Raw genomic sequence first — 71733 nt, 5'->3', positions numbered from 1 at the left:
TAGCGTATTTTTCTTGTGTTTCTCTTGCCTCAGGAGACATATCCAGAAAGAAGTTGTTACAGCTGATGTCAAAGAAGTTACTGCTTATGTTCTCTTCTAGAATTTTTATGGATTCAGGTCTTACCTTTAGGTCTGTAATCCATTTTGAATGTACTTTTGCGTATGGTGTAAGAAAGTGGTCCAATTTCATTCTTTTCCATGTTGCTGTCCAGTTTCCCCAACACCATTTGTTGAATAGACTTTTTCCCATTGGTTATTCTTTCCTGCTTTGTCAAAGATTAATTGACCATTTAGTTGTGGGCTCATTTCCAGGTTTTCTATTCTGTTCCTTTGATCTATGTGTCTATTTTTATGCCAGAACCATACTGTCTTGATTATTTTTCATTAATTTTTGCATTTATCTTTAGTATACTCTTCTTTCCATTTTCTTTAGGTCTGTTTCATTATTCTTTTTAAGTCATATGTTTAATTCATTAAATTAATATCTTTTTTGTTCTTAATATGAATATTTAAGACTATAGATTTCCATCTATATATCAAATTAGTATTCCATTACATTTTGATGTGCAATCTTTTATTATCTTCCAGTTTGAAATGTACTCTAATATCCGTTGTGATTTCTTCTTTGACTTGTGCTATTCAGAGATATGTCATTGAATTTATATACAGTAATTATCTTTATTATTAATTTCTTTAAAAATTTTTTTATTATGTTCAGTTAGCCAACATATAATACATCATTAGTTTTTGATGTAGTGTTGAATGATTCATTTATTATTCATTTCTAACTTAATTACATGGTGGTCAGAGAATGTAGGTTGAAGATACCATGATACTAGCCCTTTACAAGTATTTGAGACATTTGTTTTGTTTGCTTTGGGTCTTAATATGTGGACAACTTTGTAAATATTCCATGTACACTTGAATAGAATGTGCATTTCTTTTATTTATTTATTTATTTATTTATATTTATTTATATTTTAAAGATTTATTTATTTATTTGACAGAGAGACACAGTGAGAGAGGGAACACAAGCAGGGGGTGTGGGAGAGAGAGAAGCAGGTTTCCTGCGGAGCAGGGAGCCCGATGTGGAGCTTGATCCCAGGACCCTGGGATCATAACCTGAGCTGAAGGCAGACGCTTAATGACTGAGCCACTCTGGCACCCCTAGAATGTGCGTTTCTTAACTGTTGAATGCTATAGATATTGTCTATCATCTATCTGATTATCTATCTATTATCTATCTATCTCTGTTATATCAAGATTTATGTGTTTTTCAAATCTTTTATGTCTCTAGCTTTTTGTTTTTATTTTTTGCCAGTTTAATCTAGTTATTCCCAAGACGGTTGTGTCAATATCTCCTAAAACAATGCTGGACTTGTCTATGTTTTCTTGTAGTTCCATCAACTTTTGCTTTATATATTTAGAGACTATATTTTTAGATGCATACAAGTTTTTAAGTATTTTATTAGCTTTTGGGGGAATCAGTTATTTACATTTTTTTTAAAAGATTTTATTTATTTATTTGACAGAGAGGGAGACAGTGAGAGCAGGAACACAAACAGGGGGCGTGGGAGAGGGAGAAGCAGGGTTTCTGCTGAGCAGGGAGCCCAATGTGGGACTTGATCCCAGGACCCTGGGATCATGACCTGAGCTGAAGGCAGACACTTAATGACTGAGCCAGCCAGGCGCCCCTACATTTTTTTTTTTTTTTACTGTTTTACTTTTACCTTGTGTGTTGTTTATAGTGGTTTTCCTTTTCTATTTTGACAATCTTTTTTTTAGTGGAGAATTTAGTAAATTTACATTTATTGTATTTCTGATAGAATTAGATTGATGTTCAATAACCTCCTTTGTGCTTTCTGTCTAATCTTTTTTGTGTTTTTCTTGCTTTCTTTTGAATTGATTGCATATTTTTTCTTATTCCATTTTTTTTTGCTTGCAGTTTAGAATCTATACATTTTTATATAATGTTATTTAATATGAATATTTAACTTATCAAAGTCAAAGTTTAATTAATATCCTTGTCATTTTTCCAAGCAATGGAAGATGAAGACCATTTTAACTTCCCTTTATAAATATGGTGTTGATGTCCAATATTTTAGTCAAACCATATTTCTAACTTCACAAGACATTGTTATTATTGTTTTATAAAGTATGCATTTGTTTAGATTTACTTATATATTTGTCACATATTTTGCTTATTATTTTATTTTGCATCTTATACTTTCCACCTGAAAATCTGTCCTCTGCCTGAATTTTTTTTTAGAGGGGGGAGGCATAGAGGGAGAGGAAGAGAGAGAATCCCAAGCAGGCTCCACCCTCTGATGGGGGCTGAATCTCAAGACCCTGAGATCCTGATCTCAGCCAAAATCAAGAGTTGGACGCTTAATCAACTGAGCCACCCAGAGTCTGCCTGAATTATTTTAGGATGTCTTTTAGTGAGAGTTTCTTGTCTTTCTTTCATCATGTTCTTGAAGGGTAGTTTTGATAAGTATCCAATTTTGACAGTTTTCTCTACTTTTTCTTTGAAAGTATTATTTCAGTTTTTATGGCTGCCTTTTTTTCTGTTGAGAAGTTGTCTATCAAAATAATTGTTGATCCTTTTGAATTTAATCTATATTTTTCTATCATTATTTCTAATATATTGTTATCACTTTAGCAATTTCACTATGATGTGCCTAGTTGTGGGCTCCTTCTATTTTCCTTCTTGAGAATCCTTGGGATTCCTATATTCTGAAGATTTGTGTCTTTTAATAAATCTGAAAAATAACCTCTCTCTGTTTCTCTCCTCTCTTTCTAGAAATCTGATTAGATGTATATTAGATCTCCTTACTGAATCCTTTATATATCTTTAATCTCTTAACCTCTTTTTTCATTTTTTTTGTATCTATTTTTCATTTCCTGGATAATTTTCACTCAGCACATTGCCTTCTGATTTTCTTGGCTGTTGTTAAGACGTCATCTGTTAACCCAATTGTTATTCTGTTGGAGGCAATCTCTTTTTCTCCCTGTTCTCTGTGGTTTCACTAGGATGTGTCAAGGTGTGAACTTACTTTTGCTTATCCTCCTTGGTTCTCAGAGGGCCAGTTTTCTCTGAAAGGCTTTCTAAACTCTCTGTCTCCCTTTCTAGGTGAATACTTTCACTTTCTATTACCCGGCCAGATTCATCTCTGAGCCAACAAGCTGCTGACTCACTCCACCTCTATTCCTTTTCTGACTCCACAGAAATGTCTTCCTTGCTTATGAGGCTGCTTTCTCTCTTTTGGGCTTTACTTCATATTACTACATGATGGATCTAAAGAGGGAATTAACTTGTACCATCTTGACTGGAGCCATTACTTCTAAAAGTACATAAAAATAATATTAAAAATAAATTAAATGAATTTTCTATGCTGCATGATCTTGGGGCCTTGATTTGCTTGGTCACTTAATCTGAAAAACGGATCCAGGCTAATATGCTATAGGTGTATTTGTATTGGTGGATGCTAATGTGTTAGTAGGTAAGTGTTAAGAAATTACCCAGGAAGATATGGTGAAACACCCAGGGAACATATTTGCATGCTGTTAACTTCTTTTCTGGAGATAAAGTATTCTCCTCCCTTCAGGATTTTAAAAAGTAGTGGGAATGTCTATGAATTTGGCTTGTGGAAGGGGAAGAGTCCATCTTGCCCATCTGTCATGACACTAAAAATGATATTTCTATATTTCATATCTGATTAGGCTTCTCCCTGCTCAGAGTCCTCCAGCAGGTCCCACTGATTATTGAGCAAAATGCACACTATAGAGCTTGACCCTCAAGGCTATTAATGAGCATTCTTTCAGGACTCTGGGCACACCAGTTCCATTTCTTCCTGTCACCCACCTCTTTCTGAGATTCTCTTTTGTTAATTCAAATGGTGATAACTCAGTAATTCCTACTTATTCTTTCAGACTAACAGGAAGAGTTCTCCCTCCAGGAACTTTGCCTGACCAATTTCTCTTTTCTCATATACCCTTTCCTTTGCCTTCCCCTTGCTTTTCTCCCCCATCCCACTCTCCTGGGTCACATATGGAAACATCCTGTGGTTAAGCTGTGTTGACATTTTTGAGTTCCCTTCTATCACTATCTGCCTTTGTGACCTCCCTATTCATCCCTGTAGACCAAGTGTACACATAGGAACGGGCACATAGAAGGTTCTCTGTATATGCTCTGTGACTCAGAATGAAGGCACGTTCTCCTACCATGGTATACAAGTGGTGCTCTGCCCTCTTAGGTCTCCAGGGTTTTGTTTTGCCATGACCAATGAACAAAATTCCTTGACTTGGCTCCTGGGAAACATCATCTTCAGGGTTTTCCATTATTCTGAAAATTGAGTGTTGCATCCAGGTGGAATGTTTCTGGAAGGCATTAACTTTCCTTCCTCCCATGCCCCTCCCATGCGGTCATGCCTGGGGAAGCAGGGATATCCTGAAGGAACAGATACCTTGTGGGATATTTCTGAGAATCTATTTGCCTGGCCTCTAGGAGTTTGTTTGGGAAAACACTTACGTCAGTTGAAATAATTGCTAGTTCAGTGGATAGAGATGCTGGCTTGGCTGGGTCAGGGTTGTAGATGAGCCCACTCACCTCATGCCAGACAGAGAGGGTATCTAGACTAGAGCAATTCTCCTGCAGGCTCACAAGCCCCACATTCCCGGAAACTCAGTGCAGCTCTTTCATTTCAGAATCAGCACTTTCTGAAAAACTGTGGTTTTTAAGTGTGGTGATTTAGTGCATGGGCTGAAGCCTGGGTTCAAATCCTGGCTCTCTGTCATGTCATGCTATGCAATCTGGATGACCTTCCTAATGTCACTGTATCTTAGTTTTCTCACCTATAAAATGGAGTCTTACCTCAAAAGACTATTGTGAAGATTAAATGAGTTAATGGATCATACCTAGTACACACTCAATGGTTAGGAAACTTAGAAAGGTTAGTCATAGCTCAGTTCCAATGCATTGTGTTGTACCCAACAAACCCTTATCCCATCTCTCCTTGGTGTCCCCATTTGTTGAGTGAGAGAGTTGGGCTGTATATCCTCATCTGTACCTTCTAGCAGTAGGAGCCCCCATTGTCTTCCGTTTGCTAGCTTTGTGCCCAGTGCTTCCAAACATGGATGGTATGTTCATGGAATTGTGTGGCTGGGCATTGGTCTAAATCACTTTTCACATGGCCTTGTTTGTGGTTTGGACAATACTCTTGCACTGTTTTTCTGTTTGGCTCTAAAGACTACCCCTTCTGGGGAGATAACCCTCACTAGGGGAATTCATGCAGAAATTGGTGGCCTTGGGGCTCAGGGAGGAGGGTGGGCTGTAGAATACTCTGAATTTTACAGCAAAGCCACTTCTTGGGTGAGGTTCATTTAATTTATACTGCTTTTTTTCTGATTATATATTTTTTGTAGAAGACTTGGAAAAGTACCTGATGGGATGGAAATAGCAGAAAATGATGACTCATACCTATTACTGTTTGCTGCAGAACCTCTGCTTCTCTAGAGGAGCTGAGCTCTTCTGCAATTGCTGGGACTGAGAGGGAAACATCTGGTTTGCAGTCTCTCAGTGTGGACTCATAATGCCACAATGTGGAGCCCTTGACAGGAGATACACAGCAGGACAAGGGAGCCAATGAAGGTGTTATACCCTGAAGGTGAAGAGGGAACAGGCCACAGTGAAGCTCTGGTCTCAGCTTCCCAAGGGTGAGGAGTCTCAGAAAAGCTTCCTTGATTCCTGTGGAAACTTCTCTCAATGGTCTTAGCACCCTGAGTGGTTACTGTTAACATGCAGGTGGGCTTTCCAATCTTTTTTGTGCCTTTTTAGCCTGCCTGAGTTTGCACTTGGTATATCGTGTATTTTAATGTTTTTCACTTAACATTATATCACAAGCATTTCCTGAACTTATTAACAATTCTCTGTAACATCATTTTATTGCTTCAGAATATCTAATTGCAAGTCCACATCATAATTTTCTTAACATTCCCCTAATGATAAACACTTCAGCAGTTTTATATTTTCCTTACTGTGACTAGAGCTATTATAGGCACTTTTTAACTGAAATCCTGGTCTGCATTTCAGGGTATTTTCTCAGGATAGACTTCTAGAGATAGAATTTCAGGGTCAAAGAATGTGAACATTTCTTGGCACACTGCCAAAGGGACTGCTAAGTCTGCCCCCGCCAGCATGTGCCCATTGTACCCTTAGTGGCTTTGGGTAAGCTTCTTTTAGATAAGCTCTGCCTTAATTAATAAAATAAAATGCATATACATATTTCTTTGATTAGTAATTCAGCAGCACATTTTTCCCTCTTAGAATCATTTTCCAATGGCAGGTGATTAATAATAAGTGGGATAAACAAGTTAGAGAACTTCCTTCTACCTCCCTGGGGGGAAGCTGCTGTTAGCTGCCAAGAATTCCAATTCAGCCTGCTGTTGAAACTCTAGCTTTTTTATTTTGAAAATCGAACATGTCTTTGTGTGTGGGAGAACCCTCCATATAAGCAACCCAAAACATTTGGCATGGTACCTTTCAACAGGGTATTGAAAACCACAGAGAGACTTGTGGAGGCTTTCCAACCATCACACATTAGCACCTCTGTCTCAGCACCAGCTAACTCTGACAAGTCCATGAAGAAGGGAAGCTAGGACTTTTCTCCCCTTTTTACTAATGAGGAAATGAAGGCTCAAAGAGGTGAGCCTCCTGACTCTGTTCCATGTCAATTCCCAGGAACAAACTAGTCTTCTTCAGCTAGTGAAAAGCAACTGCAAGATGCCAACAATTCACTTCAATTGTCAGACCACATCTGGGTCTGGCTCAAGCTGCCGGAGTGAGGTGTGGGGGCGATGGTAAAGCCCAGGCTGGCTCCAGTGGGAGAGAAATGTAATCAATTAACAATACCTGCCAGGGACATAGGGAGTGGGAGGAATTCACAAGTGCCCACTACTGCCCAGGTGCCTAGAATTGCCCAGGTATCAGTATTGTCAGGTGCCTAGTATTGCCCAGGTATCAGTATTACCCAGATGCTGGGATTGCATATTTGCTAGTATGGCATGGGCACTGGTATTTATAAAATATGTGGAGCCCACCCCCTTTGGAGTCTCCAAGATCCCATTTTTCCTCTCTCAGGGAAATTAGAAGGTTTAACATAAGTACACAGATTGGTTTCTGTGACCTTGTCTGGCACATGTCTACTTATTCTGCCTCTTTTCTGTATCATAGTCCTATGTGGGCCAGAATGGGGTTCTGACCTGAGACAGTTTTCAGAGCTCAGCTTTTGTAAAGTAATGAAGTCAGGAATGTCTTCCTTCTTTGCCCTCCTGTCTCTGTCCCACCCTGCACCACACAAACATGCCTCAACACTCCATTCTGCTCTCCCACCTCCAGGCTCTCATGCCCTGCATCTCTGGTCAGAGATGGGATGCACAGAGGTTTATGATTCCCTCTGTTTTCCCCATGCCTAGAAGGATGTGTGTGACAGAGGGCTTTGCAATGCTTCATCCTAAAGAATAAAATTTGAATGGTGAAATTTCTGACTTACTTGGGGTTAAAAGTTTGGGTAGAATGCTTTCCCAGGGGCATCTCAAATGCCATATGGGCAGGATTTAAGAGGTAACCCTTCTGAATCCTTTGTTTTCCCCTCTGAGGTTGTAGTCAGGTATTTTTTGTCCCAGAGGAGCTGCAGATGTGACTATAGGATGCTGAAGGCTTTGGTTCATTCTGTGCAGATTTTAGTGACAAAGGCTGATGAACAGTCTACATCCACAAACCCAACAAATCTAGTATGAACTTCCCCTCCAGGGGCTGTAATGTTCTATATGCATGGCATCCCATAACCAGTGCAGAGTCAGGTGAATTCACAATTGTGTCAAAAGAGGATTTTGCTTCCATCCCAAGGGATCTGTTACAAGGTGCTTTCCCCTATTCAGGCCTCAACGATTTCTAGGCCATCTTTCTCCCCAGAGTACACCTCTAATTCATCTTCAACACTGGATACCAATGTGATTTGCAAAATGGACATCTGTGCCCCATTCCCTCCTGTAAGTCCCTCCAAGGGCTCTCCACCACCTACAAGGCAACATCCAGGCTCCACAGCATGACAACCCGGCCACTCATTACTTGGTTCTTTGCAGTCTGTGGGTCTAGCCTCATCCTTCATAACTTCTGCAAAGACTACATGTCCCAGGAATCATTTAGAAACACTGGGTTTCTGGACTTACCTTTATTTCTCTGCATTTCTCACCCCTGCACCTGGCTGACTCTTTCAGAACCAGGCTCAGAGTTCCTTCTCCAAGAATGCTTCCCTGGCCTCCCTTAGGCTCTTCAGTATTCTTCTACTATGGACCCTGTGCAACTTGAGCTGTTTTAATACATTTCCTATTGTGATGAGTGTCCTCCAGAGCAGTGGCAGGACCTTGCTCACTCTGTCTCTGGCATTGTGCCTACCACTTGGGATAAACTCAGAGAATATTTGTGGATTGAAAGAAGGTCTGTCACTGCCTAGATGCTGAGGTCTAGATGCTCACCATCACTTTGTCCTAATGTCTCTACTTGTCACCCTTAGAAGACAATGTCTGATGAACAACAGCTATGAACTAAATGGTCTTCCCCTGGAGGAAAGGGTGGTCTGCCCCTGGGGCATCTAAGGGGGCCCACAGTGTGCTTTATCTTCAGAGAGCTGAATGTGGAACTCTTTCTTATTTTTTGACTTGGAGAGAAAAAGAAGAAGAATTTCAGCTATTTGAAAAATAAAAGGTGGCCAAAGTGTTTGGTTTAAAATTAAAGCCTGGATGGGGGGTCTGCCTATCTTAAGCATCCTTGGAGATCTATAATGTTGGCAAGAGAGACCTCTTGATCACTGGATGACCTTAGAAATAGAAGCTGGAGAATTTCATCTAGCCTCATTGTCAGGGCTCTAGATTTATGAGTTCACCCATGAACTGAGACATTCCCATAGTGTATACCTCTATTTGTTCCTGTGACAGTAAACCAATAAAACCCAGAAAACCTGTAGCCATATCTCTCAGGGATTAGCAAAAGGATGGAGAAAAGTTTTCTCCTTTAAATCCTTCATGTGCCCTAGGAAGCAGAATATGCTTTTTACTTGGCTGGTGACAAGGTAAAGATACTTTAATGAGCTCCGAGCCCAGCTACTTAGCACATTGCTAAGGTTTAATGTATGTACACACTTATCAACAAGTGTTGAGCACTCACAGGCACCAGGCACTGTTAGGCAGTGCCTACCTTGTTGGGGGACAATGCTCCATGGGTGTCTCAAATTTCTCACATCTTGTGAGGAGTGAACTGGTTGTTCTGGGCTATCTTTGCAAGGATGTTTGTATAGCAAGCAGCTTTACGGCGGAGATCATGTCTTTCTCCAGAGCAGAGGGGCAAGCATGTTTACCACCCATCAAAAAGGACTCTGGTTCTCTTAGCTCAGGGCTCTTTTTCTGGAACTCAATGTACCTTGTGGGCAAGCGTCCATCGGGGACCATCCACATTGCCTATGTGGGGCTAGGGGACAAAAAGTGCTGACATAAGTATGCTGATGTGAGCCCTAGCATGCCCTAAGTGTGAGCAATAAAGCCCTCTGTCCTGTGTCTTCTGTCAGCATCCATGGAACTGTTACAGGCATGGCTTTCACAAGCAGGTAAAATCTTAGCACCCTCATAGTTCTGGACCAACTTATATCCTCATTGAATTTCATATTCAAAATACCCTAAAATTAAAATATTTCTATCTTCGTTTTGTGGATTAGAACTAAAGCAGAGACGTTAGCTCTTCCTAGGTCACAGAGCTAGCGAGTGCTAGAGGGGAGATTTCTGTTCAACTCTGTCCAGTTCTAGAACCACATCTTTCCATAACATGTTGGCTTGACTGCAGATATGAAAGTGCCTGTAGTTCTATGTGTGGCCAACCCTTTGGCCCCTAAATCACCTCTGCTGCTATAATGATAAAAAAGCTCAAGCAAGGAGTGGAAAACAATTGAGCAGCATCTCCTCCAAAGGAACATAAACAAGATATCATCAGGAGTGGCTTCCACTGAAGAAGTTCTTCTCTGATATTTACATAACAGTTGTCTCTAAGCTTGACCTCCTACCCTTTCTTCTGGTGAGCGGATGAGATCCATTTCCCCACAGGCAGGATGGGCTGAGTCATGTGAATTTCAGACAAATCAATGTGTAGCTGTAGTAATGGGCATGCTCCAGGATGACAGATGTCTCCAGCCCCTTGGCAGGGTCCAAAACTTGATAAGCCTCTAGAAGCCCTCTTGTATATTCCACAGTGCATTTTCATCTGTGCCCTGTTTAATCTGATCATTGCCTTATTCTTATGATAGTGACCTGTTTCTCCAGTGGCTCCATATGGTCTGTGGCACAAAGCCCCATTTCTTAGCCTGGGACCCAAGATCCTCTACGGTCCAGCCCTAATCTACAGTGTGGCCAAACCAAGCTTCCCTTCCCGTCTGAAGCCATCCTAATCCATCCCTTAGCTTAGGTGGAACTGGCCTCTCCTTCCATGGTGTCCACAGTTATCAGTATTCCTTCCCTCACAGCATCTGTAACACTTTAGGGCTATATACATTGACATGTTCATCTCCACCAAGCCATGAGCCCTCGAGGCCAGGCCTGCTATATCTAGCTACGCCACCCATGTTTGTGGATTGTACCTATGCATACACACACACACACTCTCTCTCTCTCAGTTTGAAATTTCATCATTAAACACTCTTATTTGGGGGTTAAACACTTTTTAAAAGCACACATCATCCCAGGAGTAGTACAGATGTTTTACAGATGTTTTGACAAGATGTAACCTACCTGATCATTTTCCTCTTTGATAAGAATGACCTGGGTGGCAAGATTCGTGGGTGCTAGCACATGAATGAGGTGTGCTCAACCTGAAAGCGCTTGCTATCTTTATCTTGCTAATCATCCTGCAGAGGGCCAACAGTTCAGGATTCCACTTGGTCACTGACTCCCACCACTGAAAGCTGCCTCTATCCCAGGCCAGCCCTCGCCAGGGATGGGGCTGTTGGTGTAAGAGCCCAGGTCATTGCTGGCAGAGGCCTGGCCTGGGTGCTCTGACCCCGGCACTGGGTCATTTCAGGGTCCCTGAGTCCTGGTGCCACCTGTTCCCATGAAGAGCTCTTGCTGATTCACCTCAGCCTGCAGAAGGAAGGAGCTTCCTCTCTCCAGCCTGCTGGTCAGACCGGCCTGGGTTCAAATGCTCCCGTGGCCATTAGAAGCTGTGTGACCTCCAGCCATCACTCCAAGCTTTCTGAGCCTCAGTTGCTACAGGGCTGACGGGTGGATGAGGCCACTGGCCTGCAGACTGTGGTGAGGATAAGAGGAGCACATGCAAAGCAGCTGGCATTGCACACAGTGTGCTAGCTCCCCTTCCCTCTTCTTCCAGCCCCCCTCTCCACCGCCTGCCTTTCCTCTCCACCTCCCTCCTTCCTCCTTAACAGCTTTTGGAGATGTGGTGCGTGCATATTTGTGCACATTTGCCCCCATCCACATTTGTGGCAGACATGCTACGTGGTGACTTTATGCATCGTTCGTTGGGGGAGGGATCAAATATAAAGAAAGTGTGCTCCCTTACCAGATGGAGCACCATTTATTTGCATACCAGTGTGTACTAGATGCCTGTGGGAATGTGTGCATGCGTGTGCTCACTGACGTGGTGCTCCTGCCTCTGCAGTTAGCCTGTGACAGCTCCCTCCTTCTGGGGGCATCTGGATAGTCCACCTTGAATGAGCCAGCCTGGCAGCATCCATGTCACCCCTGTGTCTCATTCCGGCTGGGCCTGAGGGCTGGGAGTAGGCCGTGCTTCAGTACAGTTTTCCAGGACATTGGGTGGGGGGCACGGAGGGCAAGGACCAGGGGAAGGAGGGGCCAGTTCTCAGAGAACAGCCAGTACAGGTGGCTCTGGGGCTTCTGCGGAGGGAGTGGGGAGGAGCCACCAGAATCTTTTTCCAGTACAGACACCTGTGGCGGCATCAGGGGGCCAAGGTACCCTGGGTTCATCCTTCCCTCAAGACTTTTTTTTTTAATTTATTTTTTATTTTTTTAAAGATTTTATTTATTTATTTCACAGAGAGAGACACAGTGAGAGAGGGAACACAAGCAGGGGGAGTGGGAGAGGAAGAAGCAGGTTTCCCGTGGAGCAGGGAGCCCGATGCGGGGCTCGATCCCAGGACCCCGGGATCACGACCTGAGCCGAAGGCAGACGCTTAATGACTGAGCCACCCAGGCGCCCCTGAAGACTTTTTAAAGTAAGACATGCCTGTGTGTGGGTTCTGGGTGCCTCCTCTATGCCCACTGGGCAGTGATCTGTGCTCACAATCCTTGAAGATGAGGCCACATGCCCACATTTTCTCAAAACCCCGAAGTGATGTCACAACAGGAAGGGATGTTGGTAGTTGTTTAGTTCAGTGTTTCCCAAATGTATTCCGGGGACTCTTGGCCTACAAGTTTGTAAAAGGTGTTCTGGGAAGAAGTGGGGTCTCTGGAAAAATACATTTGAGGAATGCTGCATTCATCCTCCTACCCCCAATACTCCAAAAGTCACTGCACACATTGGAACACTAAGGATGGCTGGAAGCCTCGTACAGCTTTAACTTTGCTTAACACGTCATTTACACATTTATTTGCACAAGGAACACCCTTTTTGTTTGGGCTGTTTATCACCATTTTGCCGGGCTGGTATTTTATAGATCACATTTTGGGACATACGGATGTAACTAAACCCTTGATTTTATAGATGAAAAGTGGTGGGCCAGCAAACTCGGATTACTCAGGGGAAGGTCTCACCTTTTGACTATCATCAGCTTCTTTTCTTCTATTTCTTCCCCCACACCCATGACAACCCTATAACTTCCAGCTATTTTGCTTGGTGGCCATTCCTGGCAGAACTTGGCTCCTGCTATTCCCCTAGGGAGAATGATGGGGAACCTTTTTGCTGACTCCCAGGTGTAGATGGTGCAGCCTCAAGAAACCTGAGTCACAAGGAGTTCCTTGCAGCCTGGGCTGCAGTCTTAAACCTGGAAATGCTGGTCTCTGAGTGACTGTGGAGCTGATGGGAGTCTTACAAAGACCCTTACAAAAGAGGATGGTTACTAAGTTTATCTTCTCTCCCTGTTATTAATTTTAAATGACAGTTATTTCTCTTCAGGAAATCTTAAGAAGTGGTGCAATGAGGAACTTTCATTAACCAAGACATATGTACTGCATATCTAGCACCAATTATTGACACTGGAAGACTGCACTGAGCACCTGACACATTTGTTCCCGCCATCAACCCTAAGACTTGGTACCGTATGGGTTCAGAATGAGTCCCTCAGGATAGGCCACTTTGGCATGCAGATTATTTTGAGCTGGAAACAATCAAGGCCCAAAAGGCTCAGGAAGAAACTCTGACCTTCCCCTTAACCACCAGGAGAATTGAGACAGAGGACCTACTCTAGGAAGGGAACTATCACCATAGGTAACTACATTATAATATAACCAGAGGAGGTGGACAGGGAGGAGGTTAGCAAAGTCGGTGTTACAATTTCTCTCTGTGTCCCATTGTTCCTGAGGGGCCCAGCAAACATTTGTTTACCAAGCATTTACTCTTTTTCACATTCCTGTGAATGGACCTTCCTTCCCTTCAAAGTCCCAGACCTCTATCCTCTTCTCCTTAGTCAGGATGACCTATATACCTCACTTTGCCTGACTGTTTTTGGAATCCCGTGTTTATGTGGATTCCCAGGACTTATGAAATTAAGTTTGATTTTTCCAATCTGTTTCATGTGAACTTGATTCTTAGACCAGCTGGAAGGATCTTGAACAGTAGAAGAAAATGTTTCCTCCTCAACACTACCATGGAATCATGTCTACTTGAGGGATGAGAACACTGAAGCCAGAAAGGTCAAGCAAGTTGCCCAAGGTCCCAGGACCAGGAAAGGGGGACCTGGGGCCCAAATCCAGAGGGATGGCACTCTGCAGTCTGTGCTCTAGCCACTGTTATTATGGGAAGGATCAGCTCACTCATAGTTATTTAACAGGTATAATTTTTCTAATATCGTGCATTAAAAAAAAAAATCAATGCTTCAGCCAGTGCCTAGGCAGCTGGGACAGCCTATTATTTCTAGAGGAACATTCCACTCTTACATTTGTTTCATGAAGCTGGTGCCTGCACAGGGAAAAAAAGAAATCTGGCCACTGGTCCCTCCTTCCCTCAGGGGCCCAGGAGTCTGCACTGTCTATGCTGAGGACAGGCCAATGGGGTTGGAAGTGGATGGTCCCAGCCCCACGCATGTAGACTGTAGTGGAGAATACAAAGTCGTACCAGTGAAACGCAAGGCCTGGGTGGTGGTTATCTTTCCCCAGACAATTAGAGTAATGCTGTTTGACTCTGAATGCTTGGTTACATTTCAAATTTATTTCCAATCATTTAGAGCTGGATCAATGGGAGACAAAAGTGCCTTTTAGCTCTGGCACCTGCTGTTCCCCCCAAATGTCAAGGACTGACATTTGATGCCATTATCCCCAGTCAGCTTACAGATGACTCACTTCCTTGCTTCCCCAGCCCTCAGGCCCACCCACCCAGCAAGGACTTTCACACCATGCTGATGACAAACTGCACTGTCCAGGAGAACCCAGACTTTCTTCCTCTGGCAGAGCAAAGGCAGGCCTCCTGGGTGGCCACTGCATCCCCTGGTGCCTGGAACAGGCCTCTCATGGCTTAGTTCCTCCTTCTTCCCTCTCTCTCCCCAGGCTGGCACCTAGTGTTCCCAGGCCAGGTGCGTATCTTGGGATGAGGTGGGTGCTCTCATGGTCTGCCTGGTGGTGCAGATAGCAGGTTGGGGTTGTGGGATATATCTTCTCTTATGGAGTTGAAGGAGGCATTGGGGGAGGTGAGGCCTGGTGCCCCTCAGATAAAGTACTCCTTTCTGCTGTTGTCACCTGTGTCCTGGAGGGAGGGGTCATCCTGCAGGGCTGCGTCTGCGCTTTCAGCAAACTCTGTACCCTTGGCCTCATTGGTGTGGTATGTGCCCTTGTGCCGGTACATGTAGCGTAGCATGACGATGAGGAGGCAGATCAGGACGATGGCTATAGCGGCGATCACGCCTGCAGGAGGAAAGCAATGCATGGCTCAGTCTGGGGCAGGCATCTGAGCCTGAGGGAGGGTGTCAGGACGCACAGGGCTTGTGTCAGGACAGACACTCTGCTATAACAAACACCAACCCCAGACAGGCTGGCTCATTCCTGCTTAGTGCGTGCTCACCCTTATCTGTACCCTTCTGAGTTACCTCTCTCTCCCCTCCTGTTCCCTATCCCTCCACTCAGAGTGGTGCAGACTGAGGCTGGAATAGGATCCCAGAACTGACCCTCACTCAGGGGTGCTCAATCTACTGAGGAAGACAGACCTCTGTGCATGACTTGCAGAATGAACTACATGGGTTTACCTAAAACTGAGGGGTTCATGGGCCTCAGGACTTTCAGTTTTAAAACCAGAACAATCCCAACTGAGAAGTTTCCTGGAGCACAAGACTTGGTGGTAAAACCAGGAAAGTGCCCAGAAGGCTGGGCCCTGGTGGCTGCCCCCTGTGTACTACTGGGGGAACAAGACAGGGCCATGGGAAGCCCTTGAGACAGGTTGGGTGGAGTGTGGTTCACTGCTCATCACCCGACCTTAGCTCCAGCATGCTCTCCAGAGGTGAGGGCTGCATGAGTCTGGCAGGGGAGCAGGGATCAGCCAAGCAAATGACTGAAGAGGAAGAGGATTCTGGAGGATGCCATGCAAAGGCATGGGGTGTGGTCAGAAGTCAGTCCTTCATTTCTGTCTGGACTCATGAGTAGTTGGGAGAAGAGGCTTGAAGTCTGAGCAATAGAACCCAGGTCTCTCAGACCCTGGGAGTGATGGCAGGTTTCTCTCCCCTGGGCATTTCCTCTGACCCTCCTGGCTTGGAGGCCCAGGACAGCTCACCTGCAATGATGGCGATGTTCGCCCCCAACGAGGGGAAAAATGGGCCAGGGTCCAGTTCTGTGAACAGAAAAGAAGAGCCTTAGTGGGGAGAGAAAGTCTTCCCATACTTAGCAGCACCCTGGCCGTGCCTGTACCCCCAGCTCACAGGTGCACAGCTCTTGAATGGGCCGAGTGGACAGGAGGCAGGGTGTGCCTGGACAGGCATCTGGCTCTGCCTGGCCACTGGCAGGTCTGCGGAGAACGTGTGAACCAGAGTTGAGGCAGCCCCAGTTCTGACATCTCTGCAACTATGTGAGTGGGATGAGGGATGGGCTCCTGCACTGGGCAGACACTGGGTAGACAGGCTCGGTGGTGGCCATGAAAGTGGGCAGTGATATGCCTGGTGCCAGCACCACTTGCCTTTGGACCTCAGCTTTTCTCACCATAATGGTAAAAACAGACCATCTGTGAAGTGTCCCCACATGTGGAGGGTCTGTACATGCCAGGTGTTGGTTTAGTTGCCTTTGACCCATCACATCATGTGGTCTTTGATACCCCGTTCCATGAGGTGTGTGGTATCACTAGCTCATTTCACAGGTGCGACACTGAGTGTCAGAGAGTGACATGCCCAGGGTCACACAGCTCGCTCAATGGTGGGCCCGGACTTAGCTCAGACTCTCACCTCTGGGGTGCACTTTCTCTTTTCTCTCTTGAAGATGCCCCTCCCAGAGGGCTCCTGTCTGGAGGCTCCTCCCCGAGTCCTTTTGGGGTCTCTGATCGGCTCTTCTGTGGAAGGGCCGCCCTCGGGCGCTACGGATTTACTGAGTGCATTTCTCCGAAGTGCTATGGTCTGGCCACAGGGCTAGCATCGCAAGGACAGCAGGAACCTGCACATCACCTCCAGCGGCTGCACAGAGTGCCTCCTCTCTCCTCTGGGAGACGAGTGAGAGGAAGGATTTATTAGACCACAGAAATATCAGTGTTAACATGGAAATCCCATGTTCCCATTACAACAGCTACGCACATTAAAACAGAGAAGGCTACTTCATTATAGGCCTTTCTGCTCAGATAATCACTTTAATTATGGTGAGATGAGGTCATTCTCCCCAGCGACAGCTTCCAGATGCCTTTTTCTGATAAGAAACCAGTGGTGGTGCCAGGAAGGACAGTGTGGGGAGCCTAGCAAAGGCTCCAGGCTGGAGGCAGAGGAGGAGAAGAACCAGCCTGGAGCCTGGAGGTGGGGAAGAGGTTAAAAGAAGTCCTCAGGCCTGCAAAGAGACTGAGCGGGCACACAGCAGGAGTCAGGGCAGGGGCGGGACGGAAGGCAGTAGGAGCAGTGGGGTCAGCTTCTAAGTGCTTCACCGCAGTGAGGACGGAGGCTGGCGGGGCAGGAAGTTCAAGTGGCATTGGACTCCAGGGTGGACAAGAGCTACCTAGAATTTAGCACCTGCTCCACAGTAGGTACTCGATAAACATTTACTGAACAATACTGCATAAATAAATGCATGTATGTGTGTATACACACCTACATGAGTGGATTTAGACACTGGCATTGTAGACCTTCCTCAATCACGAAGCACCGAATGCTTCAGTAAGAATGAAGAGTGGCCCCTTCCTTAAGTCCATGTGGATGGTCACAGAAGTTCAAATATCCCGGATTGCCACTTGGAATATTCCAGGTGAAGACCAGCATTTCTTATGCCAGTTAGTCCAACCCAGTCAGGGTTAGAAGGGACTGCTGTTACCTTTTCTTTTAAAAACGATTCACAATTGTGTACCATGTGCCTGGTACTGTCCTCAGCATTTACCAGGTTTTAACTCATGTAGCCCCCAGGGCGGTCCCATTCGGAAGCAGTGATTATTATTCCCATCGTACAGATTTGGAAGCTGAGTCCCAGAAAAGTGTTACTGTTTTCCCTGGATCATATAGCTAAAAGAGAGTCAGGAGTCCACCAGCTCAGGCCGAGGCCACCCAGAGTCAGTGTGCTTAACTCTTCGGTCACCGCCCAGTGGGGAGTCCGTGTTGGCTGCTTAAGAACTAGATGAGGTATTTGGCTTGAACCCCTTGGGGTGAATTTCTTAGCTTGTGTTTGGGACCCTGTACCCAAACCTATATACTGGAACACTGGAAGCCCTCCTGGCAGGCCAGCGGACTACAGAGCAGGAGGGACCTCTGGCCTCTGAGGGGTCACCAGTTGAGCCCCTAGCAACGCTCCCTCTGAACTCACGCACACTCAGGAGAATGGTGGGCAGGGATGCTTGATCTCCATGCCCCACCCCTCCTGGTGTGTCGAGCTGAATTGGCACACTGTGAGTGCCCCCAGGGTGGTGACACTTCAGCATGATGGGAACGGCCACAGAGGTCAGAATTGGCACAGAGGAGGAAGCTCAGGCCTGTCTGGGAAGATGGGGATGGCATAAGAAGTGGTTCTCAAAGTATGGTCCTGGGACCAGCAGCCTTTCCTAGGAGTCTGCTAGAAAGGCAAATTCCTGGGCCCCATCTCAGACCTGCTGAATCAGAAACATGGGCTGGGGGCCCGCAATCTGTGGTAACAGGCCTCTAGGTGGTTCTGATGATTGTTCTGTGTTGAGAACTGCTGGTGTATGAGAAAGTTCCCAGAGGGAAGTCATTAGGATTGGCCCTTGAAGGATGAATGAGAGTTTGCTGCACAGACAGGAGCGTAAGCATTCCAAGCAGAGAGCTCAGCACCCACAACAATGCTCACCTCTCCCTAGCTCTTACTTTTCTCGCTGAATATCTGCTCACCATTCATGGCACTGAGGCTCCTGAAGCCTGTGTTTTGACCTCTCACCTCTGGAGATGGTGGGGTGAGGACCTCATCGGTTATACTCCCTTGTCCTGCTTCCCTTTAGCCAGCAGCAATGATAGGGGATATTTGGAAAGGCTAGCTGGAGTGAGCCCCATGCCTCCCAGGAAGTTGACGGGTTAGTGTGCAAGCAGATTGGGACCCTGGAATGAAAAACCACCCCTACCTAGCTGGGGTTGAAGAGTGAGTATGATTGGAGTTAGCATCATTCTGAGCTCAAGAACTGGGGTAGAGGGATTGATGGGCAGCCTTAGGGGGTGCATTTATGGCAGAGCAAGGTATTATTTATGGCTAGGTGTGGGTCTGAGATCAGAAATAAGCCACTGTGTAGCCCTCAGGTTGGACAGGCATGGGAGGCCTCAACCCTTTTGTAGAGATCCAAGGTACCCTGTGATTTTCCTTCTTGGCTCTCCTCAAGATTGCAACACCCCCACCACAGAGAAAGCTCTACAAGCTCCAGAACCATGTTATCCCTGGTCACAGCTCTATGCCCAACATTCGACTATGCGCCTGGCACCCAAGGACCGTTGTTGAATGGTATTTGAAAGCCTGGTCCCTTTGGGGAAACTGAGAATCAAACTGTACTTTGCACTGTCCACCTCGTGAAGACAGCTTTTGGTTCAAGTCTTGGCATGAAATTGCATAGCAGTTATTCAGCAAAATATTTAATATTGACTGGCTTTACTTTCTTTGTATGTAAAACAAGTTTAACAGTATCCTCCCTGTGGTAGGGATTAGAAATGACATACCCACACATGATAAATATTTTATATACGTTATGTAGACAGTACCTACATGGCACATAGCTCGGAATAGGTGTTTACTGAGTTGTCACCACCATTTTTTTTTTTTTTTTAAGAAAGGCAGACTGCCACATATGGCACCTCATTTGGATGTAGCTGGAGTCTTGGAAGCTTGACCACCCCACGTTCTCCTAAAAATGGTCCTAAGTACTAGCAGGGGAATGCAGCTACTTGTATACCCTTGACCAAAGAATGGTCCTCCTCTATCAGGGAAGGCCGTTCTCTTCTACCGAGGGTGCGGCTTTGGGAGGGACACACATGGAGGCATGAGGGAAGAAGGGGACACCCGCCTCGATAGCCAGATCTGCCGAATCAACCCTGGCGATCAGTGGGGTGACAGATGTCACAGCCAGATCGCCCTCACATCCTGTTACCACTAGTTTGATCTCATTCTTTTTTTTTTTTTTTTAAAGATTTTATTTATTTATTTGACAGAGAGAGAGAAAGCAAGAGAGGGAACACAGGCAGGGGGAGTGGGAAAGGGAGAAGCAGGCTTCCCGCCGAGCAGGGAGCCCAATGTGGGGCTCGATCCCAGGACCCCGAGATCATGACCTGAGCCGAAGGCAGTCACTTAACCAACTGAGCCACCCAGGAGCCCCGATCTCATTCTTATTATTACTCTGGTTTGCACATAATTCAGTGCCAGCCACCTAAACGACCTGCTAACAGATGTTGTGAGTCCAGGCAGAGGATGGATGCTGGTCATGGATTCCCAGCACAGTCTTGGCTGACAGTAAATCAACATCTGGGTGCTGAGTGTCTCTGAGTTCCCAGCATTACCGTAGGGAAAGAGGAAGTTCCAGGAAACAGAGAATGAGTCTCTAACCTCAGGGGGCTTATGGTTTCCCTGGGAGATGTGACTGTGACATGCAACTTATTTAGGGCAGTGTTTGTCAAACAGTAAATCCCAACCCACTGGTGGGTCCTAACTAGAGGGGAGGGAGAGGGAAAGAAGAAGAGGGAGAGAGAGAGGGAGTGGGAGAGGGAGAGAGAGAGGGAGTGGGAGAGATAGAGACAGAGGTGTTCAGAAACCATCAGGCCCTAACAAAGGCAGCCAGGGTAAATAATATTTGGTGGGGCTTTGATTTCATTTGTGCACACACACCAAAAGCATTTACCATACTGTTTGGAGGCCATGGCTTAAACCACAACACTATAAGAGGGAATAAAACAAATCCCTAGTCCTGCAGTGTTGAGTTCAAGGGAGCCCAACTACGAGCAGGCAGATGGCGAAGAAAGCACGGCTTCACTCTGACAAAAGCTGGTATGGGTCATGGCGGTAAGGTGGCCATGTTGTGTGACAGCTCTGAGCTTCGGAACCCTCACCACAAGGCTAGGGCCTGGGCCATGGGCCAGGTGCAGGGATAACAGATGCTTCCTGTGAGCTGAGCTGATGACTCTCCAGAGGGAGAGGAAAGGGAAGGGCTGTTACTGCCCCAAACTCCTGTTCAGGGAAGCTCCCTTCCCACAGGGGAAGGGGTGGGATGGTGGGTGGGAGGAATGCTCCCTGATTCTGGAGATGAGGCCACATACCCTGGGGGTTCAGCCTTGTGAGCCTCTGGAGGAGAAGAAGCACTCTGCAGGTTCTCTGTGCATTTACTAGGCACAGGCACTGGGCAAAGTTTCTGTGGAAGCTCCCTCATTAATCCTGCAGCAAGCCTGCAAAAGGGAAGTTTCTTCCTTCCTTTAAGTTACAGATAATGCAATGCATGCCCAAAGAGGTCAAATAACGTGTCAAAATCTCACCGCCAAAAAAGGGCAGAACTTGTGTTCAAACCAAGGATAACTTAGCACCAGAGTGTGTGCCTTCCAAAGTGCTGGGAATGGCTTTTCTCCTGTGCAGTCTGCAACCTGGCTGTGGCCACACACCTGCTGATTCTACATACAGTCCACAGCGTGGCCGGCCGTCTGTCCTCCAGTCACAGGCAGCAGGGCACACAAGTGCTGCCCCTCGTTGAAGGAGACATTCCCAGTTCCAGCTGGCAGCTTGGGCACAGCCAACAGGACCCAGGACTTTAGCAGCAGCTGGACCCTGGGGGTTCTCAGGTTTTGACAGAGAGCAGTGGTCAGACGCTGGCCCCAGAGACACAGGTCGACCCTCTGTGGCCACCAAGAACCTCCCTTCTTCTGTGTTTTCTGACGAAGCTGTCCAGGAGTTCTCTTCTTCCCTGCAAGGTTTTGTTGTCTTTACACCTCTTGCCCACCTCTACTGGTTTTTCCTTGTGCCTCGGGAGTTATGGAGGAAGAGCCTGTTCCCTGCTTCCCATGTCCACTTGGGCCAGCAAAGGGGCAAGAATTCTGGCCAGGGCAGAGGCCTCTGGGGGATTGAGTTCCTTTGAGTCAAGCAGGAGAATGCCTTTGAGTCAGGAGGCCTAAGTGTTGTGGGAAGAGGAGGATTATTTCAGCTTTAAAACCATGAAGGAGAATAGGGGTCTGTCATGGAGTCCTTGGAGAGTTCCCGCCATGACAACCATGTCGATGACAGCAATGCAGAGGTGTCCACACCATTGCCTGGCAATTTGCCAAGCTCTGGCCACTCACCCAGAGCATTCTATTTCAAAGAAACTACAGATCTGGTTAGAAAAGTCACTCTCCCACGGCCATGACTTTGGGTGAGTCTGATTTGGGTTCAGGAGGAGGACAGCTATTGGGGGAGGGACAGGAAACTTCGTGGCCGTAGAAAGTGCTCCTCAGCTCCCACTGGAGTTTCTTCTTCCTGTGCTAGATTCTTGCCTCCAAGTTCTTATGCAGGTCAAGCAGAAAGCAGTTGACAACTGAAGTTTATTAACTGACTTTTCTTTTTTTGGTAGGAAGAAGGTCAACCACGTTTCCGTTTCTTTGATGGTTTGTTGTTATCACACCCTGAAAGGATATAGCATTTAAGCTACAGCTAGGGAAGAATTGGTCTCAGGATAGTAGTGCTACACAATAATAAATGGATAGCTTATTATTCACTGTCTATCCATCTCTCTTGCAAGCCAGCGATATTGGCTGAGCAGGTAGCATTACCCAGCCCCAGGGATGTGGAGAGGATGGGGTGTGCCCCTAGGGAGCTTATGACTTGGTGGAGGAGATTTAACATATTTATGGGAAAAGAGACTGCCAACACTGTCTTTGTGGTAAAGTGTCAAAATGAGCAATAAAGATATGCCCAGGGGTGTTGCAGAGGGGACTCACCGATCAGACTCAGCCCCAGGACTCCTAGGTTCTCTGACAGTGCGGATGCTCATGATTTTGTTTGTTCTTTCTGTCCTCAGCAACATTTCTCTAGCACCTACTATTTTGCAGCGATGTGCTCTCTGCTTAAGCCAGGGCCCTTACCTTTAAGGAGCTTACTGTGTAACAGAGACAAATGCATGTGGGTAAGTTTCGAAAGCGTAGTTCTCTGATGTTCTTAGAAAGGGGTTCCTGCAGGAAGAGGGGGCCCCCAAGACTGACCTACTGAGATGGTGGGGTGGGGAATGCCAGCATGGAGAACTGGGTGCAGTGGTGAGAGGACATGGGGGGCAAGTCCATAGCAGAGTGGTCATGACTTCTGGGTGGGGCAGGAGGACCTCTTCATGAGCCTAACTGCTGTGGTGCCTGGTCATCGTTTGTCAGATACAAGGCCCTGTGAGATAGGACTACACCTGTACTGGAGGGCAGAACTTCTCAGGCAAGTTAGCTCACCTCTTGGAGCTTCCTTTTACTTCCTTTTACTCTGAAGTAGAGAGCAAAACCTCTTCCTGAGGGGTTAGCGGGGGCTGATAGCTAGGGCATGGGTTCTCAATCTGTGTTCATCAGGATTTCCCGGGGGATTTGTGACACCACAGATCACCGCACCCACCTCAGATTCTGACTCAGCACACCAAGAGTGGGCCTGAGAATCTGCATTGCTAATTATGTTCCCAGGTGCTGCTGATGCTGCTGGTCCAGGAGCCTGTCTTTGAGAACCACTGAGCTCATGACAGTGAGTGGCTTATAGATCACATGCTCAGTTCCAAAGCTATCACATACCTCCTCTTTGCAAGGAGGTGATATAAAGCTTCAGTAAATGGAAGTTGTGGGGGGATGGTCCTTTCTTAGCAATGAAAATAAGAAGTCACACTCCCAGCTGCCCCGGCCACAACTCTGAGCTTAGCGTCCTTTCTTCCAGGAGCCAGCTGATGTAGTTTCAGACCTGGCATAGTGGTTACTGTGAGAATTTGTCACCTGTGCTGGCTCCCTTGGCTGCCCCCACGACTGGAGCTGGGTGAGAGGACAGAGGGCCCTGTGCCAGCATCTGGTAGGTGCACTTGGCCTCTGATCAACGCCTGATCAGGAGACTGTAGTCTCCTTTGCCTTGTTCTTTGGAAACTTTGAAAGTCTCAGCTGCCCCTTGGATGTCCATTTTCATGCTGAGTGCCTGCAGTGAGACCTCTGGAAGGACAAACAACCTCTGTTGATTTATTTCAGTATCCCTGGGCTCTGATGATGCAGCAGGGAAGTGGTTCTCCAAAGAAAGGTGTCTGGGGAAACAAAGTGGCAAAGGGAATGGATGCTTAGGGATATTTTGAGAAGCCAAGAGGGGACAGTGTATCCCAATCAGCGTTTGCTTGGCTTCCTAGCTCTGAGCTCCAGCAGAAGTGATTGGAGCACAGAAGGCCTTGGATACACTTATTCCAGCCTCAGCTCCGTCCAGACTGGGGGACAGTGAGGGCGCAGGAAGCCTCCTCCTGCCAGGCTCGCGGCTGGGTGCCTCCTTACCGGCTTACCTGTGAGGTGTGCATATTGGCTGTGTCAGCCAGCTCAGGAGTGAACAGGTGAAGGAGTGAGGTCCAGGGCAAGGGGCAGTCCCGCAGCATGTCTGAGCTCCTGCCTAGACCACACCTGGACCATCCTGGGGAGTGCTGTGGACTTTCTAACCTCAGCTTCCTCACATGTGAAATGTGATGGCACAGCTATGCAGGCTCCTTGTGAGTTGGTGTGTGATGAGCCCCTGGGGCAGTGGCCAGCACAGGTTGGCTGTTGGATTATCACCATTGTCACCATTATCACCATTGCCAACAACTTCAAAATAGCCTCCAAGTGAGATTTTAAAAAATGGCCACCTTTAATTCTCTCGTACACTGTTTGGCAAATGTGTCACCCTGAGAATTAAAAATTCCATTTCTAGTAATTGATCCTAGTGAAATAATCTGAAAAAGAAACAAAAATTCATGCTCAGGAAAGTATACTGCAATTTGGTTTAAAATGGAAAATAAAAGAAAGAGAACAATCTAAATGTTCCACATTAGGGAATTGGTTATGTAAATTCTGATATCCTTATATGATAGAATATTATGCAGTTATTGAAGTGATGCATGGAAATCCTTAGTGACAGGAGGAAATGCTTACAGTATGATTTAAGGGGAAAAAAACAGGATCCTGTAAATATAAATTACATTAAATATTTAAAAAAAACTATGAAAAAGGAATCAAAGGAAATAGCATGTTGGGGTAGTGGCTTTTGGCTGGTGGGTGGGGATTTGGGGTGGTATTATTTTCTCCTAACATACAGTTTTCTGCACTTTCCAAATCATCTATGATAAACATGTTACTTTTAAGGTCAAGAAATGGGAGTGAATCTTCAGAACTGGCTATCATCACAGAATCTTCAGAGCCTCAGACTATAAGGTCCACAAAGTTCCCTCCTAACTCCCCCCACCTGCCTGCCCCGCCCCACACCCCATGGGGTGTCTGCATGCCTCTGCAGTGTTCCCCACAAAAGCCACCATGAGTCGTCACTGGACAGTGGGACTATGGCTGTACTTTCTCAAAGATCTGAGTCCTGTGTTCACACACCCTTTGCCCGACTTGGTAGACATTTTCCCTTCCAATAAAGAGGTGCACACTGGGGAAAACTGCAAGTGCATTCAATGACCCCAGCTCATCTTGCCTTTTCCCTGGGCTGCAGATGTGGATGGGGGAGTTCCAGATGTGGCTTGAGCCCCAAAGTCCTCACAGACACCCTTGTTTCTGCAGGTGGAAACAAAGGCAAGCTCCAGCCCTCTCAGGGAATGAGTCAGAGCCTGGATATGAGAAATCCTGCAGCTGCTAGACCACAGGTTTTGCTTGTGTCTGAAGGAGTGAGATCCAGAGCAAGGGGCAGTCCCGCAGTGTGCCCGAGCTCCTGCCTAGACCAATCTGGACTGTCCTGGGGAGTTCTGTGGCCTTTCTAACCTCAGCTTCCTCACATGTGAAATGTGATGGCACAGCTACATAGATCCTGCAAAGCTTCTTCATAGAAGCTGCATAGCTTCTCTCAAGTCATTGTGGGTGTTCTACTCAGCTGGCCTTGCAAGGCTCCCTGGATTTGAGTACTTTCCTAAAGACACTGGAAGGGTCCCTCTCACTTCCTAGACTGGTTGAGAGTCCTCTGGGCAGGATTCTTTGAAGGGACGCCTCGGTTGCCCCTCTAATTTCAGTCTCAGGGGAAGGGACCTTATAATGGAAATGCATAGACTCAGTTTCCCCTCTTGGCCTCCTCTTTCCTCCATCTCTTCTTTTTTTCCTTATCCCTGTGGCCATCTTCCGTCACTTCATGTTCATCCATATCTCTTGCTTCTCTTTTTCAAGTACAGCGAATCTTCCATCAATGATTTAACCCCTACATTTTTAGAGTCTGTATCTATTCTTGTATTTATAAAGAAGTAGTGGGGTTTAGCGTCTGGAAGCAATGACTTCTAGTTTGCCTTCCAGAGAGGTACACTTAGCTGTGTGGGTGTCAGAAAGCTCAATCGGGGAAGATCCTTGTAGTCCCTGAAAGCCAACCATTGTAACCTCAGGAGAGTTGGGATTGCACCTCAAGGTCACAGAATGTCTCGTCTTTCAAAATGTCTGTGGGGAGGGTGTTGGGGGAGTTAATATCATCTATTGTGGACATTGTAGTGAGCATGTACTTATCAGTTGATGGGTTCCCAGCAGCTTTGGGTTGGAAATGACCTTGAATGCTCATCCTGGTCACCACCTTCTGGTTCTTCCTTTGCTCGACAGCCTCCCTGACCACAGCGCCTACACTGCATCCACAGCTTCCCAGGGTTACCAACCCAGCCCGGGATTCCTCCCTTTCCATGCGAGCTGGTGGTGCCCTGGCCCCAGGACACAGCCTTCCATCTGGCCTTGTCTTGTTACCTGATCTGTCCAGGAGGGCTCTGTGAGCTGGCGTGGGGCTGCCACCATGACTTCACATTATTTTGCAGGGGAAATGAGATACATATGGACTATGGCAATGCTTTGTTAGCAAGTTTACACATTCTCTCACCCAGTTAAGCACATGGATATTCAAAGCAACTACTTAGTCACAATGTAATTTTCATTCTGGTCTCCTATAGGTAATGTCTGCTGTGGGGAGGCCCTGAGTTGAGGTGTAGGAGAGGCAGGCGGGGGAAACGATGGGGCCCTACAATGGGAACACAGTTTCTGTCCTCCCTCTGCGCTGCCAGAACATGCTCTGTGTAGCTGCTCTTCGCCAGGGACTGCCTCGTGGGCCGATTCTATAACTTTTCAGTCCCTTCTGGGGGAGTCCAGTCTACAACAAAAGCTTTGGTCTCATACCCATTTTAAAGCTCCTAAGTGAAATAAGTTAGTCCTAGAAGCATAGATGCTGCATAATTCCACTTATATGAGTGATCTAAAATAGTCAAATTCACAGAATCCAAGCGTGGAATGGCGGTTGCTGGGGGCTGGGGGTAAATGGGGACTTGATAATCAATGAACATAGTTTCAGAAAAGGAAGGTGGAAAGCTCCAGAGCTGTGTCATACGGCATTGTGCCCACAGTCAACTGTATGGTACCCTGGAACATTTGTTAAGCGGGTAGATCCCATGGTAAGTGTTCATACCACAATGAGATAAAATGGTTTTTAAAAAGCTCCCACTTGTGCTCAGCCTGCCCAGCAGGGGAAAGGGGGCCTGGCCTGTTCTCCTTAATTCCTCTCTTCCCATCAGTTCTGAGTTCAGCCCCTCCAGAGCTGAGGTGGGAAGAAGATGCCAGGCCAGAGGGAACCATCTTTCTACCTAATGGGCAACACCTGTTGTTTGGTCTTGGTGGGGGAGCCCTGGACTGGGCAGGCTCTTTCCGAGGGCAAAGTGATGGCCTCTGGGAAGGTTGAGGCAGGTGTGTCCACGCTGCCCTGCCCCTGATCCCGGTGGGCCTTGAGCTGACTGACCCCTCAGCAGGCCCCTGTCCAGACTGGACGGAGCTCTTGTGAGTGGGCTGCTTTGAAGACGGTCACACCCAGCTCCCCTGGGCCTGGTCCTGCAGAGCAGGGGAGGTTTAGGATGTGCTGCTGTCCCTGCTGCACAGACGGACGCAGAGCCAGCTCCTCTGTGGCACCAGCCCTGTGTGCTCTGGGGGCTCTCTCGGGTCCTCCTCACTTGGCCAGAGGTAGAGAGATGCTGAAAGCCGCTTAGAGAGACAAGGATGATGCAGTGCTGTATTCTCCCACAACTGCCCTCAGGGATGCTCTGGGTGGCTATCTAGCCTCTCTGAGACCACAGCTGGGTGACCGTGCTTGTCCGAGTATGGACTCCACTTAGGATGTGTCTGGTGTCTGTTTAGAATGTAAGCGTGCTTGCTGTTCCCTTTCCTCAGCTTTGAGTCTTCATGGAAATTCCTGTATTATACCACACACACACACACGAGTGCACAGGCATACACACGCACACACACACACCCAGCCTCCCAGGACCTGCAGCCCTGTAGGGCTCCTCCTCGGCCTGATGCAGTGGCGTCTCTAAGTCACGGACCCTACCACTGACGGGTGGCTTGTGAGCTTCCCAGCTATGTGACTGTTCTAGCCCAAGGTCAAGCACATGGATGGCGAGCAAGACCACGACGGGGAAGATAATTCTGTAAGGAGCAGCTGTGCTTCTCAATGAGGTGTGAGGCTCAGAATGACAGTGCTCACCCAGGAAGTAGGCCAGTGATACTCTCTCCAATCCTGATTTCAGGCATGGGGACCTAGGGAAGACCTGACCTCTTCAGCTTAGGAAAGAACAGAGGCTGAGAGAATGAACCTTGCTCATTCTGAATCTGAAAGAGGAGTGTTCCAGCTGGACATTGGCCAGTGTGAAGGCCGGGGCAGGCAGGCTTGGGGAGCTCTGGGCTGAGCCAGAGACCGGGGGGCTAGAAGGTGCGGCACTCGACCATAGAAAGAAGTATGGCCTCCGTCTGAGAGGGTGGGAAGAAGCCAGGGGGGTCTCCCACGGGACTGTTCGGGTTGTTTTATCTGAGCAGCGCCGCCATGGCTGCCGTGCTGAGGACAGACGTGGGGGTGAGGCTGGGAGCCACTACAGCCGTGGCCCAGGCAGGTGCTTAGGCCTGCACAGTGGTGGTATTGCTAAGGAAGAACGGAGGTATTTTAGACATGTCTGGAATTGGGGTCCATGGGAGTTGCTGTTGGATTAGATGTAGGGTGAGCCAATTAAAAAAAAAATAAGAAAAAAGAAAACAGAGAGGAGGAAGAGTCAAGGTTTTGGCCCGAGCGGGAAGGCTGGGTCTTTGTTCACTAGGGTGGGGGGATCAGTGTGATTGGCGGGGGGAATGCTATGCACAGAGAGCCTTCAAGTCACAGTACAGGTGCAGGGTAGGCCACCATACACAGGGCCTGGGGCTTGGGGGACAAGTAAGGGCTGGAGACCCAGCTGGGGCCTCCAGGGTCTCAATGGCATTGACAGCCAAGGGCAGGGGTGGTCTTCCATAGAGCATCCTGGAAGGGAGAAGGCAGAGGACCAGGAGGAAAGCAGGGAGCACTGTGTCAGGAAGATCTCAGCTTTCCCTTTGCTGCTGTCCATGGGCTGCGTGTGTGCTAGACCCATCTCTTACTAACCTCTGCTGAGATCCTCTCCTCTCCCCTGCATCACTGAATTGGCTCCCTCCACCAGATCACCTCTGGCAACATGACCATCCCCAAGTTTAAGAAAAGGAAAACCTCCCCTGATATCCTGTCTCCCTCTTGCTCCTGGCCCCTTTCTCGTGCCCTTCACAGCAAAGCTCCGCTAAAACATTTCTATAAGTGCTTTTGGTGCTTGAAGTGCTTCTTTTTCTTTTTTTCCAGTGAGATAAACTGAAACGGAGCCTTCTACAGAATGTGGGAGGCTTGGAGAGAGTGGAGGCAGGGAAAAGTGGTGGTTTGCTGGACAGCGCACTCAGGCTGTGGTCATGGCGCTGAGGTGGGTCTGGTCAGTGTGAGCATGTGTGAGTGTGAGTGTGCAAGTGTGTGTTTGTGTGTGAGTGAGTGGGGTGTGCTTGCAGCCATGGCCATGTTTGGGTGCAGGCGTGCAGCACAGAGGAGTTGGATGTATCTAGACTGAGCCAACAGGAGAGAATGAGAAAAGACAAAGAGAGCATTCAACCCAAACCAGCTTGGGTGATACCAGCAGACAAATAGCTCAGAGGTCTTGTCCTCCTGGAGTTCACGTTCTAGGGAGGAAATACAGATGATGCAAAGGAGAAATAAATAAGCTCTGTAGTGTGCTAGATGGTGCTAAGAGAAAAAATGAAGCAGAAAAGAGGATGGGGCCCAGGGTGGGGGCTGCAAGTTTAAACAGTGCAGCCTGGAGGGCATCAGGAAGAAGGTGGCATGTGGCTGGGGCCTGAACCAGGCAATGGGGGGAGGATGAGGGTATCTGGGGAACAGTGTTGCACACAGAGGGAGCAGCAAGTGCAAAGGCACCAAGGTGGGAGCAGCTCTGCATATTTCAGGACCAGTCAGAAGGCCGGTGTGGCCGTAATGAAATGAATTGTAGAAGACAGGGTGGGAGCATGAACTGGGGTTAGACCACGTAGGGCTTTGAGAACCCTGTATGGGCATCAGCTCTTACCCTGAGGTAGATGGGAGCCATGGGAGGATTCTGAGCAAAGGAGTGGCAGGAACTGAGATGTTGACAGGATTACACTATGCAGGGGAAGGGGATCATGGTGGGGATGGTGGCTTGGACTCTAGCGGGAGAGGTGAGAAGTGGTGGGCTTGAACATACTTTCTAGTGATTACTGGTAGGAGTTGAGGACATACAACAAAGGACCACAGTGATGGGCTGCAGAATTGGAGCTGCAGAAGGGAGGAGGTGAAAAAGGAAGGGAGGTGGCCAGGCTGCAGAGGCAAGGGCGCCCCCGGGCTGAGGAATTGCCTGAGTGGACATGGGCACGAGCTAGGAGTGCTGGGGGCCCTTGGAAGGCAGGTTGACTGAAATGGAGACTGGGGTCACTCGTAGTGTCCCCTGCCAGTGAGTGACCATAGGAGCTGGTGGCTGATGTGAACTGCAGTTGAGGCAAGTCCCCTGTGTGTGCACAGCATTAAGAATGACGGTGGCCGTGTGTGAGAGAGGCAGCATGGCAATGGCCTCAGCCCAGAGAACAGCATGTGGGCTTTTAGCAGGAAGGGGCTCTGAGGGTGAAACGGGGAGCGGTGCCTCGCAGGTAGCTTCTGTCTCCACACTCTGCCCTGGGGCACAAGAACGTGGGGGGGAAAATCAGCATCCTCAGGGAGCCGGGCTGATCCTCCCCCATGGGAGAAGAGGCTGAGGGAGGGGGCTTGGTGAGGTGCTCAGGGCCTTAGGGACAGAGATGCCAGGCAGCGCTGAGGGCCTGGTCAGCGGGGGAAGCACTGAGCCACAGGGGAGAGGGCTGGGGCACGTGTGTCCTCGGTGTCTGTGTGGGGAGGCCCGGGGCACTCTCAAAGTTGTGTGTGTGTGTCTCTCTCTTCCGCCCAGCCGCTCTTCTCTCCCCAGCCATTCAGTCCCCAGAGGGACCTTCTGATGATTCGAAGGCTAAAGTCAGTGGCATCTAGCCCACGAGGGGCCCGAGAAGCTGAGACGTCTGTCCTTCCTCTGACCGATGTTGGGTGCGGGCCTCCGTGTCTGGCCAGATGCTTGTTGGTTCTCCTGCGGATCTAGTCCAAGTTCCACTGCCTGACATTTCAGGACTTCTGGATGCCCACAGCCCTTATTTCAGGTACAAATCCTCTCAATTTGCCTTTTATCCTTGCTTTTCATGTTTCGGCCTCCTGGCTGGAAGGAAGCTCCTGGGAGGCCTGAGCATGCACCATGCCATCTCAGCTCTGGGCCTTTGCAAACTCCTGTTCTGCCAACAAGTTTAGATCATGTCACCTCCTCTGGGAGGCCTTCCCTGACTTCTGCAAAGGGCCTATGTGCTCCTTCCTCTATTCCTGCAGAAGGCAGCCAGTTTTCTCATAAATATTTTAGGCTTTACATAGACCACATGTGGTCTCTGTTCATATTCTTCTTTGTTTTATTTGTTGGTTTATTTGTTTTTTTTTTTAACAATATTTTAAAAATGTAAAAACCATGATTCTATCAAAACAGGCCAGAGGCTGGGTTTAGCCTGAAGGCTGCAGTTTGCTGAACAACCTGTTCAAATCACCATTAACATGCTTTGCAGTTGTATGTCTCCGCACTGATTTTTAACTACTAGAGGGCAAGGACTGTATTTTATATACCTCAACATCTGACACAATGCGACGTGAACAAATAAGTGATGTTGCATAAAATATCCTCTGATATGTCCCAGCTGACTCTTTTATCATTTCTCTGCACACCTGCCTCTCACATGTTAAATAAATAACCTCCTTAAGAGTCTCCAAGTCAGCCATTAAACAGTCCTTCCACAAATGCACCCTAAGCTTTCAATGATATTAATGGATGTCATTTATTAAGCTCCTGGTATGCAGCAGGCAAGTGTGGAGTCCTGGGGACACAGAAGTGAAGCCAACCGACTCTGGGGGTGTGTGTGTGTGTGTGTGCATGTGCTCACACAAGTAACTCAAGTACAGATCACTCGGTCTCTGCGCAGCCCAGGGTCACACTGACGTGCCCTCTATGGTCCCTGCTCTCCAGCTGGATCACATGCACTAATCCTTACCACTTCTCTGGAGGACTTAATTCACTTAAAAAATCATATAATTGCATTTTCAGCATAATTAGGTACCTAATTACATGACTAAATGTCCTCGATCAGGCTGCATGTGTAAATAATGATGATTTAGTTAGCCATGCTTTGTTATCGGCTTTCCAGAAGGCTCATCAGTTGGCGAACAGGATGTGGAAAAGTGTTTTTCTCCTTCCTTCACTGGGTTTGAGAGACAGGAGCGGCAGAGCCCTTTCCTGTTGGGAGAGGAGCAGGGTGGGGAGAACAGGAGGTGGAGGGGACTCCTATTGCCTGGGGATCTTTGTTCAAAGCCTCAGGTAGTGCCTGTCACATAAGGGCATGAGTGCCCACATTCTAAAGACAGACAAGACCACTTTCCCCCAAGATGTGCTAAGGGAGGCCAAAGTGGCCCTGAGATAGCTGGACCTCCAGATTATAGACCAGAAGGGTAGGACTGCGGTGGGGATTCTGGAAGGAAGGAAAGCCACAGGAGTAGGAGGCATGCATGGCTCCTCTTCTATTCCCTGGAATATTTCTCCTCCTCCCAAGCCAGTGAGGGCACCCACACCAAGGGATAAGGCTTTCTCCCCTCCCTGGGCTGAGGTGTGCTGAGGCTCACTGTTCTTACACATGCAGTGGATCATGAAAGAACCTACCTCAGAGGGCAGTTGTGAGGATGACATGAGATGATGCATATAGATGGTGCAGTATGATTTTATATGCAATACCTGTTAGCTAGCATTGTGAATGATACTTCTGGGGTTTGTTTTTTAAGCTGGACTAATGTTTGAAAGGCAGGGTATATTTTGACCTCTATATTGGGAGTGTATTGCTTGGGGCAGTGATGAAGAGAAGGGCAAATGCACATCAACACACTGCTCTACAGAAATCATCTTAAAGTGATTGAAGGGGGCATCGTGATGCACAGCACAGGGAGTGTGGATTGTGGTGCCAGAGAGGTATGGCTATAGGTCCTGGCTCCTGAGTCCCACCTGCATGTGACCTTCTCTAATGCTCAGCTAACTCACCAATACAGAAGGATGCACCTGCATGGCTCCAAGAGAGGCAATGCCCAACACGTGCAAGCTCTTCTTATCATTCCCACTTATTTGAGCATAGCTCCTGCACATTTGTGTGTACATACATATGGCTCCTAGATGCAGGGCCCCTATGGGGGAAGCAGAGGGGGACAGTGCTTGTGACTTGAGGGGTAGGGAATGCTTGTTTATCTCCTGGGATAGTTGGGCTTCCAGATGCTTCCCACTCTGCTATTAGCCTTCCTTTGTCCTCTGGGTATCAGGGCAGAAAAGGGGCTTTAGGAAGTCACCAATTCACCTCATTTTGCATCCAGCACCAGAGCCAGGAAGCTGGCTGCCTCCAGTCAAGCCCCTGTGCTGTCTTTGTGCTTGGGGAGGAAAAGCTATTTCTCTTCACTGCACCCACCCCACCACCCCTCCACCGCATCCTCCCACTGTATTTTTGGCTGATGAAGACGCTCTATAATACATCTCAATCCATCACCCTGGCACACTCCTGTTCTGTCTTCCCAGCCCCCCGTTCAGATCTTGTGATTTATATTTCCCTGACATTAATCTTTTAAAAGCAAAGAAGCTATAAACACATACATAACTCTTCCTCCTGTCAGTTGAAATCCCATGACACAAATCAACTGCCATCTAAATTAAATGTTTCTTTCACAGAAAGTGATAAATGCCCTGGAGACCAATCAAGAAAGCCAACAAACTTAGACTTTGTTTCACTTTGGAATTTTGCAGGTAGTGTGGTTAAAGTCCAATAACTGGTTACATTTCATGACCAACAGGAGTGGTGAATTGGATGTTTTAATACAGCTGATATGGACAGGAGACTTTATGCATCTTTCCTCATCAGGGATCTTAGCATATCAAATGCAGGGTTGAAATCTAACACATAATCTTAGGGGAAAAGGGTAAGTGCAGACACAATTTACTATTCTGTCAGACTGATCTATTACTTTCTTAAGCAAACCATGTAACAGAGTGAAAACAGAGTTACCAAAAGACACATCAGCCTGTTATAGAGTTGGATCTGTTTGACTAGTTAGGATTAGGACTCCCAGATATGCCAGATGGTCTAAGAGCAGATTTCAAATAATTTTATTCTGTTTAGCAGGGATGGTTTCATATTTTTAAAAATGCAATTTTTAATTCTATATCTTTCAAATATCTATTTTGGGGGGAAATATAGAAGCTATGTTTTTAGGAGAAGGAAGGAGATATATGAATGGCTAAATCCAGTACATATCTTGGGTTTACTTTCCTCTCTTCCTTTTCCATGTCTTATTGCTTCTTCCACCAACACTACCACATTCAATATCATTAATAAACTTCATTATTCACCTCATTATGGGAAGAAGAGAGTCCTTTTTTTTTTTTTTTTTTTTTTTTGAGAGAGAGAGCAGAGAGCATGAGAAGTGGTGGAGGGGCAGAGGGAGAGAGAGAGAGAGAGACAATGATGGAGCCTGGAGCCTGATGCTGGGCTCGATCTCAGGACCCTGAGATCATAACCTGAGCTGCAATCAAGAGTTGGATGCTTAACCGCCTGAACCACTCAGGTGTCCCAGGAAGTAGAGAATCTTAAAGGTCAGGTTAAAGAAACTACATCTTGTATTGTAGGACATGAACAGGTGAGAGATTATGGAAAAGGAGATTCTCTAGAAATTCTGAAGTAGTACAGGGATGGAGAGGAGAGCCTTTTCTCTTCCAAGTTCAGAAGAGCACTTGGAAGCCACTGAGAAAGGATCAGCATGACACAATGAGAGACTAACAAGACTGAGAGTAGTGGACATGAGCAGAGAGATATAGGTGTGAGGTGGGGGGTCCAGCAGGTCACACTTGACAAGGCTAGGAGTCTTGAGGGTTAGAGAGTTTGAAATTCTGACAGGAGTGTGATTAGAAGTTAAGTGAAGGAGATGGTGTGATAGAAGAGGTAGGAGGGCTATGAACAATTATTTATTATTTTGTATTAAAATATATACAGTTAATGAATAACTTCCATAATTATACCATAATTATATTGTAATTATGTAAAATAAATTATTACAAAATAAATACATCACTTAAAGTATTAAATACTAGGATGTGTTTCAGATTTTCAAATTTATGTAAAAAATAGGTTTTTAACAATTGTGGGAGGCATCCATGTATGGATGGGATGAATGAGTAAGAAGGGGATCTTTTTTTTTTTTTATTTGACAGAGAGAGAGAGAGGGAACACAAGCAGGGGGAGTGGGAGAGGGAGAAGTAGGCTTCCTGCCGAGCAGGGAGCCTGATGCGGGGCTCGATCTCAGGACCCTGGGATCATGACCTGAGCCAAAGGCAGATGCTTAACGACTGAGCCACCCAGGAGCCCCGAGTAAGAAGGGGATCTTGACAGTGCTTGAAATAAGGATGCTTTTTAAGACTAGGAGTGCTCCATTTATCCAGAGGGCTTTGCACCCAGGCACCTTGCCTGGGAGTTGAGGCACTGAGTATGTGGGTTCCTGCCTCAAAGCAGGAGCCTCTTGTTTGTGGTTCTCAACTCTGGCTGCACATCAGAATCACATGGGACCCTTTAAAAAACACCCATGCCCAGGTCCCATCCTCCTAGGGTTGCCAGATAAAATGCAGACCACCAGTTAAATTTGAATTTTAGATAAACAACAACAAATTTCTTGGTATAAGTATGTCCTAAATATTGCAAGACAGCTCCATAGACTGTTCGGTTCTTTGTCAGCTCACCAGATAGACTGGGAGTTTTCTAAGGGGGATACACCTGGGGGAGAACCCTAGGATCTCCTGGGCACCAGCCCAGAGCCACAGGCACAAGCTAGCCTGAATTCTCACATTATCTCACATGTTCACAACCTTCCTGCTTGTCCTACGTGAGCCCATTGTACGTCCCAAGGATTCTAATTCTATTTCACACCTCTAGGCTTTGGCTCATGCTGTTCCCTCTGCCTGAAATGTCCACTCCACTTGGCCTACCTGGGGAACGAATGTCTACACATCAAGGAGGATGTCTGTCCTGACCTCCCAGTGGAAGTGACCTCCTGTTACTATGGACAGACTCACCAAGTATGTCAAAACAACTCTGGGGGTGCAGGGAGGGCCATGGCATCTTCATCTCAGTATCCTGGCATTTTACAAGGTGGCTTGCACATAGTAAGTCAGTGGTTATCAAAAGCTTACTGAGAGAAAGGTCTTCTCAGTGGCCCAGTTGAAATGCAGCAGGAAAAATCATCCAGAAGAGAGCTTATGAAAGCAAAGAGTTTGCGGTGATTGCTAAAACAACTGCTGAGCACCTACTAGGTGCTAGGTGGTAAAACCATCTTTTGCATTTATCTCTCCACACTGCACAGAACTTTTACATACACTAATCCTTTGGCTAATCATTAGAAAATGATTACCAGTGATGATTTGGTTGGTTTCAGGGAAGAGATCAGAGGAGGCCCCCTTTGTTTCCCCCCAACCCTGGCTACCCTCCTGCCCTTACCCTTGATCTGTCCTTTCCCTAGCTCTTCAGGCTTTGTCAGCCTTCGTGTCTGAGAGTTGCTCATTTCTCGATATTCTAGCGATAATCGCAGGCCTTGAGCTCAGTCTTCAGGTCAGGGCACACCATCAGCACAGTCCCAATTTGGGTATTTGTCAGGAGCTGCAACTTTTCCAGCAGGTCTGCTTTGATGGAGCCACCCTGGCAGGTCACTTGAAGGCTCAGGCCTCACTCCTCAGCATTCATCCTCCCGGCCCACTCTGGGTGGCCACCCCCTCCATGGAAGCCTCTGGTCACTAGGCCAGTTTGCTAGGAGGCCCTGCCTGACCCTCCTGCATAGAGGCTGCCATGTCTGCCTTGTCTTGGAGGGCCCTTCAGACTCCGTTTGCATCCATGTGCATCAGAGCCTAGGGCAGGGGGCAGCTAGAAGTCAGTGGGGCCCATGCCGCTGTTATTTATGGTCTCTTCCATGCCAGGAATTCACTTGCATCATCTCCCGCTCATAATTTTTCTCTCGTTCAAAACCCACTGTCATGGGATAGACAAATCATGAGTACCTCTCATTAGCCGAAGTCCCCCAAACAACCTTGCCAACAGGCATTGCCATCCCTGCTTTATATATATGAAAAGACTGAGTCTCAGAGACACCATCAGTTGCCAAGGACAGAGCCAGGATTCAAACCCAGACCTGAGCACAAGGGTCTACTTCTGCCCACCCCTGCCAGCCCTTGGCCTTGTCTCCCAGTGTAGAGCTGAGTCTGGTGATGGGACCCTGGGGGCCGGTGGCAGCCATATGCCCTCCATCTGATGAGCCTGTGTGCTCCTGGCAGGGCACTGCACACAGCGGCTCTGTGAGGTGGGGATGACCAGCCCATCTTATAGATGGAACAACGAAGTCCAGAGAGACAACTTTCTCAAAATCAGTCTGCTAACCCAGTCTGTCCTACCCTAAAGATGGGAAGTTTAACAGCTTAAAGGAAAAGTAGTTAACTTTTTTTTTTTTTTTTTTTTAGTAGTTAACTTTTGAAAGTAAAATTGGCTGTCCCCCAAAAGGTGTGTGTGTGTGTGTGTGTGTGTGTGTGTGAGTGAGGTGGCGGGCAGGGGGAGAGGGGAAAGGGATGAGTCTTTGATCTAATTCAGACTAGAGCTCCCAGGAGGGAGGAAGGCAGCCTGAGCTTCAGGGGCCAGCAAACCTGACTTCAAACCTGACCATACCACAGGAAATGAAATTTATTAACACCTTCCCTCTCTTAGCCTCAGTGTCTGAGTGAAAAAATGGGAAGAGTTGCATGCTTCCCAGAGAACTCTGAGTGGGCTCAAACCATAGATGTAGTCCTGATATGTCCATGGGAGGCTTCAGCACTCACTGCCATGTCCACTTCCCCCAAAACTCTCTAGCATCCCCTTCTCCATCAACCCTCCTTGCCAAACCTTTACCTCAATTGCTCCTCATGGGGTCCTGCTGCCTGTGGCCACCAGAAGTCTATTTGGTGCTTAGGAATGGAAAGACACTTCCTGGGTCTCACTGCCCCTGTTTCTGAGGGGATGGGCCCTGGGGACAGGTCTGAGAAAGCAGCTGGTGAGCGGCTGGGCCCAGACCCACTTTATCAGCCCCAGACCCACCAGGCGGGGCACCGGATCTCCCTGCAGCTGCCTGATAAGAGGCTCAGCTCTGCTTTCTTACCGCCTAGAGCCTTATCAGAGGCAGGCCTGGGTGAAGGTTCCATTGCCCTAAGTGTGAATGAAAGGGAGGGAAAAAGGCCCCCGGAAGAAATATGATGTCCTTGCACTCAGACACAGTCAAGCTGGCTGCCTGCCTGAGTCCGAGCCCTACTGGTACAGATGGAGAGGGGCTCGGGCCAAGGCACCACAGGCTTCCCTATGCAAGAGTGAGTGGGGACACTGGGTCTGAAGCTTACAGAGACCTGAGCTCAGTGAGGGTGGGTACTGCCTTTCAGATCTCCGGACTTGGGTGTCTGTGTGTGTGTGTGCACACGTGTGTTGGGGGGAGCAGGCAATGCTTAAGCTTGAAGCATTTGTTTCCTTAGAACTGTGGCACATAAAGCGCTTGGTGTCCTAGAGAGGAGCACACTGCCTGCCTGCCCATGAGCCTGGAGAGTTGCAAAGGTTATGGGATCAAGTTACACCTGAATCCTAGTGCTGGCTTGACCATGTGCTATCAGTGTGCCCTTGAGACAGACTTTACATCTTTTCCAGGAACATTCAGGTTACTGCGTTGTGTGAGGACCCCAGGCTCCTCTTCTAAGCAGGTGTGTAACAGCACTGTCCTTCCTGATGCGCACATGAACAGCTCGCCCTGGCACCCTGGTACAGAGAGCATTGGATAAATGCTAATGCCCTCTCCACCCCTCCACCCTCCGCTGTACCAGGCTGGGCGAGGACAGAGTGAGATCGGAAGTGTGAGCGGCATTGCTATGTGCCGGTGATTCCAAGCACCAACAGTTGCCCAGGGGGCCTGATTTCCAACAGGGTCCTCAGGTGGAGATGAAAAGTCGGTCACTTCCGTAGAAGCCGGATTCTCGTGCTGGGATCATATTATCTGAGGGGAGGAGGCACACAGGACAAACTCCTGTGTCTATATTTAAGCGGCTTTGGTCACTTAACTGAACTGCTGTCTGGACTGCTTATCAGACTAAACAGAAAAGTGTGCAGATATAAAGCAGGTGCAAATAACCTCTCAACATCTTTCCCATTCTTATGAACCTGACTGCTAGTGCGACTTGCCTGGGCAGGGGAAGTTGTATTAATTTCTATCTTGCACATGGGTGGTGGGGGTGGTGGGGGGAGAGCCTGAGGTGGTGGAATCTTGGGCTCTAATCTGAGCTGTCTGAGCCTGAGCTGGTCTCTTCAGTTCTCTGATTTCCAGGAGAAGGAGTTTGCATTCCTGGGCTGTACTTTCTTTCTGCCAGGGAAGACTGGGTGAGGCTGAACATAGTATGGGGACCTTCTTCTCCAGCAAGGTGGCAGCTTGGACCCCAGAAGCAGCAGGATGGACCACCCTTGTCCACACCCTTTAACAGTTCTCTCTTCACCCTCTTCTAGGCCAGACCATCCACCTCAGGAGAGAAGGTTGCTGCTCTGTGCTCTATGCTGGGTTGGTACCCCCAGGGTTTCCATGGACCCAGAGCTGCCTGTGAGGGGCTGATCCACATCCTTTTGCTCCAAGCTGCTCCATCAGGGGCCTGAGTGCCCTGTGAACTGCAGGTGCATGGGGCCCTGGGCCCTACACTCATACTCAGTCCCTGCGCCCTACACTCATACTCAGTCCCTGCAGAAAACCTTCAGACCCAGAAGGTGCAACCAGCAATTTCAGAGAGGCTTCTGGAAGCTGGCCTCTGTGTGTGCACACATCTGTGCGCTCAACTAAGGCATCTCTCAGGACAGCTGAGGACAAATGGGGGTCTTGGTACTACAGTACCCCCCTGTCTCCCATCTTCCTGTGTTTCAGGCACTCCTCAGGAGGTCCCTACCTTCTTCTCCCCTCCCACGCACTCTCACCACATGCCATGGCTCATCCAGGGCCTCGCTCTTAGTCTTTTGCTGGAGCATTAGCTGAGATGCTCAAGGGCTCCTCTATCAGGGTCAGAAGCATTCTACCAGGAGGTTTGGAGACCCCAAAATTTGGGAGGATGGTGGAATTCCAGCTGCTACAACAGGTGCTGGGAGATAGTCCCATTGTCTCTCTGCCACCTCCCCTGTTGGTCTTCATCTCCTTCTTACCACTTCCCACCCTCCTCCCCCAGTCACACTGCCTCCTGGCTGTTCCTTGATCAGGCCAGGCCTCCTTCTACCTCAGGGCCTTTGCACTTGCTATGCTCTCTGCCTATTATGTCCTCTCTCAGATATTCCTGTTTGACTCCCTGGCTTCCTTTAGGTCTTTCTCAAACATCATCTCTCCCAGTGAAGACTTCTCTGGCCATGCTCTTTAAAATGGTACCTCCCTTGCCTCTCTGGGCTCAGACCTAGTTTGTGGTGACATGGCTAAACGCACCAAGAAGGTCTGAATCATGGGTAAATATGGGAGCTGTTATGGTGCTCCCTCAGGAAAATGGTGGAGAAGACTGAACTAAGCCAGCACGCCAAGTACACTTGCTCCTTCTATGGAAAAACCAAGATGAAAAGACGAGCTGTGGGGATCTGGCATTGTGGCTCCTGCATGAAAACCGTAGCCAGTGGCACCTAGACCTACAACACCACTTCTGCTGTCACAGAAGTGACTTCTGTCACAGAAGTGACAGAATACTGAAGGAGTTGAAAGACCAGTAGAAGCTCCACCATTTGAAACATTGCTATCCTATAATAAATGAATTAATTTATGTAACAAAACAAAACAAAAAAATTAAATAAAATGATACCTCCCTCATCCCTGGCCTTCCTTATCTCCCTTCTTGATTTGATTGTCTTCTCTAGCACTTGGCACTGTCTGATGTACTGAGCATTATGCCCATGTGTCTAGTGTCTATCTGTCCAAGCCCCATAGAATATAAGCTCCCTTTTGTGATTACTGCTAGTTTGTTCACTGTCATATCCCTAGAACCTCACACAGTTGGTCCTCAATACATGGCCATGGAATGTGATTCCTGGCCTACCAGCTAACTGGTGTTGGTGGCATAGGCAAAGAACATGGGTGTAGACTCAGGGACACTAAGGTTGAACTTGGACCCACCATTTTATAACTGGTCAAATGCGAAAACACTCCTGAGTATCCAGCTCCAAATCTGAAAAGAGAGGTGATAACCTCCCGAGGGGGTAAGAGGTTTCAATAAGGTCTGGGACAATGCACCTGGCCCAACCCCTGCCATGTGGAGAGTTATCCCTCTTCCTTGCCTGGGCTGTGGATGAGAAGCACTGTTTTCTGAACTTGGGAAGTGAGCTGGCTGGCCCCGCAGCTACAGATCCCAGACGGAACCTGTCTTATGTGTTGCCTTTCCTCCCAACCCTGTCAGGGTGAGGTGAGAATTTTCTGCAGGGCAGCAGCAGAGCCCCCAGTGCCTGTACTGACAGAGGGGTGACTGGAGGACAAGAGACAGTGAAGACTGCAAGAGCGGCCCTCTCCTTGGTGGCTTGGGCACTGGCAGATCAAGTTATGGGAACCAAGGCACTTTGTGTGTCCCCAGCTTGGCCCACGTGGGCCTCCCTGTCTTATGTCTGGTCCTTGACCTTGACTGCAGGTCTTTCTTCCATGGCTTCTTATTCATCAGTGGGGTGGTGGTTTCCCTGGAGAGAGGCAATGGGGCCCAGATGGGCTCTAGTCCTGGAAATTGAGCCATTAGAGATTCCCCTGTTGGTTTAAGTCAGGAGTTGACACACGTTTTTGATAAAGTGCCATATGGTAAATAGTGTAGGCTTTGAGTGCCATATGGTCTCTTACAAAAAAGCAGTCATAGACAAATGAATGGGAGTAGCTGTGTTCCAATAAAACTTTATTTATAAAAACAGGTGGCAGACTGGATTGGAGCTGTGGGCCTTAGTTTGCAGACCCTGGTTTAAGTCTCTGTATCACTGAGTCTCTCTCTTCCCACTCAGGCTAATACTTACTATTTGTCCCATGCTAAGCCTGGGCCTTTAAGGTGTCCACAGGGAGGAAGCCACTGAGTGGCCAAGCTGCACCGTGAACCCAGGTCTATCACACTGAATGCACAGCTGTTCGAATGTAGGCACGCTGTCCACTGCCATGGCCACCTTCTACAGATTAAAGAGTCTGGTGGCACCTGGGGCTCATTGCATCCTGGACATCCCGTGGGGTAGCGGGTACACAAACATCAGGGACATAGAGACCAAAGGGGGTGAGATCACTATCCTGAGGTTGTCCTCATGGCTTAGTGGTGGAGCCAACAGTAGCTGGCGATGTGGCAAGGAGGGGTGGGGTCCTGCTTCTGAGTTAAACCTTGCACAGGGTCAAAGCCATCTGTGCTGGTGAGGGCAGTGGCCTGGGCCTTTCTGACTTGGCTCTATGTATCTTCTCTGTCCAATTGCACTAATTGTCCAGGCCCTGTCACAGAGGGACTTTTCAGGGAATCCTGAGCCCTTGGGGCATTGGGTCCCAGAACAGGATAAATGGCCACAGCTGGCTGCATTGTAAGGGCTTGGTGCAGGGAGGCCAGAGGAGGTCTGGGAAGTGTCCTGCTGCAGTCCGAGCGTCCCTGAGTGGGGGGTTGTTGGCTCAGAAGGAGATATCATGAACTGAGACAGAGGAGAATGCCACCCTGTGCTCATTCCCTCTTGCAGAGGGCCCTCTCACGGGAGCTCAAAGGAGAACCATGGGGGACCCTGGAGGCAGGAGGCAGGGCAGTGAGAGGTCAGCCTTTTATCTGCCCAGACAGTCAGACTTCTGTTCCCACAGCCCCTGGACAAGGAGGGCAAGATAAGGCCAGGAACTCAGATAATTGTGCCTCCAAGGCGGTACAACTTCAGAGTTGGCTTATCCCAAAAGCACCACCCTGGAAACAGAGGGAAGAAAGAACAGTGAAAATAGGCAGGCGGAGACCAAAGCCTCAGGAAATAAATGGCCCAGAAGTGCTCTTGAATGGGAAACACAGCCTCAGGGTTTCTGAACTTTGAAGGAAAACTGTGGATTCTGTCCCCCTTTGACTGTCCTCCAAGATGGATTTTGACTTTTTCCAGCATTGTTTGTTTTCTCAGTGAGTTACAAATATCATTTCACTAAGATCAAGTGTAGTATCTGTTCTTATCAGTTTTAAAATAGCATGTTCCAAAAGGTCTTTCGGAAGCTCCATGATTCTTAGATAGGAAATGTCCTAGGGGGAATTACCAGGGCCTGATACAAGGAAATGTAGTTAAAAAGCCCATTTGAATGAACTTTCTTTCCCTCCTCCTGTGAAAGAAAACTTTGTTCTCCTTGGAAACTCACTACATTCTGCACATATGAATGGTGGTGGTGTGCAGAGGTTAAAAGACAGCCTAGGGGTTGGACGCCCCCAGCTCAAATCACAGCCCTGCCACTCACAGCAATGTCCTGTGTCCTGAAGATGGGGGTGCCACCCACAGCATCCCCCTCACAGTTAGGGACAGTGGCTACTGGTGAGTATGACCAGCAAACATTTGCTCAGCTCTTCAGACAGGCCAGATCACCCTGCATAGCGTGGGTACCCCGTATATTTACATGATATTCTTCCTTTTTACATCTTGCAATTTGTCTTTACTGAAGTCATTCCCTGAAGTTAGAACATTCTCAACAATCAACATTGATCTTTGACAACTTGTTTCCAAGATAAAATTGTATCTAGCTAAGTAGAAATTTACCATAATTTAATAATTACCTACCAATATTAGCTAATATTAGGTCATAATTTACATTTGGGGAGCTATATTACTTTAAGTTGTTCTTTAGATAGCTAGATATCTATTTAGCTATTTCAGTGAATAATCACAAGACATAGGCAATTTGATCTGCAACCTGAATTCGCGTGATAAGAAATGTCTCCCTAGGAGGATTGGTTGCTTTTTTTTCCTGTTACGATGTGTGTCTTGCTGCTCCAAGAAGCCCAACAATGCTTTGAGGGCAGGAATCTTGTCTTATACTTTATTTGCCTCTTCCTTAATCCCTAGGACAGATGAGAAGGATGGATGTTTCTACTGATGAACCAGGAATGTATAGTGTTTAGTAAAAATTTGTGCATAAATTGCTTTCATAATCAACTCTTCTGTCCAGTTTCCTTTCCTACTTCTCAGATTTTCTTCATGGAATCTGAGCATTGGGGTTCTGAAGTTTGATAAGAACTGTCCTCATGGAATTAATTGGTAGAGTGACTGACACCTGGGCATACATTACAGTCTGGTTGTAGGCAAACATTTAACCACAGTGAAAACACTTTATGGCTTCATGGAATGGAAATGTCTACAACGGAAAGATACTGAGATCCAAGCTCCCAAGTATCATCACTGACAACCAACAGTGACTGGATGTCAATGAACCACTCTGGCTTAAGCACCAGGCACTAGGCAGGAAGGAGTTTGCAGACTGGGTTACACGAAGCCCTTGGTGTCCAGCAATAACTAGAGAGTGAACCATCACAAGGGGCCCCTGGAGTGTGGTCACCCGCCTCTCATCCTTAACTCAACTACATCAGATAGGCTCTTATCTCTTTTATATTTCCAGACTTCATCTAAGAATTTATTTTGTGGAAATACTATTTCTGCTGAAAATAATTGCAGTGGAGACTTGTAGCTGTGACACTACTTGTGTGTGTGTGTGTGTGTGTGTGTTTGGGGTGGAGACCCTAGATGAGAAGCCACTTGTTTTGGAGTTTCAGGATACGTGACCTTTATTCCAGAGGGGACCTGCACAGCTTGCATGCACCTGAACCAGGTGTGGCCAGTGGCTTGAAGGGTATTTTGAATTCCTTTGCCCTCTGATGTTCTTGGGTCTTGCTCCCCAACTAGGCTGAAGACATTTTGAAGAGAGGGTCTGTGTCCCCTGTCTCCTGTGTGGTCCCTTGCACACAGGTGGTGCTCACTGGATCAACATCAAAGTGCATCAGACTGAATTACGGTAATCTGAAAGTGGTGCTCTGGACTGGATACACCAGAAGTGGCTAGAAAGCTGAAGGTCTCGTGGCTTGTGTCACTTGCTTCCCAAGGGGTAGCTGAAGACTTGGAACTTATAAAGGGACCCCAGATGATGTGATTGGCTGGGAGTGAAGAGGGGTGTGTACAGGGGTCAAATCTGGAAACCGGCCCTGAATTTAACCACTGGTACATGTAGGTGCTGCATCGATAACCTGCCAGAGAGAAGGTTGCCTTTATTAATGGGCTTACTAATAGATTTTTGTCTTTGTTAATAGATTCTAGATGGACTCAAAGGGGGAAGGCATGAAAGAGGCAATGCTGAGCCCAAACCCCAAATCATCAAAACAACCTTGCTGACTTCTTTAGACCTGTGTGTCCCTGTCTGCCACATGAGGAGGGTGGTTAAGGGGATCCGGCCTGAACATTGCACTGACCTCGGATGAGAGCACAGACAGAAGAGGCTTTGAGAAGCAGAACACACTGCCGATAGTCAGGTGTACTGCAGAAATACCAGACTGAGGCAAAGAGATGGGAGCAGTGTCTGAAAACTGGTGGCATAGGAAAAAGTTTCGAAAGCATGCCCGAGGCCAAAGATGCTGTAGGCAGCACGTCTCACATTTGTTTCCAGCTATCTCTGTGAGGTCAGTAGGGCCCATAGACTAAATGTTCACCCTGCCCCAGGCCAAACTAGAACCCAAGAGAGCTCCTCCTTGCCTTGAACCTGACGGTGACACCAGTCTGTTGCTGAGGACTGCAAGGAAGGTAAAGGGCATATGTGTGTGCATACTGTGCGCACCTGTGCATGTGTGTGTGTGTGTGTGTGTGTGTGTGTATGTGTGTGTGTGTATATGTATGCACGTGTGTTTACAGGAAGGTACAGGAGAAGGTAGGGCCAGTGGCAAAGTTTCTTCCTTTTGGTGACCCTACAGTCCCAGCATCAGCTCCTCAGCATCACCCCCATCCTGTCCCCCACTTAAGGACCCGAGGAATGAGATTCTGTGGTACAAACAGTGCACTCACAAAGGAATCAGAGACCTATGTCCCAGTCTTGCTCCACCTACTACCGCTGGCTGTGTGAATTCTTATAAGTCACTTAGCTTCTCTGAGCTTTACTTTATTTCCTCTCAAAGAGGGAGAGTAGTCTCTCTTGAATGAAGACGGGGAACAGATTTGAAAGGACCTAGTAAACTATAACACACAATGCAGTAATGGTCCTGTGGCTTGAAATATTTTAACAAAAGACAAAGCTGCCAGTCCAGGGGTGGTTCTGTGGTGGAGGCATTCCAGGAATTGGCTAGGAATTGGTGGGGTCTTTATTCTCTCCCAGTGCCCTTGCAGTGAACCCGGGAGGCAGCTGCCCACTGCTTCCCCAGGGGAAAGTGAGACCTGTGTGTGGGTTGGCCTTGGCAGGCAGCACTCTCAAGGGCACAACCCGGCCCTTGTGTGCCACTATGGACATTTCATTAGTAGCTGCTGGGCCGGCAGGTGTGGGCCGGCAGAGGAGGGTAGAGCTGAGCACAAGTGGCCTGGGGTGGGTGGATAAAGAAAGGCCTTTTCTTCCGAGGCAGGAGAGCAACCTCAGGGCTGCACAGAGCCGAGTAGAAGGGCACGGGGTCATGGGCAACCTTCTCCCGGCACGGGGGGTGCCGCATCCCACAGGTGGAGGGAGACACACCTAGCTCAAAGCTGGACAGTGCCAGTGGTGCACAGTGAGGGCCTGGGGACACAATCTCTTGAACCTCAGTTTCCATATTTCTAAACGGGGATTAATAATATCTACATCCGTGCAGCGTCTTCAGGATGAAACAAGGTACCATGTATAACCTCACTGGGTATGGAGTAGGACAGAGCAGGCACTCAGCAACACCCACCCCTTTGTGCCTGCGTGAAGATCCACACCATCTGGAGTGATCCGTGCAGCCCCAGGAGGTTCGTCATGCCTCCCTCCCCCAGCCCCTGCCTGCCCCCCCATCTTTATCTTTGCCCAGATCTCTCTCCCAACTGCCTTCCAGCTGTCACCTGGGTATCTCAAAGTCACCGCCACTCTAGAGAGAATCCTCTTACCCCTTTCCTCTTGGTCTTGTATATATATATCTCTACAGTGAACATGAATTATTTCTGTAAATGAAACAGGATAAAGAAAACCTATTTTTTTTTTTTTAAATTTTAAGTGAAGATCAACTTAATTACATGGCTTAAAAAGCCAAGAGAGTAAGAGAAAGATAGAGAGAGAGAGGGAGGGAGAGAGAGAGTGAGTCCTGGCTCCCCTCAAGCATTTACTTTTGACTGCATCTCCTGAGGGTGGAGGTAAAGGGCAGGCACAAAAACAGCCACGGCAGCCGGCCAGCCCGGGAGGCTCTGCAGGGTTAGGGAGGACTGCCAGCGGAGGAGTGTGAGGATTCCAGGTAGGGCAGCCATGCAAAGGTGGTCAGAGTGCCGGGAGCAGGACAGAGTCCCGTAGGGACAGCGGCAGTGCAGGGACCAGTGGGTACCCAGCCCCTTGGGCTCGAGTGCACTGAGCCAGGCAGGGATGCAGGGTGACCCTCTTGGGCCTGGGTGCTTTACCTTCATGGATCCCTTCCCCGCAAAAGATTAAAAGTTGTATTTTATAGTGGCATTGGTCTAAAGACAAATGTAATATTTAGTATTAAAAGTTCATTTTTTTTCCTTTTGATTTTAAGAGAAACACACATTTTTGTGTATCTCTAAGAGCACCATGGGTCCTAACCACTTGCCTACTAAGCAGGTTAGCCCTGGCCGAGCCCTTCCTAGAAGAACCCCGCTATCCAAGAGTGTGCGTGTGAGGGGTCGGCTGTGGCTCTCTGCAAGTCACGTTGGTTGCCTCTTGGGTTTCAGTATCATCATATGCAAAACAGAGATAAAAATACCTCCTGTAGGGTGGCTAGAGGGTGAAATGAGATAACTTATGGGAAGTGAAGCCTACTTTCTATCCTTTGAGTCAGGGAGATAGTCACCATAAGAGGAGAGTGGGTCAGGATAGTTTATAGAATTTGTACAAAAGGAAAAGAAAAAAGATTATGAAATTAAAAAAAAAAAAAGAAGGTTACTCAGGACTTTCAGCCATAGCTGAAATTAATTCACTAAAATGAGAATTTTTATAGAAGCTGAAGGAGAGCAATGCAAATGACAAGTCAGTCTCAGAATATGATCAGAGGAAGCAAGACCCAGGTTCCCTGCAGATCAGGTGTGGGTTGTAGGCTGGAAAAGGGGGGTGGAGGGAGTCCTCCCAGGAGAGAGGGGAGCCCAAGCTTTAAGAAGCACCTGGCAGAGTCCTTGCTGTGAACCTGGATGAATGGCAACATGAGGAAAAGAAAGAAATGAGCCATGAGAGAAGGCATTGAATGGTGCTTGGTGAACCGGGCAGGGGGCTCCACATGCACACAGGTCAGAGTGTGCACACAGGTCAGAGTGAACAAGGAGTGCAGGGCAGTGGGCTGAGCCAAGAGGGGCTCTGAGTCCACTGGGAGGGGTGGGGGAAAGGAAGGGGATGTGAATATGGGGACCCACAGTACTCTGTGGAGACAGGCTTGGCTTGCATTGGTTGGACCTTCACATTCACTCATTCATTCATTCATTCACTCACTCATTCGGTGTTTTTAAAGAGCCTGCTCTTCCCCATGGAGAACAAGACAGCTGAGCTCCTAGTGTTCAGGTGAGGCTGGTGCTCAGATGAGGCTAAGGGGACAAGGATAGTCCCCCCAAGCACCATGTAAGGAAGCTGACTTGTAGAGGTAAGAAGTTTGCTGGAGCCACAGCTGGTGTGAGAGGTCACAGTGGCCTGCGTGCGTTCTCTGGGCTGCTTTCCCCCTGCCAACTGCACCCCCTCTGATAGAAGCATCAGGGAGCCCACGTATTAGGGGGTACTCACAGCTCAGAAGGGAGCAGCTTACCAGAGCTATTGCAGGGGGCCTTGCCCTGGCTCTACAGACCTGGGCAGACTGTGCCATCCCATCCTTGGGTGCTATGTTCGGCAAACAGGGACAGAGACTGGGCAGGGGGGAGTGAACCAGCATTCACTTAGGACACATGCAAGTACTCAGTAAGTGGCAGAGATGAACGTGTACCAGGTACTATACTAAGAATTTTATCTAGGATAATACATTTAATCCTCAGAACAAACCCCTGAGGTAGAAATGATTATTATCCCCATTTAATGGATCAAGACTAGCTGTAGAATTTATGGGGCCTAGTGCAAAATGAAAACAGGGGCTCCTTTACAAAAATTAAGAATTTCAAGATGGTGACTGCAGAGCATTAACAGAGCGCATGTGGGGCCCTCCAAGGGTGGGGGTCCTGTGTGACTGCCTAGGACAAAGCTAGCCCTGTCCTGGAGGATGAACTGAGACGCAGGAGGCCCAGTAACATGTTCAAGGCCATAGGCAGGTCAGAACGGGTTCAGACTCACACCCAAATCTTTGAATTGTAAAGCTGGTGCTCTGACCTCTTCATCACTAGCAAACTGGTGCAAAGTGAATTTGAGCTAAATGGTTTTAAAAAGTATGGAAGGGGAACCTGAACGTGAAGCCAGTGCTTGCTGAAGGTGGTGTGCATGGTTCTAGCGTTTGGTAAGTCTCTCAAGAGAAAGTACCATTTCATAGCCAGTAGACTTTGCTGCCTGGTGAATACAGAAATCACAGACTGGGGCCCAAAACAAAAGGCAGGCAGGCATGACTGCATTATCTGGTTTTGATTTAGCAAACCACTTTAAGACTCTGGTGAGATTATATGTGCCCACAGCTAAGATGTGAAGTTTCTCCATTCCAGGAGAAAATTTTTCCAAGGGGGAGAAATGGCAGTGCTGGGGCCTGGAGTTGGTTGACAGCTGCATACTTAAACCCCTCTTAAAAATGTGCATTGTACGCAGGAGAAGGGGGAGCAAGGGGCTCTGGCTGTCTGTGTTCTCTACAAGTGATGTGCTAGTCAGTGCTTCACATTTGAAGTGGAGGTAAAAGGCCTCCATCAGGGTAAGAAGGGTGCAGTAAGATGACCTGGTAGCCTTGCCCAGGGTCTGCCCCCACGAATACCCTGAAGGGCCGGCTTCCCCCTTAGGGACCTGGAAGGGGTTTGGGTATGTCCATTGAGCCCCAAATAGTATGTTACCCACAATGTTTTGGCAGTAAGAGAAAGAAGGTGTGGCTTTACCTACAGAGGACTTTGCTAGAGAAGCAGAAACAAGAGAGAATATAATAAAGTGTCGTAAAGAGCTATTAATCGTAGTTGTTTTAAACTTCCAGTCTGGTAATTCCCTGCCATGGCTGGTTCTGATGCTTGCTCTGTCTCTTCAAATTGTATTTTTTGCCTTGTAGTGTGCCTTGTAATTTTGTTGACAGACAAGATGTAGTGGGTAAAAGGAACTGCAGTGATGTGGTGGTGGGGTGCGGGGTAGGGGAGGCATCCCGTAGCCCTATGAGCAGGTCTCTGTCTTTCGGTGAGCCTGTGCCTCTGGACTGTGAACTTCATGAGTGTTTCTATTCCTTTTTTCACCCCTTAGGTGGGACAGGATGGGTAGGATGGGCTCGAGTTGGGTAAATCCCTTCCTCCAGGTGAGAAAGGTTCTGATAATACCCCAACAGATTAGGCTCAGGTTAACAGCAATTGACCTTGAACAATGTAGGGGGTTAGAGATGCTAACCACCCCCACTCCCACAAACAGCTGAAAATCCACATATAACTTGTGACTCTTCCCAAAACTTAACTAATAGCCTACTGTGGACCAGAAGCCTTACCAAAGACATAGTCCATTAACATATTTTGTATGTTATATGTATTATATACTGTTTCCTTACAATGAAGTATGCTAGAGCAAAGAAAATGTTATTAAGAAAATCATAAGAGAAAATACATTTACAGCACTGTGCTGTATTTACTGAAAAAAATCCACGTATAAGTGGACCCATATTGTTCACACCCCTGTTGTCCAAGGGTCAATTGTAGCTTCCACTGAGGCAGGCCTTGTTCAGAACAGGTGCTCTGGTCTATTTCAAGATACATCCTTTTTCCTTCTCCTGCTGGAAGCTTGAGGGGATTTTCCTCTGATAAATACTGTGGGAACCAGGTTGAGCTCTAGGAAGTAAATCTCACAGTACTGTGGGGGTTCCCTATGACCCGCTCCCCCTGGAGTTTCTAACTCTCAGAGTCGTCCACACTGAGTCTTCAGCAATTCAGTCAGCCTCAGAGTCACTAATGAGAGGGGGTGAAGATGTGGGGTCAGGAGAAAGGGCAGGTCACAGTGCCAGGAAGGTGGGCCATGAGTCCTGCTCTGCTGCTGTCGCCCGGGCAACAGGAGCTGTGGGTTGGTGACAACCCCGCACGTTCTCTGGGGGAGTCATGCAAGGGCCCTGCTGAGCCCACCCAGCCTGTGATAGAATCCAGTGTCTTGGGCTCGGCTCCTGCTGTCCCGAGAGGAAACCCACACTTGTCCGCATCTGCCATGGCTAAGATTTTGCACACTATTTGTACTGGAAGAATGTACAGAAATGAAAATGCCTAATAACGAAGGGCAGGAGCCAGCACTCCCTCAGAAGTTCAGATTACATGGAGATCCCAAGAAAACCCTAGGCAAAGATGTTGGGGTGTTGGGGGAGAATATGAAATAAGAATCAGTGCGGGAGTGGGAAAGAGTGAGGTGGGGACTGCTGGGGCCAGCAGCCCTGGTCTTAGAGTTTGTTTTGTTTTGACTTTCTGTGCATTTTAACTCACTATTCACTGACCTCTATGTATATGCCAAATTCTGGACTAGGAGCTACTGAGTGTGTGATTTTTAAAAGGTGTTTCCAGCGTGTGGAATGGACACAGGCCTGGGAGCATTCACCTCTCTGTGCCAGACCCCAAGGAGGGGACAGGCGGGGTTATGGAGTCCCTTGGGAGGTCAGGATTTCCAGGAAAGGGACAAATCCAGGAATTTGTTGGGGCCGCCGTGTCCTCAGGGCCACGGTGGCTGGTTTTCTAGTGTTCGGGGAGGGCCCAGGGAGCTTCAGGGGAATGACCCAGGCCTTAGGGATGAGCAGGGGTGAGGCAGGCAGGCAGTGTGTGTATGTGAGTGTGAACGTGAGTGTGTACGTGTGCGTGCATGTGTGTGTGCAGGAGTACCCAGACAGCACTGGAGGTGCAGCTGCAGACGCAGAGCAGTCCTGGGCATCAGGAAAGGCCAGAAGAGAAGGTTCTAGGGGACAGCCCTAGCAGGCTGTGGAAGGCATGATGAAGGGCAGCTGCTGGCCTGGTGTGGGTCAGGCCCAAACACAAAACAGTGGGCAGTGGTACACTGAGGTCAGAACTGAGGCCTGGCTGAGGAACCATGGGGTGGCTGGTAGGTTCTGAAGATCTGTGCCACACACAGGTTCTCTCTGTACAAAGCTACAGTGTAATTTCCCAGGCACAGCCCCCATGGTGCTGGGTGGCAGAATGCCCTGTCCACATGCACCCGAAGCACCCCTCAGCTGGCCTCTGCTGGCTCTGGGGTCTGACAGCCTATGTCCACAGCCCTGTGCCCTCAGTGCCTGGGAGCCCTGGGGTAAGCCATCCCCTGAGTCTCCAGTGTTTCCTCTGCAAAACAGTTAAGAAAATGCCCATGGGACCAGGCTGTGGAGAGGTGACCCATGCAAGGCCCTACTAAAGGGCTCGGCATATAGGTATGGATATTCTTGTTATAGTATCAAAAGCAAAAACAGCAGCTGTCTGTAAGGGAGACTCGAGAGATTAGGAGCACCCACAGGCCAGGTTTGCTTTGATAAATTCTGTTAACAACAGCCACAGATACCACTATTCCTGGGCATGATGCCAAGCCCTTATTCTCTTGCTCATCACATGACTCCTGGGAAGTAGCTGTTATTATTCCCACTTTCAGATGAGAAAAGTGAGGCTCTGACATATTGTGTACCTCCTCAAAGCCTGCAAGTGTTGGAGGTGGGACCAAACCCAGGGCTGGCTCCACAGCTCTGACTGCGGGGCTCAAGCCCTGCTCTGCCTCCAAGTCACTATAAGAGAGAGGACACTTCATAAACTCCTTCCCTGGGCGTGGGGGACCTCATAGGAAATGGGCAAAGGCCATGAACAGGTACTTCTCAGAAAAAGGAATACAATATGTTGTGGAGGTATGAAAACATGCACAACCTCCTCTTTCTCTCAAATAAATAAATAAATAAAATCTTTAAAAAAGGGGGGGGGCACTGGGTGGCTCAGTCAGTTAAGTGTCCAACTCTTGATTTGGCTCAGATCATGATCTCAGGGTCATGAGATTGAGCCCCATGTCGGGCTCAGAGTGGAGTCTGCTTGTCCCTCTCCCTCTATTCCTCCCCCTGCTCATGCTCTCTCTCTCTCAAATAAATAGATAAATAAAATCTTTAGAAAACAAACAAACAAAACCATGCACAACCTCACTTATAATTACAGAGGCACATTCAGAAGTGACAACATGTTTTACTTATCAGATTTGCTAAGATGTAAACTGCCCAGTATGAATGAGGGTGTGAGGAAAGAATGACTTTCATTAGCTACTGGTGGGTGTTAGAAATTCGTGTGACCTTTCAGAGGGCAATTTTTTAGTACCTACCAACATTTTAAATGTTCACACTCTTTGTGCCAGAAATTAAATGTGTGTGTGTGTGTGTGTATTTATCCTAATCATATACAAACTCATATAGTTACACATATATGTGTAATCACATAAACCCTACTTAACGGGTTGTAATGGCAGCACCATGTCTGGTTTTAAAAAAATCAAATAAAGACTGTCCACAATCTAAATGTCCATTGGTGAAGGAACTGGTTAAATAAAATAACCAATTCATTTATATGTTCATACAATTCATACTATGCATATAGCCCTGAGAAGAATGGGTTAGTCTATATATGATGATTAATTATAATCTTAGCATATATTCTTATGAAAAAAAGCAAGATGAAGTAGAATGTATAAAATAAGTTTCATTTTGTAAAACAAAAATAATTGTATATACATATGATACTTGTAGTAGGCTTCTCGTAAATCAATAAATTGCTCTCGAGGTGGGATGGTATCTTTCTCTTTCCTATTATTAACTCTTGATTCATTGTTCAAATTTGTGTTTAGCTTGTGCTTGTTGGGCCCATTTTGTTCACACAGTCTCTGGAAGGCGTTTTGGTTGGGGCCGCAGAAGGCCATTTGATATATGTATGTATATCTGCCATCCAAAGAGGGAAACTGATTTGGCTTGCCAACCTCCCCCAGCTGCCTCTTCCTTCTCATTGTAGATGGGCTGATGCGCTTCCACTGCAAACACAGAACGCCTCTTATCCCATACCCCTCTGTTTCCCAGGGTGCGCTGCGAGTCCCCAGAAATAGTTGTCCAACCATGGGCACCCTTGGAAAGGTCCAGCTGCTGACGGTACCAATGCCATGTGACTCCTACTGCCTTGGATATCTGGAGGGGTTGAGCAATGGTTGAGATGGAATTTCATTTGGCACTTAATGCAATCCTTTCGGCTTCTGCCAGAGGCAGTGAAATCTATATAAAGTTGACAAACCTGACCGTCTCCTCACTGAGCATTGACCCCTTCCATCCAAGGGCAAGGCGGTGGATTTCTGCACATGACTCATTTGCAGTACCTGTGGCATTTGGGCTTATGGGAGTTGGTTGAGGCCAGAGGGGTGGGGCAGGCCTGGTGGGGCAGGAGCAGAGGGTCCTCTCCATTCCAACCTCTGCTTCTGAGAAGCAGTGATGTAAACTGAGACAGGATATAGACACATCCTGCCTGAGTTCACAGCAAGAAAGAGGGCCCCAGGGTTCTCTTACAGCAAAGAGCCTGCAATAAATCAAGTCCTAAGGGTAATCTAGAATGGTATGCAAGTGAGGGCTGTATCCCTGTGAGCTCTGGAAGGGAAGTGTCTGCAGCCATTGGTCAAGGTCTGAAACTTGAATCTTAGAGAACTGCCTGAGAGTGGGGGCAGGGGCAGGGCTCCTGGTGAGCAAGCCTGTCCTTTCTAGCCAGGGGAATGGCAGCAGGCCTGCACTTCCCCAGCGCCTGTACTGGAATGATTACCGTGGCTTTCCCTTCAACCCTGGCCCGGACACACACATCTAAGTTCACTAGTGTCTGACTCACACACTCACAGAAACTCACATGCAAGCACTAATGCACATGAGCTTCCGGACCCAGCCTAGTGTAAAATGAAAACAAAGATGCCTGACATTTATCGAGCCCTTAGTATGTGTTAATCTCTGTGCTGAGCCATTTACAAGCTCTTAATTCTCACAGCCCAAAGAGAAATACCCTATCACTCCCATTTTGCAGCGGATGAAGCTGGAGCTAAGAGAGAGGCTAGCTTGCCGCAGGCCCCTGGCTAATAGGTGGCACTGCTGATCCCACTGCAGGCAGCAGGGCCCTCACTCCAGGACTCTTGTCCTCCTGCACCCAGACTAGCTGAGCACCCTCCTGGGCACACGCGTGACTAGGCACACACAGGCACCTAGCCACAGTCCACTATGCTCAAGTTCCTCTGGTGAGGCCACACAACCACCTGGATTTTAAAGACCTGTAAACGAGTGGGTGTCTCCAGTACCCATATTATTATCATATTAATTAACACGATTACACTATAGACTCAGAATGTCTCCCGTCTGACAGTTTCTAATGACCAGATCTAGCCAGGGTGGGGATAGAAGGGATAAACATTCACTTTTTATGGAAAGTTTTAAAAAGGAAATTTTAGTGGTTTTTTTTTTTTTTTTTATTGCAAAAGCCCACTGGCAGAGGAGGGGCCGGGGGAGGCCCGGCAAAGTTTCCCAACATCCTCACAAAGAAGCTCAGGGTATACGATTTCCCGTCAGCAGGAAAGCATGTGCCGTCTTAAAAAGAAAGAGGAATTACAACGCCCCAAAGGGTCAAGGCGAGCCTATGCCTCCGCCATGTGTGTCCCTCCCCGCGGCCGGGACAGCGAGTCAGGGCGACGGCGGAGTTTACTGAAGTTTACTCCGAACCCGTCCCCGAGCCCTGGGCGGCCGAGCAAACAGCGCGCGACGTCCTCTCCCTCCTAGTAAGTCCCTCACTTACTAGTCTAGGGGCCAGTTTCTGCGGCAGATACTCGGCGGCCACCGCACAAAGACGTAGAGAACGGGCGGCGCGCGGGGCGGCGGTGGCCGGGCGGCCCCTCCAGGCCCCGGGGTGCAGAGCCGGGCCGGGCTTGGGGGCTCCGGGTGCAACCCGGCGACGCCGCGGGGCTCGGGCTGAGGTCCCGCCGCTGAGCCCGAGCTCCTGGCTCCCGTGGGCCCGGGCAGGCATAGGGTCCCGGGAACCCCGCGGACGGTGGACTCCTGCGGGCGGCGGGTACTCACCGAGGCGGGGCCGCGACGTGCCATTGACGCTGTTCATCGCCGATGGGTGCGGGGCGCCGGCCGGACCGGGGGCCGAGGGGGCAGCGGAGCGGTGGCGAGGGTCGCGCCGGCCTGCTGCTGACCCTCAGCAGCGGGGAGGAAGCGGCACCTGTGTCACGCTCCTCCGGCGCGGGCCGAGGGGAGGGGCTCCGGCCCGAGATAGGCAGACTTCATTTATTTTTTTTTCTGCAGACTTGGCTGGTGGGGTTTCCACCCCTTTTTTTTTTTCTTTCTTTCTTTTTTTTTTTTTTTAAACACACACACCCGCCCACATCTGAACTCTTCTCTGGTCCAACTTTCCTGCGCAAGAATCACATTTTTCTAACTACGTTTCTGTTTCCATCTGCAGCTACCAGACTCAGAGGTTGTGGTGGAGAATTCCCCTGCGTGTGGACTGAAAAACTCCCAGATGGAACATGATGGCCTGGCCCAGCACTGTCAGGGCCGGGGACCAACAGACCTGCGTTTGAATCTTGGCTGGCTGCTCTGCCACTCCATAGCAGGGTGGCCTTTCAGAGTTGAGGGGCATTAGTGGCCTGGGAAGTCCCTGCATGACTGGCCCCTCAAGGCCTCTGTCGTGGGCTGATGTTCGGAAAAGATTCTTAGAAACAGGGATTGCTTGGACAAAGGCCATGTGATTTATTTGGATCACTTCTGCCTGAGGCTTCCAGACGTTGTAGAGTTTGTAAAAGCTTCACTTAACTTAGGCAATTAAAAACTTGAAGCGGATTTTGACGCTCTGGTTAGTTAAATAGAGTCTACCTACATCACCCAGAAAGAATGCTATGTTATAGGTTGCATTTTATCTCTCCCCGCTCCCCACCAGAGAGAAGGGCAGGGAACTTGAGACCATGTCACCCTTGTTTTAAATCTCAGACCCAAGAGACACCCTGCACTTCTCATGCCTGATGGCTGGCCCTTCCAGTGGGGCTTTTCATTGTTGTCTACTTGACAGTCCTAGGGCGAACTGCTGTGACACCCTCCCGGCTTCTCCCATTAAGGTTTCTCTGCTGCAGTCCCGGGGCCCCATTCCAGATGTCTGCACAATGTGTGTGCCCTTGGGAATTCCATCCAGGTTGAACACAATGTAAGGCTGCCCCCCTGGAGGTGTGCAGTGCAGACACCTTTCCCAATTCAGTGTGGGCTGGACCAACTCCAGGCATTATTATTATTAGGACTGCCTGTTTGACACAGTGGGCAAGTGTTCATAATTCTCTTTAGTTAATGAAGAAACTCACACTGCTTATCAATCTTTAGTGAAACTCCCATCCTGGACATATACGTGTCGATGTGAAGGGAACTATTCACAGAACGCTTTTGGCCATATGTGGAAACTTTTGAGTCTCCATTTCTTCGCTTAGAAAATGGGGACAAGAACACTTGCATTCCAGAGTTTTACAGAAGCAATGTCTGTAAAATAACAGTGGGACAGAACAGGCATTTACTAGAAACTAGCAACAGTTCGGCATTTTGTTTTGTAGTACATATAGGTCCATGTTGGCTAATAGTATCCCCCGTATTCAGAGTTCATAAATTAAACAACTTCAATTATCTGAAATGCAGCTGGGGAGCTGCAAGGAAGCTAAAAGAGCCCATAGGTAACCAAAGAACAAGTCCCCAGATCATTGCACCTCACTACGGGAAGACTTCTGAAGGATCATTGACAGCCAACTGGCCTTTAGACATAATCATAAGACGTTTGCTTATGTCATTTGCCAAGGTAGGACGGGTTAAAAACACCAGAATGTAACAAGAATTCCTTACAAGGAGGAAGCCAAACAACTAACTAAAGAAAGGTAGAAAGCTCCACAAACTATAAGGTCAGATACAAAAACTAAGTAGCATTTATTTTACAACTAAAGCTTCTTGGATCCAGCCGTGGGTGGAGGATGTGACTGCACCATGGGCTGGCAAGGAACCAGGGCTTTGGGACTCCATCTGGGTTTGAATCTTCACTGCCTTCCATGGGGCTGACCATCGGCATTTTATTTAACCTCTCTGAGCCTCAATTTTCTCATCTGTGAAACTGGAACAATCTTCAAAGTTAGGTTGCCGTGACTAATATCTTAGAAATAATGTGACAATACAATGTCTTTCTCAGCAAATAAGTTAAAGATATTAAGTTTAAGTTATTGAAGAGATTGGTCCCCTTCCCCCGATGGGCACACTTAGAGTAAGGACCCCAGGCCATTCTGAAAAGAAGATAAATAATGTTTAATGGTGAGTTGTTGTTTAGCTAGCAGGGACATGTTTGATATATTTTAAAAGATTTAACCATGGAAGTGTCTAATTTTAAAGAAATGAGGGATATTTTAAGAAGGCAGGATAATTATATGAAAAATTAGATTATATGGTAAGGGTCTGATGTTAAGTCACAGAAATGCAGTGTGTCTTTCTGTGCTGGATATTTATTAATGGAGTAGCAAGAACTCAGCTATATCTTATAACAATAGAACTGTTATCTCATTTAATTCTCATAAATACCATCAAAGAGGATATTGCCAAGGGCCCATTTTAAAAGTGAGAAAACGGAGGTTGGGATCAGTGATAAGAATTTGTCTGAGGTAGTGCAACCAGGACTGGGACTCAGTTCTGGCAGCCTCAGTAATATGTGCAGGATGTGGCTGGGATAAGCTGCTGAGCTCCTCCAGAGTGAGAGGGTGTGATGGACTCCCAGAGGAGAATTTTTGCTTACTTCCCACAACTATATAGAGCAAGATTTGCCCATGGGAGGGGCATCCCTGCCCGCTTTATCCCCACCCAAACGAACACTCATTCATTGCTGGTTCCTTCTTGGAGGGGCCCTACTGCAGTCCCTGTCTGTGAGCTCTTATAGATAGAGGCAGGCAGATTTTATTTGGGTCCTTTAAAATTTCTAATTAAAAGTTTGGCCCTGTGTCAAAGTGATAGATGTTCTTTGTGTTAAAAAAAAAAAAAGTAACGGAGAGGTTAAAAAATAAAATCTCAAACGCTTAACAACTGCTCATAGTATCTAGCACATTCGGGTATATTTATTTCTAGTCTCTTACACATTTGTGGACATTTGCTTTATACTACTGAGATGTTACTGATTATGTGATTTTAAGTGCTGAGTTTTCACTACCAAACATTATACCATGACCATTTTCCCATATAAAAGTACAAAGCTCTTTAATTTGTTTTAATTACTAAGTTGCTTCCTTTTATTTGCTGTGATAAACCATATGAACTTAAATATCTGCCTTTTATATTTTTTCCCCCAAAGGTTTTATTTATTTATTTGAGAGAGAGACAGAGGTAGCGAGAGAGAGCACGAGCAAAGGAGAGGGAGAAGCAGACTCCCTGACTGACACAGGGCTTCATCCCAACACCCTGGGATCATGACCTGAGCGGAAGGCAGACGCTTAACCTACTGAGCCATCTGGCCACCCGCCCCTGCCTTTCATATTTTTTCCTTAGCTTGTATCCCAGTAATGGAACAACTGGATCAAAGGTTACAAGACTATGTTTCAAGCTTTTGATACATTCATGAGTTGTGGCTGAGTATTCATCTCAGAGCCACTTGCCAGAATCAAGCATTAGATTTTAAATATTGATAATTCTGTAGATGAGAAATATGTAATTATTTGACTTTGCATTTTCTTGATTACTAGTGGGATTGAAAATACTGTCACATGCTTATTTAGAAATTGCATGTTCTTTTGGGTGAATATTTTGTTCATGTTGTTTCTCATTCAGAAGGGTGGTTAATGTTTTTCTTATTGATTTATTTCAGCTCTTTATACACAAAAGACAACAACACCTTTTCATATGCATTGGAAATATTTTCTCCTTGGCCCCCTTTCTGGTTCTTTTTCATTAGCACAGAAACTTGGCTTAACTTAACTGATTGGCAAGTTGGAAGCTTTTAAGAAAACCAAACTGTGGCTGTGCATATTTTAAGAGGAGAGGAGAGTGGAAGCAGGGGTTTGGTTGGTTAAGGCTGCCACAAGCTGTGAGTAATGAGGAGCATGGGGTGGGAATGGCGAGGGTGGGGTCCAGAGAAGCACAGAGAGATCAGTGACAGCAGACTCCAGGAGTCTCTCCCCTTTCCCAGCGGCACAGAGATCTTTCTGAGAAGAAACCATAAATGAGGAGGTTTGAAGGCTTTTTTTCTCTTTCGCCAAGAGAAGGGAGGGATTTGGGGTATGTAGCTGTGACTAAGAAGGGGGAACCGGAATGGCAATTACATTTACCAAACTTATGCTATGAGCTCCACACATTTTATCTCATTTAATCCCCAGAACAATCTCATGAGCAAAGAAAGAACAGGATTTGGAATGAGGCAGACATGCCTTCTCATTCCTGACTCAGCACTTGCAACTTTGCTAAGTGACTTTGCCTCCAAAGTTTCTCGTATCAAAATGGGGTTAATGACACCTACATCTGATGTGCTCTGAAGAAGTTGATATAGGTTCTTCTTGGAGGTTCACACATTTATCAAGATGGTAAAGACAGAGACTTCGTAGCACTAAAGAAAAAAGTCAAAATATCATGTAATACACAGACAGACATAGATATAACTCTGCCCACTCACAGATGAGAATAGTCATACTAAGGCCACGGGGACACAGGTGACTGTAAATCTATTTATCTTATTATAAGTTCCTTCAGGTGTATGGCTCAAGACAATAGACAGCATATTTTGTACTCTTTTGATAGCCCATTACAATTACATTAAAGGAATAATAAAAGAAATAAGCTCACAAAGTGAAGAGGTTCTAAGGGGGTCCTTCAGCATGTGTGAGATTTCAAGAATTCCAGCAAGATGATGGGGTGTGGGGTAGGTTGGGGGAGGAAATAGAGAGATGGAGACTCCAGTCCAGAGGAAGCCCAGGGAGGCTGCAGGGAGACCAGGATGTGTGTGTGTGTGTGTGTGTGTGTGTGTGTGTGTGTGTGTGTGGTGGCAGGGGGAGGGGAGGTAAAGATTGGACTAAGCCTGTCAGAACTACAGGGGCCTGGGCTCAGAGATGGCAGGTTGGAATGTGGGGTTGGAAGTGAGGATGAAGACAAGGAGATTGGTTAAAGGTTTATTTGGGGCAGAAGCAACTTCTCCCCATTTCCCCACCTTTGGGTACAAAATGTCAGGCCTTCCAGGGAAGTTTGCCCCTACAGACAAAAACATGTGAAGGACTTCTAAGGAAATTAAGAAACTGTGTGAGTCAAGGCTACTAGTGTGGGAAGGAACCTCTTTTGGGGAAACCCTCCTCTTTCTGAGATTTGGTGGCCCTTAGCCTATTGGGAAGCTCCTCTCCACACACCCTAGAGCAGAGAACATTTAGTCCAGAAACAGATCTCTCAGCCAGATTTCTTCCTCCCAGAAGAAAGACTAATTAAGAAACAGATAGATTCAAACATGAGACAAAATCCTTAACAACTCTTTAGAATGATCAGCTTGTTCTTTGATTTTTAAACATTGATAGACATCTGTATGTGACCAAGTCACATAAAAGACCCAGAGCATGGAGGAAAAAGGCCACGCTGAACAAAGGGAAAAACTAGCTTCAGTAAAAGAAACACAGATAAATAATAAGAGGATTTAAATAAAACAAAGGGGTGAGGCGGAACTTTAATATGCTCAGAAATTTGAGAAAATAATAAAAACATAAAATTAAGAGTGCTGTGCCATGTAAAAGGAAAAGCAAACAATGAAATAATTTTTGACAATGACAAGAAAAACATAGAGATTACACAGACAATTAACAATATATAGATCTTCCTCAGCTTAAACCCATTGTAAGATGAAAATATAAGTTGTCAATGCATTTAATTCACCTAACCTCCCGAACATCATAACTCAGCCTACTTTACCTTAAATTTGCTCAGAACATTTACATTAGCTTACCATTGGGCAAAATCACCTAACACAAAGCCCATTTTTAGCGTAAAGTATTGAATACCTCATATAATTTGTTGAATACTGTACAGAAAGTGAGAAACAGAATGGTTGTATGAGGATAGAATGGTTGCAAGTGTGTGGGTTGTTTGCCCTCATGATCACGTGACAGACCAGGAGCTGCTACTGCCCAGAATCATGAGAAGGGATCAGTCCCACATATTGCTAGCCTGGAAAAAGATCAAAATTCAAAATTCCAAGTACAGTTTCTACTGAATGTGTATGCTTTCATACCATTGTGAAGTCTAAAAATCCTAAGTTGAACCATTCTAAATTGGGGACCATCTGTAATGGCTAAAATGAAAATCCAATTGAAGAGGGGAAACTTAGAGCTGAAGGAATTACCAAAAATTTATTTTTGCTTTTGTTTCTCTTGCCTCAAGAGACATATCTAGAAAGATGTTGCTATGGCCGATGTCAGAGAAATTACTGCCTGTGTTCTCTTCTGTGAGTTTTATGGTTTCAATTCTCACAATTAGGTCTTTAATCCATTTTGAGTTTTTTTTGTGTGTGTATGGTTTAAGAAGTGGGCCAGTTTCATTCTTTTGCATGTAGCCGTCCAGTTTTCCCAACACCATTTGTTGAAGAGACTGTCTTCTTTCCATTGGATATTCTTGTCTCCTTTTGTAGGTTAATTGACCATATAAGTGTAATTTTATTTCTGGGCTCTTTATTCTGTTCCCTTCACCTATATGTCAACTTTTGTGCAGATACCATACTGTTTTAATTACTACAGATTTATAGTATAGTTTGGAATCTGAAATGGTGATACCTCCAGCTCTGTTTTTCAGAACAAAAGAAAAAGAAGCTGTTCTTCTGCATAAGAACTAAACTTGTTGAGTCTTTATATATCCAAAGATGTCTTTATTCTTCTCTCATGACAATTGGATGGAACTAGAGGGCATTATGCTGAGTGAAATAAGTCAATCAGAGAAAGACAATTATCATATGGTTTCACTCACATGTGGAACATAAGAAACGGCAGAGGATCATAGGGGAAGAGAGGGAAGACAGAATGGGAAGTCATCAGAGAGGGAGAAAAACCATGAGAGACTCTTAACTATAGGAAACAAACAAGGTTGCTGGAGGGGAGGTAGGTGGAGGGATGGGGTAACTGGGTGACCAGCATTAAGGAGGGCATGTGATGTAATGAGCACTGGGTGTTATGTGTAACTGATGAAATACTGAACTCAACATCTGAAACTAATGATATTCTATATATTGGCTAACTGAATTTAAATTAAAAAAAAAAAAAGAACAAGGGAGAATGCCTAGGCAGAGAAGCCCCGGGATGTAGGCAAGAGTGGGTGTGGCTGAAGGACAGGACAGGGAGGTTCCAGGGCTTTCTATGAGTTCTGGAGGATGGTGAGCTTCAGGAAAGGATAATGCTGTAGGAGACAAGATGATTGAGCAGCGGGATATAACTGAAACTGTGGTAAGAATACATATATTGCTTCTCCACAGGGGAAAAAATGTTGACTAAAAACCCAGAAAAACAAAAAGCTGTAAAAATAAGCCACATATGAAGCTCACTAAAATATGGCATTATTTTGGACCATTGATGGAGTATGAGGAAAGATCACTCATTTTCACCCTAAGTCCCTTCCCTGGGTAGAAGTAGGGGGGGAATGGGTCTGGGAGTCAGGTAAATGGAGAATAACTGGAACAAGAAGTCAGGGCACATTGCCTGCAGCTGGCAAGTCAAAAACAAGATAATAAGCATTATCTAGAAAAATGATGTAACCAACTGGAGACCTACTATTCACAATGGTAAAAAGAGCATTTGGAGAACAGGCCTATGGCGGGGGAGGGGGGGAATGGGGTGGGGGAGGGTTGCTTTTAAAACAAAAGCCCTCTGTGCTATTTGAATCATTTTTTTTTTTTTTTTTAATTTTTGAAGAACACTTGTAAGTCACAGGGGAAACCTAAAATATCAAACAAACAAACAAAAAACCAAACCCAAAAAAACAAAAAAACCTTCGGCTGGCTGAGAAAATGGGCTTGACCTGGCAAGATGAAATTTAGGAGCAAATTAATTTAATTAACTAAGCTCAGTCCCCAGCCTCAACTCTGCTTGCAGCATGATTTACGGTATGTGTGCCAAGGAAGATGTCTTAATCTCTGTGATCTCCTTAAAAGACTGTCCCTGAACCCCCATCCCCATCCTCCAATCAATTCCAGCTGAGTCTCTAAGCAGAAACAATAATCCACCTTCTCCGAGTATACCATCCAGATCATTGTGCATTCCTGTTTTTCCTCAAGTCATTACCTGAACTTCAAGCTTCCCAGGCTCTTCATCCCACTTAGCTCTTAAATCCTTAGTGCAAGCCCATCACCAATTCCTCTGACTCTCCAAACTCTTCTGCAGGTACTCCAACACTCACATTCCTACCAGCAAATGTCCTTGTATTCTGCAACTTTTTGTTAAATGTTACTTTTCTGTTCTTGCTTTTTTAGGAGCTTGGCTTTCTTTAAGGATATTTCTTCCTCTTAAGTGGAGATTTTTTTCTTTAATTATTGTTTGTTTGTATATCTACATCTATATCAATACCTGTGTCTATACATATATCTACATCTCCATCTATATGTCTATATATCACATACTGTATTTAGGAGGCGTGGACTCACTGGGTAATGATATAGTATGCATTCGAATCTAATAGATAATGTCAAACTGGGCCCCAAAGTGCCAATTTCCATCGCCACCAGCAGTGTAAGGAGCTGTTAATACTCTACTTCTTCCAAACACTTGATATTTTGAGTCTTTTAAATTTACTCAGTTTGGCATGTAGGGGTATTTCATTGTGGTCTTAATTGTCACAAATAAATACATCAGATAAGATGATCAGTGAAGCTGAGTGCCCCAAGAAATTGGAAAGAGCCCATGCGCAGTGAGTGGGCTTCTAGAATTGTCTTGATAGATATCTATCTCTGGCATGCACTAGTGACACTGGATGAGATACTTTCTCTCTTTGATCTGTAGCTTTCTTGTATGTGATATGCATAACGTATGTGTAACAACTCTTTGTAGATCTGTGGTAAGAATTACAAATGATACATATAAAGTGACTGAAGCATAGTGGGTACTCCATAAATAGTTACTCTTTTTCTTATTATCTTTACTTACTGGGTGTTAAAAGCCACCAAAGCATAAAAAGCAAACAGAGTTCCAGGAAATTGGGAGGAAGAAGCAGGGGCCTTGAGAGTTAACTTTTTTTTTTTTAAGATTTTATTTATTTATTTGAGAGAGAGAGCATGAGAGGGGGAGGAACAGAGGGAGTGGGACAAGCAGACTCCAGGCTGAGTGTGGAGCCCAACGTGGGGCTTGATCCCACGACCCTGAGATCTTGACCTGAGCTGAAACCAAGAGTCTGATGCTCAGCCAAATGAGCCACCCAGGTGTCCCGAGCGTTAACTTTTAAATGACTCCCTGTGATAGTTTATATTATTATCCAGTAAATATTTACTCTTTCCTTTCCCAGCAAAGGCCCAGTATAGTGCCCTGCCCTATGGATATTGGGCTTGGTCATAAGACCACTTTGGCCATGGAATATGAGTGGACATGACCTAAGTCACATCCCAGTGGAGACTTGGAATGTGTTTGCATGGTTTGGCCTGACTTCTTGTCCTCCAGTCCTCCACCATGGGAAGAGCGTGCCCCTGGTAGCTGCTGCTTCTTCAGCCTGAGTCAAGCTTTGGAAGCCCCACTGGCTCTTACTGTGCCATTTTGATGCCTTGATTCAGCTATGAGTGCCTGTGTTGAGAATTGCTGGCAATGATGACAGTCTGAACATATCAGAATTTCATTGTATATGGCAACAATAAAAAATAATAAACATGAAATAGATTTTCTTTGCAGAGAGGAATTAATATGACAGTGGACAGATACTCTAATAGTCGTCCCTGAAGCTGTTAGTGCTTGTTTTTTCAGAAACATGAAACAATAAATACAAGGATCTTTCTGCTTTGAAAAGAGAAAAAAGAAAACAACTATAGGAAATAGCACCAATTTAATTATAGTTTTCTCTGTGCTGATGAAACTTACAGGGTGGAAATAAATTCCACAAAATTGGAATCTTGAAACATGGAAAAAAGTTAGACCGGAATATAGGACTGTTTTCAGAACAGTAGACATTAGACATTATCTGGTGTGACCTCTTATCTATTTGTCATGAGGAAAGGGTCGATACTTGGTGTGAGGTATTCACTTACCCTCCCATCCACCCATCCACTCAACTATTCACCTACCCATCCATGGATCCAATCATTCTAGGTGTAGAGGATACAGAGAGGAGTCAGACATAGAGTTGCCATCAAAAAGAGCAGAGACAAACATTGGAGAGAGACACTTGACAAAAAATCCCCAGAGTGCTGTAGAAGCTGCTAGATATCTGGGTGGGGCTCCTTCTCTGGGAGGCTGGAGCAGAATGCACAGTGTTCCCACATCATGTCCAGACTCTTAGAGATAGACTAAGTCTTATCATTCTTTTATAAATCCCACAGCAATTGGCACTGTGGAGCACACAGAGATGGCAAGTGATTGAAGTTACATGGTATGGAGGTAGTGAAATCTTTTCCTACGGTTAACAAATTTTAGGGATCTGGCTAGTCCAGCCCTGTGGCTTTATCCACCTCGTTCCATGTCATTGCACTGTACCCACCTGGACAACCCTCTGATGTGTGCCTGATATCCTCCACTCAGCCATTCCTTTTAAAATGTTTGCCTCTTCTACTTAGTGTTTGAGGCAAAAACAAGCACTATATTCCCTTTTTAGCTTTAGTGTCCTACTTCAACTACCATTCAGGCTGGGAAATATCTATTGTCTCTATGTCGTCTTGACAATTATATGAGTTAATACACATAAAGCACTAAGAACAGTATCTAGCAAATAGTGAGCTCTAAAAAAATGTATTGATATTAGTATTAGCTAATATATCTTTGTGTGCCTCTATGAAAATTTCTGAATGACAGAGCCTTAACAATTGAATTGCTGAACGAAAGAGTAAATAAATTTGAAACACAGATACCTGACAGCTAAGAAATGTCATTTCTACTTCCCTAAGATATGAAAGTCCCAGCTTTACCACCATAGATCAATGATGTATTAATTTGTAACTTTTAATGCAATGTATGAAAAATAGCATCTTATTGCTATTTTAATTTTAATTTTTTGATTAAATGTGAGCCTGCACATTTATCAGATTTATTCTTGTATAGCCTATTTGTGCTCTCTTTGTGAATTGCCTGTTTAGAACTTTTGTCCAGTTTTCCCTTGTGGTGATTCTCTCCAATCTTATTGATTTGTTAGAACTCTTTATATATTGTTAATAACTATTGTATCTCAATCTGATGGGGCTTACTGAAAATATACATATGTTAGCACCATTAGAATGTACACTTAAGATTAGTACACTTTACTGTATGTTAGTGAAACATTTTTAAAAATAGGAAATCAGACAATATAAACAGACCCATAGAAAATTCAGGTATTGCATTTATTAGACATGAACTCAGTAATAACATGTTCAAGGAGTTAGCTGACAAAATTTTGTCAGGAAACTGACAAAAATTTTATAAGGAAACTATAAAAAAGTTTATATGAACATTCTAGAAATAAAAATACAATAATAACCTATATTAATTAAGAACTCAATAGATGAGTTTCACAACAGATTGGACAGACTTACAACAGAATTAGTAAGCTGGAAATCTGGTCAGTAGAAAATAAATAGACTGAAGCATGGAGAGAAAAAAACACGCAAAATACAGAAAAAGAATATGAGACAGATGGAGCATGGTGAAAATATATGACAAAGAGTTACTGGAGTGCCGGGGGGGGGGGTGCATGGAGGGTGGGGAAGAGAATGAAATGGGGTAGAAGCTACACTTGAAAACAATCATGGCCAATAATTTTCCCCAAATGACAAAAGACATCAAGTTACAGTTTCAACAAGTGCTTCAAACTATGAGCAAAATACGTGCTACAAATAAACCTATGTTTAAACACATTACAGGAAAACTGGTGAGAAACAAGACAGAGAGAATTCTAAAGGCAGCTAGAGAAACAGGGCATGTTACCTTCAAAGGAGCAATGCTTAGACTGAAAACTGACTTCTTTTTTTCTATTGGCAGTGGGATTAAACTGGATTTTCTTTTTGTCTGTATAATTTGAAATGATAAGCAGAAAAATAATATGAAGGTATTTGTATTTAGGGGAAATTCCAGATGTTGAGGTTACAATTATATGCCAGTGATGTGACCCTTCTTTGAAATGATTTTCCATCTCATCTCAACTTTGCAAATTGTCTGTAGATTTAATCAGTCTTCTTTTTCTTTAAAAACAAACAAAAAAATATCTAATCAGCTATGCTATTTGTTAGTTTTGGTTCAGAAAACCTGTTGGCTGCTCTTTCAAGTCAAAACCTCCTAGAAAGGAGACTTGTCAATACAGGAGGCGTAAGAGGACAGCCTGTAAGTCTGACAGCAGCTCATGTGAACACTAGAATAAGTGCCAAGCTTCAAAGGCAACTATTTTGAAGGGAAAAAATGTTTACTAGACAAAAATATTATAGAGTGTGAGATGAAAAAGTGACTTTAAAAATTAATAGACTTTATTTTTTAGAGCAGTTATAGATTAACAGAAAAATTGAGCAGATAGTACAGTGAGTTCTATATACATCTCTCCTTAAACAGTTTCCCCTAATTATCAAGATCTTGCATGAGTATGGTACATTTGTTATAATCGATGAACCAATATTGATACATTATTATTAAATAAAGTCCATAGTTTACATAAAGTTTCACTCTTTGTGTTGTACATTTCAATGGGTTTTGACAAATGAATGATGTTATGTATTACCATATGTATTACCATAACATTATCATACAGTATAGATTCACTGCCTTAAAAAAATCCTTGTGGTCCATCTATTCATCATCCCCAAATACCTGAGAACCATTGATCATAGTTTTGCCTTTTCCAGAATGTCATATAGTTGGAATCATACAGTATATGTAGCCTTTTCAGATTGGTTTTTTTCATTTAGCAATATGCACTTATGATTCCATCATGTCATTTCATGTCTTGATAGCTCATTTCTTTTTATTGTTGAATAATATTCCATTGTATGGATGTACCAGAGTATCCACATATTGAAGAATACCTAAGTTACTTCCAGTTTTTCGTAATTATGAATAAAGTTGCCATAAACATTTGTGTGCAGTTTGTGCAGGCATGGGTTTTCAACTCAAATGGTAAATATGTAGTAGAGCTGGATTACTTGGTAAGAGTATGTTTAGTTTTGTAAGAAACTGGTTAACTGTCTTTCAAATTGGTTGTATAATTTTGCATTCTCAACAGCAGTGAATGAGAATCCCTTTACTTCACATTTTTGCCAGTATTGTGTACTGTCAATTTTTTTCTTTTTTTTGGATTTTGGTAATCTTAATAGGTGCACAACAGTATTTCATTTTTCAATGTTGAGCATTGTTTCATATACGTATTTGCTATCTGTATACTTTCTTTAGTGAGACATCTGTTTAGATTGTTTGCCCATTTTTAATTGGGTTGTTTGTTTTGTTGTTGTTGAGTTTTTAGAGCTCTTTGTATTTTGTATAAAAGTCCTTTATCAGATATGTTTTTCAAAGATTTTCTCCCAGTCTGTGGCTTAACAGAAGTTTTTATTTTTAATAGAGTCCAATTTAACATTTTTTTCTTTTATGAATCATGACTTTGGTATTATATCTAAAAACTCATCTCTAAACCAAGGGAACTTTGAATTTTTCCTATGGTATCTTCTAGAAACTTTATAGTTTGGATTTTAAATTAGGTCTATGATCCATTTTGAGTTATTTTTTTTTCTTTTTTTTAATGTTCAGTTAGCCAACATATAGTACATCATTAGTTTTTGATGTAGTGTTCAACAATTCATTAGTTGCATAAAAAACCCATTGTTCATCACAACACATGCCCTCCTTAATAACCATCACCCTATCTCCCCACCCTCCTCCCTTCTGTAACCCTCAGTTTGGTTCCCAGAGTCCAGAGTCTCTAATGGTTTGTCTCCCTCTCTGATTTCTTCCCATTCAGTTTTCCCTCCCTTCCCCTGTGGTCCTCTCTGCTATTTCTTATGTTCCACATATGACTGAAACCATATGATAATTGTCTTTTTCTGCTTGACTTATTTCACTTAACATAATCCCCTCCCGTTCCATCCATGCTGATGCAATTGGTAGGTATTCATCCTTTCTGATGGTTGAGTAATACTCCATTGTATATATGAACCACATCTTTATCCATTCATGCATTGAAGGGCATCTCGGCTCCTTCCACAGTTTGGCTATTGTGGACATTGCTGCTATGAACATTGGGGTGCATGTGACCCTTCTTTTCACTACATCTGTATCTTTGGGATAAATACCCAGTAATGCAATTGCTGGGTCATAGGGTAGCTCTATTTTTAACATCTTGAGGAACCTCCATACTTTTCCAGAGTGGTTTTACCAGCTTGCATTCCCACCAACAGTGTAAGAGGGTTTCCCTTTCTCCACATCCTCACCGACATTTGTTGTTTCCTGTCTTGTTAATTTTTGCCATTCTAACTGGTGTAAGGTGGTATCTCATTGTGGTTTTGATTTGTATTTCCCTGATGGCTAGTGATGTTGAACATTTTTTCATGTGTCTGTTAGTCATTTGTATGTCTTCTTTGGAGAAGTGTCTGTTCATGTCTTCTGCCCATTTCTTGACTGGATTATTTGTTTTTTGGGTGTTGACTTCAATAAGTTCTTTATACATCTTGGATACCAGCCCTTTAGCTGTAATGTCATTTGCAAATATCTTCTCCCATTCCATGGATTGCCTCTTAGCTTTGTTGACTGTTTCCTTTGCTGTGCAGAAGCTTTTTATCTTGA

The 71733-nt window shown here is 46.2% G+C and overlaps 1 protein-coding gene and 1 pseudogene across 1 annotated transcript; one reads left to right on the top strand and one right to left on the bottom strand.

Moving 5' to 3' along the window:
* Window positions 1-14421: 14421 nt before the first annotated feature.
* Window positions 14422-57107, bottom strand: GYPC (glycophorin C (Gerbich blood group)). Its single transcript, XM_032412474.1, has 3 exons — window positions 56870-57107; window positions 15986-16042; window positions 14422-15126 (listed from the first exon to the last, which is right to left on the bottom strand). The coding sequence occupies exons 1-3, from the start codon at window positions 56904-56906 to the stop codon at window positions 14930-14932; spliced, it is 291 nt and encodes a 96-aa protein (XP_032268365.1). The 5' UTR covers window positions 56907-57107; the 3' UTR covers window positions 14422-14929.
* Window positions 40498-41276, top strand: LOC116637160 (annotated as a pseudogene).
* Window positions 57108-71733: the final 14626 nt, after the last annotated feature.

The sequence above is a fragment of the Phoca vitulina genome, unplaced genomic scaffold, assembly GCF_004348235.1.
Source record: "Phoca vitulina isolate PV1807 unplaced genomic scaffold, GSC_HSeal_1.0 scaffold1, whole genome shotgun sequence".
Lineage (NCBI taxonomy): Eukaryota > Metazoa > Chordata > Mammalia > Carnivora > Phocidae > Phoca > Phoca vitulina.
Note: the sequence above shows the minus strand (reverse complement) of the source record. Positions and strands in the feature narration are given on the sequence as shown.

Coding starts and splice junctions, on each gene's coding strand:
- GYPC (XM_032412474.1), bottom strand. CDS start 56,906: ATGAACAGCGTCAATGGCACGTCGCGGCCCCGCCTCG. Junction 16,043..56,869: donor CACGTCGCGGCCCCGCCTCG/GTGAGTACCCGC, acceptor TTCTGTTCACAG/AACTGGACCCTGGCCCATTT. Junction 15,127..15,985: donor GAACATCGCCATCATTGCAG/GTGAGCTGTCCT, acceptor TTCCTCCTGCAG/GCGTGATCGCCGCTATAGCC.